The sequence below is a fragment of the Homalodisca vitripennis genome, chromosome 3 (genome assembly GCF_021130785.1).
Source record: "Homalodisca vitripennis isolate AUS2020 chromosome 3, UT_GWSS_2.1, whole genome shotgun sequence".
NCBI classification, from domain to species: domain Eukaryota; kingdom Metazoa; phylum Arthropoda; class Insecta; order Hemiptera; family Cicadellidae; genus Homalodisca; species Homalodisca vitripennis.
Genome location: NC_060209.1, coordinates 104,321,159 through 104,393,247, shown reverse-complemented (window position 1 = coordinate 104,393,247; position 72,089 = coordinate 104,321,159). Strand labels below are relative to the sequence as shown.

The 72,089-nt window shown below is 33.2% G+C and overlaps 3 protein-coding genes across 3 annotated transcripts; 1 reads left to right on the top strand and 2 right to left on the bottom strand.

Annotated features, from left to right (window-relative positions):
* Nucleotides 1-12,203: 12,203 nt before the first annotated feature.
* LOC124357267 (H/ACA ribonucleoprotein complex subunit 2-like protein) lies at nt 12,204-26,076 on the bottom strand. Its single transcript, XM_046808840.1, has 4 exons — nt 25,722-26,076; nt 18,946-19,019; nt 15,169-15,170; nt 12,204-12,488 (listed from the first exon to the last, which is right to left on the bottom strand). Exons 1-4 carry the CDS (start codon nt 25,888-25,890, stop codon nt 12,257-12,259), a joined length of 477 nt encoding a protein of 158 aa, XP_046664796.1. The 5' UTR covers nt 25,891-26,076; the 3' UTR covers nt 12,204-12,256.
* Nucleotides 26,077-32,777: 6,701 nt separating this feature from the next.
* LOC124357266 (probable ATP-dependent RNA helicase DDX52) lies at nt 32,778-54,214 on the top strand. Its single transcript, XM_046808839.1, has 8 exons — nt 32,778-33,033; nt 35,709-35,945; nt 36,386-36,571; nt 40,885-41,036; nt 46,495-46,601; nt 48,438-48,510; nt 53,348-53,551; nt 54,084-54,214. The coding sequence occupies exons 1-8, from the start codon at nt 32,953-32,955 to the stop codon at nt 54,190-54,192; spliced, it is 1,149 nt and encodes a 382-aa protein (XP_046664795.1). The 5' UTR covers nt 32,778-32,952; the 3' UTR covers nt 54,193-54,214.
* A 14,997-nt stretch (nt 54,215-69,211) lies between these two features.
* On the bottom strand, nt 69,212-71,468 carry LOC124358702. The gene is made up of 3 exons (XM_046811001.1): nt 71,341-71,468; nt 69,849-70,040; nt 69,212-69,347 (listed from the first exon to the last, which is right to left on the bottom strand). The coding sequence occupies exons 1-3, from the start codon at nt 71,375-71,377 to the stop codon at nt 69,250-69,252; spliced, it is 327 nt and encodes a 108-aa protein (XP_046666957.1). The 5' UTR covers nt 71,378-71,468; the 3' UTR covers nt 69,212-69,249.
* Nucleotides 71,469-72,089: the final 621 nt, after the last annotated feature.

Sequence of the window (72,089 nt, the reverse complement as noted above, 5' to 3'; positions counted from 1 at the left end):
TAATGCCATCTTTTGAAAATTATAGCTTAAGATTTTACACATGGGTTTCATTTAGAATCATATGACCATGGTATAAAAAATTTTTAAAATACCGTATACACTCAAATTAGGCCGAAACTTAACTTTTTATACAAAAGTAAAAAACTTTTTTTATTAATACTGAAATGTTTATATTTTTATAAATCAAATTTTATTTGTAACGATATGTATCATATTTTGCATTTAATAAGAAAAAAACCCAACAAAATTATGGAAATCTGTTTGGTAGTTATTTTACAACAGCTTTTTTCCCAAAAGCTTACAAATATGCGAAAAACAGCCTGGTACTTTATGCATATGCCTTCGGAAAATACCTGTGGCACTCAAAGGGTTAATGAGACATTTTTACAATAGTTTAATTGGCTGAGCGAGTGAACCACTCACGGGACTAAAATTTTCATTCTATCTGTCTGTCTGTCCGTCCGCACGATAACTTGAAAACGAAATTACCAAAAGACTTGAAATTCTGCGTGTAACTTTTGTATATAAGCAACATCAAGTTTGTTAAAGGTGCATGTCGCTCCTTGTAATTTGGCTGAGCGTTAGCAAACTTTTTTATACTCGTCTTATGGTTAACCATGGGTGGTAACGAGAAAATAGTAAGATTTGAAAACATACAAAAGTCTAAGCATGTGAGATATGATCACATGTAACCTAACTGTTTTCAACACATACGACATGATTTTTTAGTAGTTTGGTGTGTGATAGAGTAAAACAATGTATAGACACGGCTATGAAAGCCATCTTAATGCATATAAATGTGAATGTATCTTGTGGCAAGTTAAGATGGTGCATGTTTACCAAGGGATTTGGCTGAACGTCGTTGACAAAGTAGACTCACACAATTTTTCTTATTCTACCGGGGATGAGAGAATATACAAATGTATTTTCTTTATAAGGGTTTGCCTGTCTATATGTCCGCAGGACATACTGAAAATGACATAAGCCATACACTTGAAATTTTGCATGCAACCTCAGAGAAGCCTGTTGCACGACTCGTGGTGTGGCGTACTCCTTGTATTATCAGAAACTATTGTTTGCAGATTTTCACTATTTCAATCAGAACCTAACCTATTTTCATAGGCATCATGTCTAGACACAGAAACATTGTATAACGAATATTTTCTCTTCTAGGACCTTCTCTGAGAAAAATTCTGGGAACCCCTGCAGTCCAATTAAAAAAATGGCTTTTAATACAAAAAATTCAATGTAAATTAAAATTTGGAAAATTGTATTAGTAAGTAGTAAGTTGATCTAGAAAGTATAAACAACGTGCTATCTTTTAATCCCTTCCATATGTATTTGATGAATCACTATTTTCAGTGAATTAAATAAATTTAATGTTACATTTTTGAATGTTTTGTGCTGCACACCTTGAATACATAACCACTCAATGTTTATATATATATATCAGGAGATGAGTGTTCGACTTGTATAGGATCTTTGTAGTCTTGTAATGGCTAAAATCAAGCTGTATTTGAAGGCTAATTATGTTTTACTGACTATTTCATTATACGAGTAGTTAAATGTCTAGATTTTAGCAGAATCGAATTGTGCTGCTAAATTCAAATAAAACGTCCTTATGTCCTATTTTTTACCTAAAATTTATGTCTAGTTTGATAGGTTTTCTGAATTGCTATATTTTAAGTAGGCAATGAGTGACATAAATTCTGTTGGACATAAATAAACAATTAGGGCCACTCGGAAAGGTAGCTGATATACAAAGCCGACATTTAGATTTTCCGAAAAAATGCATACATTTTTTACCAATACATTTCCAATTTATCTAAATTTTTGGTACAAGGTAACAGTAAAGAATAACGATTAAAAACTGCCCTCGGTGTTCGGTGTTGTAATTGAAACAAGGAAGGTAGGCTACTGTTTTCAGCCCGGAGAGAAGTCAGGAGAATTTATGGTAAATGGATGCTGCTAATGACCGCAAAACATGAACTTCTTGTAGCCTCTAATGCTAATAAATGGACAGAGTTGGGGCTAACGAGCGGGACTACCCAATAACAAATAGCATCGGCAACCGCTCTCACTATCATTTTGTTTCTGTTTAGTCAAGACGTTTATTACAGTATGAGCAAATCTGTAGTAATAACACTATTGTGATAATTGTGACAACTAACGTGCAAAACTAACTGAATGATTGATTAACTGAAACACTTCTCAAAAAAAATGTAGTCATTGTCAAAAAAATATGAAGAAAATTGTATTTAAACAGTTATAACTGTTATTACTTCTCTTTTACAAATCTAATATTATTTTAAAGGTATTTAGTTTAACTTTACACACATTTAGACTTAGATTTACTTATAGACATTTTAATATCATGCAATCTCCATAAACGTACATATAAACGTGCAATCTCTGGCTCATACATTTTGAGAATGCCTCAGCACAGGACTGCAGTGTTTGATAAGTTATTCCATGTAATGGCTTCTAGGTTGTGGAATGCCCTTCCCCAAACAATATTACTTCCATCGATAGCCGTTCCCGGTTTGTGGCGAAACTAAAAGATATGTATCTTGAGCGGTCAGCCGGGGCAGTTCCGGTCTGAGATGCTGTGGGCGTGACACTGGCAGAGGGATGAATGTGAGATTGTGTGTGATAAAAGTTAGGATTCATTAGCAATAAATACTTTAATTTATTTGTATATTAAAATATTATTTTATTTTATATGTTTTAAAGAATAATACAGATAGTTAATTTATTAATGTGTTAAATTTTAATTACAACACGTTATAATATTGCATTAATTTCACCACATTGTCTAAATGTAATTATTTCTTTATTTTATTATCATTATTATTTTTTGTTTTATTCTTAAGATAATATTGATTTAATGTTTTTAAATTTTACGTTGTCGCAGGTTAAGTGTAAGAAAGGGCCATGCGGCCCTAACTTTGCTTGTAAAAATAAAGACTATTTTTCATTTCATTAAACGTGAGTTTTTAAATACACAATTTTGCCCAACACTTAAATTTAGGCAGAGAGCTTGATATTTTTAATTTTAATTTGTGTTTGATTTACACCAAATTAGTTTAATTTGAATTGTATAAACGTAATCCAGTCAGTTAATAAGGCAGGAGAGGGCCACACCACGTGTCGCCTGACTGGTTACGCTGAGATTGCATGTAAATGCCAAATAGTTTCATTCTAGAGATGTCCTGCGGACAAATAGAAAATCAGAGAATCATAAAGCATTTTTACATCCTCTCCAGTAATATAAAGAGAGAGAATCTCTATCAGTCTGCTAAGTCACAGCCTTCAATGACGCTCAGCTAAATTCCGTGATTGGAAATACACTATCATACAAAACATTCTTGCTTATGTAGGAATAGAGAATCGTACAAAATGTATCAACAACATAGCGCGTTCCTATTATGTTTCACTCATAAAATTGAGTTTTTTTTCATAGCAGTTTTCAAATAATAAAAAAGTTCCGGTGTGCTAGGGAGGGTACTACTACAACGCAAGAATGCGCTGTAATCAAATCTTGTCCCCGAGTTTCAACATTGAATTTTGACTCTTTTTTACTCTATATAAATAAAAGCCACATGTTGAAATCTCAAATTTATTGGATTCAGTTTTCCAATTAAATTTTATTTTTTTTCTCCTTGAGAGTGTGTCTATAAAGTCATGTCACTTTTATAAATAACTTTACTTACAAAAGTTCATACAGCACAAGAACGAGATTAATATAGAATTAAAGAGTAAACCGTTTTACCTCAGTTTATCTGAGCTCGACATGAGCACCATGAACCACCCTGTAGAAGTCCAAGCGAACTTTGATCTCCCATATTTTTTTGATCAGGACTTTTGGAATATCTGATTTAATATATATCTGATTCAATCACAGCTCTGGAACGTTGCTTTTACGTGTGTAATATATGTACGAACGTTATGACGATGCACATATCCGGACAAGTGAAAGGTTAGCCTTAACAATTCGGTTTATAAAATGTTGATCCAGCCCATTTTCATACGGAATAACAACAAAATCATACCTCTTTAATTTGTCATCTGGATTCAAAGCATGCAATAGTTGAGGGTTTTAATAATTAAATATGTATTTTCTTCAAAACCTTGTGAACTGTATGCTTAGGGACATTTAACTCACCTCAACGTTTATCTCTCACACCACCTTTTTTAGACTTACAAAACGGTTTTGAATGTATTCAACGATTTGACTGTTTATTGCTTACTGTCCGCGTTTTTTCCAATAAGTTTCCAGTTTCCTTAAAAGTCCAAACCCATCAATAAATGCTGCGTGTTAAGAGGGATTTTCATGAAACACTCGACGATACTCACGCTGCACTGAAATCACATTATAAATGCACCAATGCACCGCTAAGACACGATGTTAAAACTGATTGACTGAAAGACTAAGCTGTTTTGTTCCATCCCAGTAAAATATAATCATCGATTCTTTTCTTAAACCACGATTGTGAGCAATTGTTTTAACTTATATCTAGATATCACTTTCTGAAGAAAATACTAATTCTGTATTGTGTATTGTACAGGTTACCTGAAGCCATAACAAATACAAGTACGTTACCCTGGCGCAAAATATATTGCTTAGGTTCAATAAACAAGGCGGAGCTCAATACCATGAACGGTCTTATCAGCGGTTATCGCCGCTGCCGCCATTATTGTGACTTGCTGTTTTATCAAGCCTTGGTTGTTGTGATTTTCTCTGTCTTGTAATGAATATGAAGTAAATAATGTGAAGTCCAGTACTAGGGTACCTAGCCTTCTTCGTCTAGCTAATTACGATGATGGATTTAAAAATATATTACCTATGTACTGATTAGATCCGATTTATAATTTAGGAGAAAAATAACCTCGTGAAAGAAAATTGACAAAATAAAGAGCACATATGTAAATATCCAAAATCTTAAATGCTAATCATGTAACTATATACAATCTGACAGACTTTCATTTGTTAACAAAAAAAAGTACTTTTTAGGGAACGCTGTTTTAAATACAATGTAAACCTTTATCTGAAACTACACATTCAATACTAGAAGCTTAACCCTTTGATTGCCACAAGCGTCGCTAATTTTGACGGTACGAAACGCGCATAAAGTGCCAGCGTCGCCAATTTTGACGTTTCGTATTTCGATAATATTTTATATAGTACAAGATTATTTTGGCCAAATAACCAGACAGCTGTATTCAATAGGTTCCAAACTATAAATAAATACGAGTTTTATGTTGTTTCTCTACTATTTTATCTGTGAAACTTACTTTGTTTGGGTACTTATCAAGAAGCCACTATTTTTGGACAAGTTTTTCTTATCGAGGACAAAATAAATTACAGTATTAAAAACAACTACTAGTAGTTCGCATGATTTATATTGAACAAAGACAGCAAATTACAATCCGTCCACGATTTTTATGGCAGCAACTCGAGCCTACGCACAGGCTTTCTACAGGCCCATGTAGGCTTATTTCCTAGGTCACTAACTGACTTTATTTAACCTATTTTGGAATTTACTATAAGAAAAACTGTAAGAACAACGTTTCATTATTCGAAAATGTCAGGTCATTCGTGTGTCTATTTGGAGATGAGTCATAACTCATCGAGTATTTTTTCGATTCATTATGGAAGAAGGAAAGTATAATGAAGTTTATTTTGATCTCTGATAAGGAAAACTCGTCCAAAAATAGTGGGCTGTGATAATACCGAAGTACCTGTGCGATGATTCTGTCTTCCAGTCACGCGACGTAGTGGACGAGTACCGTGTTGGCGTAAACGACCTTTCTTGTTGTTTATGTACCGATAACCAAGCATTAGAGTAACTACAAAATATAATAGTAACTTATACAGTATTTTAATGTATTTCTTTACAAAAAAGTATTTATTGTAATGAAATTGGTGAAAGATTGTGTCTAAGCGAAAAAAACGTGAATTTTCAGGGTAAAATAATTTTTAGGACTATTATTTTTAACTAAATTGTAAACTTTTATGTAAATATGTTAGCGAAAGTATTTTGTTTCTTATATTTAACTAATCAATCACTTATTTGTGTATTATATCTGATGTTTTATTAGATTTGATTGGGGGAGAAAAACTACTTCATTAAAATAGAGTTAAATATTCTAAACTCTGACAAATGAAGTATCAGTTTGTAGAAATGTCAAGAGTAACCCCCCCCCAGGGCAGGGCCAAAAAAAAAAAATCATTTTGTTACATCACATATAATGCCCACTCTTTTGAAAAATTATCAGCATTAGAAGATTTTACACATGGGTTTACATTTAGAAGAATTCATTATGACCCAATGGTTATAAAAGAATTTTTAAAAAATACCGTAAGACACTGCAAATATTAGGCCGAAAACTAAACTTTTTTATACAAAAGTAAAAAAACTTTTTTTTATTAATACTGAAATGTTTATATTTTTATAAATCAACATTTTTATTTGTAACGATATTGTATCATTATTTTGCATTTAATAATAAGAAAAAAAAAACCCAACAAAATTATGGAAATCTGTTTTGTGGATAGTTATTTTACAACAGCTTTTTTCCCAAAAGCTTTACAAATATGCGAAAAAACAGCCCCTTGGGGGGGTTACTTTAATTGCATTATGCCCTTCGGGAAATATACCTTGTGGCACTCAAGAGGGGTTTAATGAAGACATTTTTACAATAAGTTTATTTAATTGGCTGAGCGAAGTGAACCACTCACGGGACAAAAATTTTCATTCTATCTGTCTGTCTGGTCCGTTCCCGCACGATAACTTTGAAAACGAAATTACCAAAAAGACTTTGGAAAATTCTGCGTGTAACTTTTGTATATAAAGCAACATCAAGTTTTGTTTAAAGGTGCATGGTCGCTCCTTGTAAATTTGGCGTGATGCGTTAGCAAAATTTTTTATACTCGTCTTAATGGTTAACCATTGGTGGCTAACGAGAAAATAGTACGATTTGAAAAAACATACAAAAGTATAAGCATTTGATATAGTGAATCACATGATAACCTAACTGTTTTCAACACATACGACATGATTTTTTAGTAGTTTGGTGTGTGATAGAGTTAATAAACAATGTATAAGATCACGGCTATGAAAGCCATCTTAATGCATATAAATGTGAAATGTATCTTGTGGCAAGTTAAAGATGGTGCATGTTTTACACAAGCGGATTTGGCTGATACGTCGTTGACCAAAGTTAGACTCACACAATTTTTTCTTATTCTACCGGGGATGAGAGACATTTACAAATGTATTTTCTTTATAAGGGGCTTTTGCCCTGTCTATATGTTCCGCAGGACATACTGAAACACTGACATAAGGCCCATACACTTGAAATTTTGCATTGGCAACCTCAGAGAAGCCTGTTGCACGACTCGTGTGGTGTGGCGTACTCCTTGTATTATCAGAAACTATTTGTTTGCAGATTTTTCACTATTTTCAATCAGAACCTAACCTATTTTCATAGGCATCATGTCTAGACACAGAAACATTGATTTATAACGGAATATTTTTTCTCTTCTAGGCACCTTCTCTTAGAAATAATTCTGGGAGGGAAACCCTGCAGTCCAATTAAAAAAATGGCTTTTAATAACAAAAAATTCCAATGTAAATTAAAATTTATGGAAATTTGTATTAGTAAGTCAGTAAGTTGATCTAGAAAGAATTAGAAAGAACTAAAACAAAGTGCTATCTTTTTATCCCTTCCATATGTATTTGATGAATCACTATTTTCAGTGAATTAAAAATAAATTTATTGTTACATTTTTGAATGTTTTGTGCTGCTCACCTTGCATACATAACCACTGCAATGTTTATATATATCCTTATATATATATATATATATATATGTATATATAGATATAGTTATCAGGAGATGAGTGTTCGACTTGTATAGGATCTTTGTAGTTCTTGTAATGGCTAAAATCAAGCTGTATTGGAAGGGCTAATTATGTTTTTTACTGACTATTTCATTATACGATTAGTTTTAAATGTCTAGATTTTAGCAGAATCGAATTGTGCTGCTAAATTCAAATAAACGTCCTTATGTCCTATTTTTTACCTAAAATTTATGTCTAGTTTGATAGGTTTCTGATATTGCTATATTTTAAGTAGGCAATGTGTGACATAAATTCTGTTGGACATAATAAAACAATTAGGGCCACTCGGAAAGGTAGCTGATATTACAAAGCCGACATTTAGATGTCCGAAAAAAAGGCATACTATTTTTTTACCAATACATTTCCAATTTATCTAAATTTTAGGTACAAGGTAAAAGTACAGAATAAAACGATTAAAAACTGCCTCGGTGTTCGGTGTTGTAATTGAAAACAAGGAAGGTAGGCTACTGTTTCAGCCCGGAGAGAAGTCAGGAGAATTTATGGTAATAATGGATGCTGCTTATGACCGCAAAACATGAACTTCTTGTGGCCTCTAATCGCTAATAAATGGACAGAGTTGGGGCTAACGAGCGGGACAAACCCAATACCAGAATTAGCATCGGCAAAACCGCTCTCAATATCTTTTTGTTCTGTTTAGTCAAGACGTTTATCTACTGTATGAGCAAATACTTGTAGTAATAACACTATTGTGATAATTGTGACAACTAAAGTGCAAAACTAACTGAAATGAGTGATTATACTGAAACACTTCTCAAAAAAAAATTTTAGTCATTGTCAAAAAATATGAAGAAAATTTGTATTCTCTCAACAGTTATATCTGTTATTTCTTCTCTTTTACAAATCTAATATTATTTTAAAGGTATTTAGTTTAACTTACACACATTTAGACTTAGATTTACTTATAGACATTTTAATATCATGCAATCCTCCATACACGTACATATAAAAGTGCAATCTCTGGCTCCATACATTTTGAGAATGCCTCAGCACAGGACTGCAAGTGTTTGATAAGTTAATTCAATGTAATGGGCTTCTAGGTTGTGGAATGCCCTTCCCCAACCAATATTACTTCCATCAGATAGCCGTTCCCGGTTTTTGTTGGCCGAAACTATAAAGATATGTATCTTGAGCGGTCAGCCGGGGCAGCGATCCGGTCTGAGATGCTGTGGGCGTGACACTGGCAGAGGGTGGGGGGTGGGGGGGGGGGGGGGTGGGGGGGGGGGGGGGTGGGGGGGGGGGGGGGTGGGGGGGGGGGGGGGTGGGGGGGGGGGGGGGTGGGGGGGGGGGGAATTGCCAAAAGAATTATGGTGTTCTGCCCTTGAAGCAGTTTGAAATAAACCACCTAAACAAAGATTTCTAGAAGGAAATTGTTTATTTATTTAATTGAACGGAATCATTTGGCCTATGATATTGGACATTAGTGTCTAGAGTATTTTTTAGGAGAATACGAAAGGTGTCCTGTAATCTTGTTGTTTATTTATTTATTTAATGAGTCCCTCGTTATTGTTTAAGTAAATAACTGTTGTTCGACATAATTTGTTTGCTTATATTGTTACCATTTAGGCTCTACTGTTGTTTAATAATTTTCTTTTTCGGTTGCATTCTACTCATCGTTCCAGTCGGGATTTGTATAATATACTTAATATTATAAGGCTCTTGACTTTGTTTAATTGCACATTGGTGTGTTTAAAAACAACTTAAATGATTCATGATTCCTGTAAATGATTCTGATTTCCTGAGAACTCTTAGCAAGGTGCTGCTCGCTTGGTAACGCAGAGCGATATCTCAGACACTGAACATCCCACAAGGAAAACTATACCAAAGATCTACCAGCTCGGGTTATAGGGACTCCGGGGGCCAAGAGTACACACACTCATCACTAATAATAATCCAACAGAAATAGTCAAACCGAGTGAAGAAGGGTCCCCTAGATCATGGCAGTTTTCACATGCATCTCACAAGACATATTTCGTTGACACAGCATCTTGAATCAACGAAGAATTTGACAAGAGCAATGTTAATATGTACATCAGACCGGGCCTCCTGAGTGGTAAACGATTGTTTATCTAACAGCACAACCATGTTTTTAATTAATTTTGACCACTATTTTCAATTTGTTTTTTCATTTAAAGTGTTTGGTAATTATAGAGTACAGCTAGTATATAGTAACAACACTTTGTTATTTTGTAACAAGAAGGCAAACAAATTAATTTTATTCTAGATTTTACTTCATGAAAAAATTGAAGTTAAATTTAAAATACCGTAGGGTCTAGGTATTAGAATCATTCAAAAAACTATTCGCATCCATGACTACAATATGGGGATGCAAGCAAGCATAGTGAGTCTGTGATTATAGTAAGTGGAATCACAAAAGTAATACACAGGATACTAGATGCAATTTTTATGACAGAAAAATCATCAAGGGAACACTGCATCTATTTCTCACTGATGAGGTATACAATAATGATTTAGGTATATAAAAAACTGATATAATTCCTAGACTGCGATTCCCTGAAATTGTGGGTGAAGCCGTGGGTATGTGCTAATTAAAACATAACTCGGTCATCAAATTTGTAAATTAATCACCTACTATAAATATATTGTTCTACAATGTCAGAGAAACCCAATTTTTAGTACTCTAAATGTACACATTCGCAAATTTGTTCATTAAGCCAAAGTCCAAAATAATCTAATAGTTTGAATCTGTCATTGCTGCCATCTGTTTTGTGTGATTGAACATCAAACATCTTCAAAAGCTTTCACATTAATAACATTAATAGGAATGTTGATTTTTTTTCTAGTTCAACTTTTGTTTTATTGCAGTGTCTGGTATCTTAACACTGTCTCAGACTTGACTTGTGGAATCTGGAGTAATGTTTGTCTGAAGAGATTGAAACTAAGTCTGTGACAAAAAAGCTCAAAACGAAACTATTACATTGTTTCAATATCAGACACCTATCAATTGTGCACCACTGTGCACCTGATGAAATTGCCACTTCACCTATTTATAGGTGTCTCTGATGTTTAAATGACGTAACGGTTGTTTAGAGCTTCTATGTCACTAAGTTTCTTTCCGATCTCTTCAGGCTACCATGACTCCAGATTCCAGAAGTAAAGTCTGAGACATTGTCAGACTTAACACACTGCAATAAAAAAAATGTGAACTGAAACCAAAATCAACATTCAAATTGAATCAAACCTTCCTACCATAGCTACGTTATAGTAATATTAATAGGACTGCCATATTTATTAAACAAATTACATATATTTATATTAATCACAATATTGATAGTACTATTATATCATTTCTATTAAATTCAAAAACTTAGTAATAATGTACTATTTACTGTTCGGAAAATGTCCCTAGAAAAATACTTAATATAATGATATATATAATATATTTATACTTATAGTAAAAAATTACTATGTCGAAAATATAAAAATCTCCAGCACTGGCATATAAATTTTACTGCCAGTTCTCAGGTTTAGTCTCTTAATATTACAGAAATCTCCCTCTTACAAACTTTCAAATATGGAAGATTTCACCACTGATCCCAATAGTGATGGGAACAACTGATTTAAAAACGACTGATTCATTCAATTGTTGGATAAATCTAATTCAATCGACTGGAGATTTTCCTATCGGTTGAATTTTTCATTCAGTTGTTTTACTCAATGACTGAAACCAGTTGATTAATTTTAGTAGGTTGATTTAATTCTATCCACTGTTTTCAATCAATAGCTAAGCTAGTAATGTAGTCATCTGTAGTCTATTGTTGTTTTACTGAAACAACTCTAGACTTTTCAATAGGATGAATTGTTCTACCAGTTGCTAATGTGTTATAATCTTCAGACTTTGGATTTGAAATGAGATGTGTTAATTATGTCGGAGAATGTAAAGATCCATTATTTACACTGTTATTGAGAGTAACCTTTTTAATCACCAACATACTCAATTCACAGTGAAGATCAGATAAAATGGTTAGTTTATTTAATATAGTTCTGTGTAAATTTTATGCCAATTCTAAAATATTTATTCTCAACTCTATTTCCTTTCGTAAGTTTAAATTAGTGTGGTAATTGTATCTGAAAGTAAACATGTTTTCAATCATTTTTTTCATTCAACTTAAAAAACCAATTGAATATAAAAACAAATGATTGAAAAGGCAGTTGTGAAATTCAAATGGTTATCCCAGTTTATTGTTAATTCACAAATGATTATTTCATTAAAAATATCAAAACCGTATTTAAGATCAAAAGGGTTATAAAAAGAAACTTTTTTAAGCGTAAAAATAAATTTACTTAAAAAAATATAATTATATGATAGAACTACATAATATGTCCCAGTTTCTTGACCTCTTGGAAACATTCGTCGTAGAGCTCCTTATAGCTGGGGTGCTCTTTGACCAGAGCCATAAGGCAGCTGTTGGAGAAACCCACCGCAAGTGCTAAGTCATGTTTGGAAGGTATATAGCAGTATGGGATCTCCTTCTCCTCACACACTCCTGGCATGTGACACATCACATCCACTGGCGTCACATCTCCCGCAAACACAACCAATCTGGAACAGTTTCGTCTTATATAAACCAACACAGCAGAATATAGAAAGATGTGATAAAATGTAGTGAAAGAATTATTGTATAGACAAAATGCCCGAAACCTGGCAGATGGACTACCCTTTTACCTTTATCCTTGCAAAACCTGAGACAAGGAATGCAAAAGATGAGTTTTTAAACTAAAAATTATTAATTTTGGTCTTTTGTATATATTTTTCCTAATTTTAACACAACCGTTTAGACCTAAACTAATTTGTTTATTGAACAAATGGAATACGTTTCTCAATGCAATAAAACTTACAACTCTACCACCCATTTATGTTTTCTGCAGTACAAACGTTTTGACTCATAACATGTAGGAGTAAACATCCTCTCACATAATGTGCTATCAACTTTATCTTTCATATTTCTACATTTATGAGTAAAAAAAGTTTTTAATGGACAAAACAAGAATTTTAATTTTGTTGGCAAACTGGGCAACACAAGAAAATCAAATTATGAAATTCTTTAAAATAGAGCAGAAAACACATTATCTGAGAGAGTTTATCGGCATGACACGTTTAGGACCGATTATACAAATTACCATTGAAGACTATGGTTATCGTAAGTGAAGATTATTCTAAAATTTTAAAATATTATGAAAGTGGACAAAAGGAATATAAATCAATCTACAAACATAAGACTAGGCCCCTTGTAACTTTTAAGGTTAGCATTTCGGCAGATAAGTGGGGAACAAATCAGAGTTTTGGCCTACAGGGGTTTATATTAAAGTCTTTAAACACACAAACTTGGAAAGCCAATTCAGTGACATAACTGTGAACAGTGATGTAGGTGCAGTCACTACAAATTCTGGTAATTTAAATGTAAAATCTCCGAGGCTAAATATTGTCAAAGTAAATAGGCCTAGTCTATCTCGGAGTGTTTGTGAACTGGGCTTCGAATCTGAACAGCCTCTAAATGTCTTGTATTGGAATGTACAGTGTATTACAAACAAAATTGATTTTATAAATCTAATGGCTAAAACACATCAGTCTGATGTAATGTGTGTTAATGAACACTGGCTGAAAGAATATGAAATCAGCAACCTTGCATTTCTAGGTATTGTTGTTGCATCATATTTTTGTAGAACTGTTAAAATTCATGGTGGATCCTTAATTTTAATTAGAGAGATTCTAGACTTTGAAGTGTATGATAAGTCCATAATTTTTGCGGAAGAAATTGACTGTGAAGTATCCGCCGTGATATTGCCTGGCTTGAACACGGTTATTGTGACATTATATCGATCACCTTCAGGTAATATAAATTCTTTCTTTGACAAACTCCATTCTGTTTTCACAAGTGTGCATGGTGTTAAACTTAACATTATTGTGGCTGCAGATTTCAATATTAATTTTCTTAACTCTGATGAATACACTATTGAGTTGCGTGACCTTATAAGTGATTTTGGCTTGCACATCACGGTACGTGATATCACTCGACCGAGTGGAACCAGTTCAGGGGGCTCTTGTATAGACAATCTTCTTACGTCAATTCATCCAGATCGTTTGACTGCTACAGTCATTATTAACATTGTGGTATCAGACCACAATGCAATTTTGTTTACTGCTCATTTGGAGTCTCATGAGGATATGTCTAAACGTAGTAATTAAAGACATTAAAAGACATTTATTTATCCTTCGGCAAGTCACATAACAAGCAATAGACATCGTCAATACTAGAAAACTATTAGTTGACTAATTTGTCACAAGAGTGTTTTAAAAACTTAATTCTATTAAGAATAGTACTCACTAGCCTATACACAATCTAGACTAAGTGTTAAAATTAAATTTAAAATATTCTTCTAGGTTGTACAGTGGATTATTTACAAGCCATTCATGTAATCTCTCTGAAAATTTACGATGGTTTAAATTTTTCCAAGACACTGGTAACTTATTGAAAAGCCTTATTCCCATGTTTTTATGGTACTTCATTGATTTTGTAAGTCTTAATCTAGGCAGCTCAATTCTTTCTTGGTTTCGTGTATTATGAGAGTGTATGGCATTTCTTTGTGTATAAAGATGCAGATTTTTCTTTATTACCATTAATACATCAAAAATATACAAATTTACAACAGTTAAAATGTTTAATTGCCTAAAAAGAGGTCAACAGTGATCACGCAGATTAGAGCCAGTTATGATTCGTATAGCTTTTTTTTGTACAATAAGAACCTTTTGAATGCCTATTCAATTACCCCACACAATTAAACAATATCTTATAATATACTTTCAAAAAATGAAAAATTGGCCATTCTTAAATATCTTGGAGACACTTTATTTTTAAGGTTTGCAAGTAAATAAATTACTCTAGACAATCTCTTACAAATATAGGCTATATGAGTTTTCCATGACAGATTAGAATCAATATTTACAACCTAAAAGCTTCACTGTACTTAATGAATCTAAGAGATCTTCTGTTTTTAAGGTTACCAACAGATGCTGTGTTTTTTCTTTATTTAGGAATAGTCCATTAGTTTCAAACCAATGAGTTGCCTCTAACAATGTGTTTTCTGAAATTATTTTTAGCTGATCCATATCATTATGATAAGATAACAATGTTGTATCATCTGCATATATTGTAGAGTAACAGGACAAATTATTGCTTAGGTCATTAATTAAAACTAGAAAGAGTATAGGCCCTAAAACAGACCCCTGAGGTACTCCTAACTTAAATTCTAAAACTTCAGACAAACTGCCATTGTGGTCGACCAATTGCTTACGCTCTGAAAGATATGACTTCAAAATTTCCAAATCTTTGCCATAGAAACCATAATACTCCAACTTACTCAATAAAATTACATGGTTGACTGTGTCAAATGCTTTACTCAGGTCACATAAGGTGATCTGGGCAGCATTTTTACTCTCTAAGGTCAGTAAAAGTTGATTAATTAAGCCATCAATGGCATGTGTAGTTGATATACCAGGACGATAACCATACTGACTATCATTAAACAAACCAGAAGACTCAAAATATTTACAAATTTGTATTTTAAGAATTTTTTCTAAGACTTTCCCTATGACTGGGATACAAGAGATCGGACGGTAACTGCTGGGTATATCTGGATTACCCTTTTTAAAGATAGGTACCACTCTAGAAAACTTTAAAACTATTTGGAAAAACACCATCATTTATACATCTATTAAAACAATAAGTTAATGGTTCAATAATTACCGAAGCAACCTTTTTTATTAAGTCACTGGACAGTCCGTAGACATCTCTGGATGAAGAATTTTTTAACGAAATTATTATGTTAAACACCTCATTCGAGCTAACTGGTGAAAAGACACAACACGAATTGGCTGACACCAAATTTACACTTTTAAGACACTGCACTGCACTCTCCGGGGAAGCTTTGACTTTTGAACTTATATCTTCTACAGCAGTGATGAAATAGTTATTGAAGTCATCAGGCTGGACGCTGCTACCAAGATTGTTGACCGGACTGCGTTTAGCTGTTTTATTTATGATATTCCAGGCCGCTTTACATTTGTTGTAAGAATGTTCAATTATTTCTTCATTTTTCTGTATTTTAGCCGCTCGTAGTGCAAGTCTGTAGTGTCTTTTCAGGTTCTTAAATAATAGCAAGAGCTGATCGTTGCTATATTTATTACACATGTCTTTACAAAGTAGTATTTGGTTTCTTCATTGCTGCTAGCTCCGGTGAATACCAACCAGTTGAAACAGAACTTTTTTTAAAACTCATATTAGCTGTACTAGCTTTTAATTTTTTAGCCTTCTTGAGTGGAAAACTAGTCTCAAATAAGGTCAAAAATCGTTCGAAAAAATTTTCAAAGCAGTTACTAGCTGTTAAATCAGGTGAAAAAGACTGGCACCACTGTTCCTCTTCGAGGAGTTGCATAAAGTAACTTATGTTCCTGGGAGTAATCAATCTAACGGTTTTTAATTGACTAGGCCTATCATGTGTGTAAGAAATAGGCTTACTCACCGAAAACTCAAAATGTAAGGCATCATGATCAGATAAAGATGGTCATGTGACTTCTGTAATATATTCATGTGGTTTCAAATTGGTAATATTGTATATATATATGTGGTAATTGGTAATATTATTAGACCTCTAATAATAGTTTTAAATTAGTCCATTTTGTAAATCTTATAAACCAAATAAATTGGATTAGTGTTTACTGCTCCAAAGGTGATGTAAATAGTAAATTTAAAATATTTTTTATCTATTTTTATCGGCATTAAATACTTCTCCACTTAAATATATTTCGAATAAAAAGAAAAGTGTATGCTGTAAATGGTACCATGTGGGACTTATTAAACTAAAACAAGAGTTGGATAGGCTGTATTTTTTAATGACTAGCTGTTCCACTGGCTGCGAGACTATAAGGGGAAAGTACAACCAGATGAAAAAAATGTATAAATCTAAAATAAGAAAAGCTAAATTTTAATTAGCCTACAACAGTAGTCTTATTGATAACTCTAAAAATAAGACAAAAGCTGCATGGAATGTAATGAATCAAACGCTTAATGTAAATAGAAAGCCTGTATGGGCTAACTTCTGTAAATTTTAATGAGTTTTTTATCGAATCTGTTGATAATATTAGTAATAATATACCACCTAGCAATAGTGATTATCATCTGTATTTTAGAGCTGTTAGTTCAAATCAAAAACAATGTTTTTACTTTCTCTTTGGAGGAATTCACTGAGGAAAGTGTGTACAGAGCGATTTGCAACCTAAGCAACAGTACATGTCTTGATATATGGAATAAATGCTCCTATTCTTAAGATAGCTGCTAAATACATTAGTAAAGTCTTAGCTTATTTGTTTGATGAGTCTATAAGTCAGGGTGTCTTTCCTGATATTTTAAAACAAAACAAGGTTATTCCTGTTCATAAAAAAGGTGCCAAAGATGAACCAAAAAAAAATTTACAGGCCTATCTCTACTGTGCCAGCAGTGTCTAAAATACTGGAATCCTTAGTGCATACTTAACTTGTAAAATATGTAGAAGGAAACTGTCTGTTATCTGCTAAACAGTTTGACTTCAGAGCGAAACGTAGTACCATTGATGCAGTCCAAACATAAATAAATGATTGTCTAAATGGAGTTGAAAATAAAGACTGCTCAATCTTTAGATCTTTTGACATAGAAAGCTTTTGATACTGTTGTACATAGCATTCTAGTTGATAAGTCAGTTGTTTATGGTTTTACTGATGTTTACTGCGAAGTTTTCTAGATCCTACTTAACAAATAGATATCAATCAGTGTTTCTAAATGGTTCATTTTCTCCGTCTTTAAATGTTAAACATGGCGTACTACAGGGCTCAATTCTGGGTCCGATACTGTTTATTTTGTACATATGACCTGCCTTTTAATTTAAGTTCTGTTGGTGCTAGTAGTTTGCTGATGATTTCGGTGTGTATGTTAAAAAAAAGAGCCTTGAAGTCATGAGATTAGTCTTAAGCCAGCATACCAGAGTAATAAATGATTGGTGCGCTGCTAACAAGCTTTGTATTAACATGGAGAAGGTTGTTGACTTACCTGTTAGTTTAAGTCACTTCGATGTTACCAGTAGTTTAAAATTTCATGGAATTAATATTCAATCTAATTTAAAATGGGAAAATCACATAAACATCTTATCTACTCGTGTTAGCAAGGGTATATTTGTACTTAGTTTACTGAAAGATGTTGTAGGCACAGATACCTTATTATGTGTTTATTATGCATACATTCACAGCCTATTGTCCTATGGCACTTCCCTCTGGGGAAATTATCATGGAGCTCAGAGACTTTTGTGTTGCAAAAAAGGTCCATCAGATTAATATGTGGGGTATCAGCTACAACACATTGTAAACCTCTCTTCATAAAATCAAGAATTCTTTCCCTGCCATCTATTAATGTATTGTCTGTTTTAATGTATATAAGAAACAATTTGTCTACTCTTGAGGATTACACCTCAGTACATGAACACAACACACGATACAGGCAACATTTGGTGACAAAGAGGTGTTGTTATACTCTCACTCAAAATAGTTTTGTCTACCAAGGGATTAAAATGTACAATAGTTTACCACAACATCTTAAGGTTCGGCCTGTAAATAAATTTAAGAATTGTATTAAGCTTATTTTATTGGATGAATGTCTGTACAGTGTTCAAGAGTATTATGACATAGACTTTCTTAATTATTGACTGTTATTAATTGTTGTAACTTATAATTGTTGTAACCATAATTTATTGTTGTTGTTGTTGACACTTGTCCTGCATTCTGTAATGTGTAATGACAAATAAAGGAATCTGAATCTGAATCTGACCATGCGAATAAGAGGAACTCAGAACGGAGTCCTGGTGTACCCCACTTACAACCTGTTTTAAGATCTGACCAGTAAAGCAAACCGAGGTGGTCAGAAATATGAGGCTGTATCGTTTCACAACTATACTATGTTTTAGTGAGGTAGACTTACCCTGTTTTCTCCCTTCCGTATTCGACTCTGAACATCTTTCAAGCCAAAGCGAACATATGCTTTCTCTTCCTTTGCTGAAACAAATCAATTAATTATGGGAACAACATTTTATTTCCATAAGCTATGTTACTCTTCAAATAATTTTATTTGCTTATCTCATGAAATTGATTTGTATAATTCAATACAATATTAACTATTTATTTCCGTTCATGTGAAAGTTTCTTTAATTTGTTTGTTTATTAATTTCTTTGCTGCTGTAAAATATACAATAATTTCTAGCTTACAACAATTTAGCTTCACTGAAACTTATGTATAACTTATGTTTTAATAACATATTGACAGTTGTCATTGTTTACTTCTTTTTTAAATAACTCAATTTTTACTTCAACTTTACTATAAAACAAAATTTTCATCGGTATAATGTAAATTTTATATTTGCAACAAGCAAAATGATATGCAATATATAAACTAAAAACAATATTTATTTTTGAATTAACATACCTATCAAAAGAAAATGGCTCAAAAATTTGATTTCTGGCTTTCCCACTAAAAGTTTACTGAAAAACATTGTAAAACTATTTACGAAACCTTAACATTATAAGGCTTATTACTGTAAAATTGTCTAACTGGCTTGTGACAATTCATGTTCAGTTTCACTGAATTTGGAAAGTACTGGGCCCTAGGACAATAATTTTAAGAGATACATAGACCTTTTAGGAAGGCAAGGAAATTATACTATAAACAACTGCACTGCTTTGAAGAAGTCTTAAGTTCTCAGTCCACCATATATTATTCAGCACCTGTTCACTCTATGGAATCCCAAAGTCAAAAGAACAAGAAAACTTGATCCCAGAATAATCTAGAATATGGAACAAGTACAGACAGGTAGAATATACAGACAAATCCAGGTACAAAGTTTGACACCTAGTACAGGCAGATGACAAGACCAGTTGTAGTTATGATTAGTAAAAAGGCTCGGTCGCTTACCAGCCCGACCACCAGTAAACAAAACAAAAGAGGCAGACACCACATGCTATTCTGAACTTTGTGTACACCTCATTATATCCACATGGTAAAAAATTAATACATTGGTTAATGGTAAAAATGATAATAACTACTATTTTAAATATTGAAACAATGGACTAGAATAAAAGCAGTTCCAAAACCAAAGGTCCACAGTTCACAAGTGCTCTGAAATCTCAGGATAGTCAGCTAAGGGTCCAATAATACACAAGATTTAAAAAAATATGTTTTTAAAAAATGCATGAATTTATCCATTATTTGACCCATCCAGAATTTTACATTTAACAAGTTGATGTGAGCAGTACCAGAGAAAGTGAGAGATTGAGAGTGAGGGATTGAAAGTGAGAGATTGAATCTTTCTACTGTATGTACCAGTCAGTGCCCTGTCATCCCCTACACCACTGAACCAATTCCAACATATTTCACTGGAAGCCTATCATCTCTATTTGTGTACTACATATGTACAAGTAGTAATGGTGGTAGTGCACTATGTTGTAAAGAGCATCCATAAATTTCAATTAGTATAAGCAAAATTAGTGCAGTATGATTAATTTCAGTACTGTTACATTTAGATGGTGTATATATCTAGCTTTTATTCGTATTCTGTGATTTTACAGGGTTTCCTTTTGTTTTACCCGTAAAAATGGCTTTAAAGTGTAAATACAACAGTGATTATATCCAGCTCGGATTTTCAGCTATTAAGATGAATAAGCAACTTGACCCAGTGTGTGATTTGTTCTGCTGTTCTCAGTTAATGAACCCTAGAACTGGCAATGGTATTACTCTATACTGGCGGCTCTATTTCAACAACCACACAAATGTCTTTTATAATGTACCACATTTCTTACTGTAAGTCCAAATGTAAACAATTATGTGTAAATATATTTATATACTTGGAGAATATTGTAATAACAATAACCTAATGTTTCCGTGTAAATAATTTTAACAAAATCTTTTTAACTATTATTTGTAAATAACAGTTTTACATCAAAAATGTAAATGTATATTATACATTATATTGAAATATTACTCCATGTGAGAAAATTAGTTCCACTTGTAATGTTCTATAACTTTGTTATTTGTCACTTCCAACCATTTAAACCTTCTATTGTTTTGTTTACGAGGACGATAGCAATAGGTAATAATGCAAAATTCGTATTTAACCAGCCTTATACTGCAGCCATGGAGGCTATACAGTCATTGAAGGCAGTAAACAAAAAACTGGTTGGTATGAACCTAAAGAAAATACCAACCAGTAAAATATAAAATTCTAAAAGCCTGATCACAAATATTCACTAAATATTACAAACTCACCTATCCATACTAAACCATCCAAAACAATGAAAGAACACTATCTTCAGGTAGAGGACAGTGACTGTCACATTTGAAAAGGATGTAAAAGTCTATGTCGAACTAAAGACAACAAAATAAAAGAACTAGTCTTCCTAACACAATCAAAACACTTGATAGAGCATCTACGACACGTCATATTATCTGTAGGTAAAACATATTTTCACTTATAGAAGTTAAATCCATTGTTCTTAAAACTTACTAGCAAATAAACACAACACAATGATTTAATTTGACAACTCAAATACAAAATGGCTAATAGCGATGACAAAACACAAGCGGGGCGGGTACGATAAGCGGATACGGTTTTTTTATATCGAAATTGGCAAACGATATTACTTACCCATAACCATCGATACTGATTGATTATTTTGAACAGTAAACTTAAATAATCTACATTAACAGCTGTAAACACTTTCAAATAATACGCGTAAGGTAATATTTAAATTTAACATAAGTAACATATTTTGCTTATTAAAAAATGGCGGTACTTTGGGATTATACCGACCACACCCAGACATGAATCGTTATTGACATTTTGCTTCTACTGATTACTAGATTAGCTTAGAACAATATTTCGTCAATATAAAACAGGAATCGTCTTATCGCAAACCCCTCCCCATCCTCAGATAGAGGTCAAAGTCGAGCGGTCTAGTAGATAACGTGATTGCAGAGTCTCGCCGTGCCCGTTCAGCTGGTGCGTCGCTTTGTTGTACTTCCGTGTTTTACCTCTACATTTCTCCAAACACAAAAATTCAATAAAAACAAACATGATCAAACTAAAACTAAACTCTTTATTGAAAAAAACACTCAAAACTTGTTTTTTATTCTTGATCACACTCCGCCACCCAAAAATGCGAGTGCCATGCCTTCGCGCTGATGTCAAAGAAAGAAAAAACATCCCTCAAGATAGTACCTATCAGTAAAATATCAAATTCTAGAGGATCTTATCAGAAATATAAATTGAATTGTAATGAAAATGCAATTATGTACCGTGCAAATCTTGTGATGCCGCGTGGCCTGTCGTAATCGGGATTCTTGAGAAAGATAAGATGACATATTGTTGTATTGTTGTACCGTGTGTGACAGCGACAACAATACCGATCACAATGCCTGGAAATGCTTGTAAGTTTGTAATTTTGTAATTAAAGAGTTGTTTTTTCGTTCTATCATGTTTGTTTCTATAAATTTATATTTTTGTGTTCTTCATACTGGTGTGGTCGGTATAATCCCAAAGTACCAAAATGGCAGTCAATTTTAGAAAAATGCAAAACATTGCTTTGAAATATAATAAGACATGTTTTACGTGGTTTCAACATGTTGGCCTCATACAGAAAAACCCATTATATGAAATTTGTAGGAAATAAAGAACTCTAACTGTGAGAGGAGCAAATATGGTTGTCTTCAGTTTTCCTAATTTTTGTAATAATAATTTGTTTCATCACTGTAAATATTAAATTCATATTTTAATATAAAACATATGATTGTTATTGAAGACTATAGATAATTTTATATCGATTGATGGTCTAGGATTTGAGATACGAATATTAGGTATTGATGATTACATTCTTTGATATAAAATACCGGGTCTGCTTATCGTACAATACCCACACAGGCCTTTATTTCTAAATGTACTACGCAGCAAAATCTGATCAAACATAATTCGGTACTTTAGGATTATACCGACCACACCAGTATGAAGAACACAAAAATATAAATTTATAGAAACAAACATGATAGAACGAAAAAAACAACTCTTTAATTACAAAATTACATCAATCAACAAGCATTTCTAGGTATTGTGATCGGTATTGTTGTCGCTGTTATCTTATCTTTCTCGAGAATCCCGATTACGGCAGGCCGCGCGGCATCACATGATTATTTAAGTTTTTTGCACGGTACATAATTGCCTTTCCATTACAATTCAATTTATATTTCTGATCAGCCCCCCTAGAATTTGATATTTTACTGATAGGTACTATCTCGAGGGATGTTTTTCTGTCGTTGACATCAGCGCTGGGCTTCGGCAGCACCTTCGGCACTCGCATTTTGGGTGGCGGAGTGTGATCAAGAATAAAAACAAGGTTTGTGTCTTTTTTCAATAAAGAGTTTAGTTTTTGTTTGGTAATGTTTGTTTTTGTTGAATTTTTGTGTTTAGAGAAATGTAGGAGACTGCAATCACGTTTTCTACTAGACCGCTCGACTTTGACCTCTGTCTGAGGATCGGGAGGGGTTTGTGATAAGACAATTCCTGTTTTATATTGACGAAATATTGTTCTACGCTAATCTAGTAATCAGTAGAAGCAAAATGTCAAATAAAGATTCATGTCTGGGTATGGTAGGTATAATCCCAAAGTACCTATAATTCAATAACGAGATAAGCTAATAAGATGTGCAAGTTATTGGTAAACAAGACTGAGAGCACAGAAGAAAAAAAACAACAATCAAACCTCATCATCGAAGTAGAACTTGCAAAAGTTAAGAAAAAAAAATGTAAACTCTTAAATTATCCTCATGTGCATTTGGTAGCCTTATTCTGATCACTAAAATTCCTTGTAGGCTAGGCTACTTTTTTATTGGATATTGGTAGGCAATCCCCCATCCATAATCTCTGATTTCCTTCCATACCTTAGATTGATGGGCTATTTGGGATACAAGCTACATTTCAAACATATTATTAGCCTATGGATAATTGAACAATGTATAGATCATGCCACCTAAAAATTCTTTCAGGTAGGGTACGATAAGCGGACCCGGTTTTTTTTATATCGAAATTGGCAAACGATATTACTGAATCACAACCATCGATATAACCGATCGTTACTAGGCCTATATTAATTATTTTTAACAATTAACTTAATCTATATCATCAGATAATACACATAATTTGTCAAGAGAAATTCAAGATATTTCCATAATACTAAGACAATTATGACTTTGTATAAAACTATGATAAGAAGTAAATTAGAGTATTGTTCTGTTATCTGGAATTCAATAAATGTGTTAGAGTGTAGCAATTTAGAGATAATACAAAACAAATTTCTTAAATTTTTATTTTACAAACAACATAATTATGTATGTCCTTACGACATGCCCACTTCTAATTTAAGGGAAATGTTTGAGATTAAAAAATTGTCCATAAGAAGGGAACTAGCCTCAATAAGTTTTTTATGTAAGTTACTTAATAATTCAGTTGATAGTTCGTATTTGTTAAGTCACATAGGTTTGCATGTACCACATCATATATTTAGAGAATTTAATTTATTTGCTTTACCTACATGTAGAACAGTTTCTCATTATAACTTTCCTTTGTACAAGACTCTACGGTTTCTTAATTTAAACCAATTAAACATAGATATTTTTAATGATAATTTGGAAAATATTTTAAAGATATGCAGCAACCTTTTATTTTGATTTAATTTATTGTTCATTGTAGAAGTGTATGTGTACAATGAAGCAAGTTGTTATTTTTTTAAATTTTATAGAGTTCATTTATTTGTGTTGTGTAAAGAAATTTTAATATCAATTTGTGTAACTGCCAGCAGTTTAGTTTAGTTTAGTTTGTTATGTTAAAGTTCATATTAAGAGTACATTAATTTTAGTTAAGATAGCTGTTTTGGGAATAATTGAAGGTTTTGTACTTTTTTTGTGCTATATCATGTCCTGTAGCTGTCATGTAAAATTGAAAATAAATAAATAAATAAATAAATAAATAAATAATCGTACTGAAAAACGTATGTGAAATTTGTAGGAAAGAAACAGCGGTAAATATTAAGATCAGCGACTACCGCTCCAATCGCCGTAATTTTTTGCATACTAACCGTAATTTCACCGAAAAAAATAGTCCCGATTATCATTACATCACTACATATAAAAACCAGTTTTTTCGGCAGCACAATGTTAGCAATACAAAACACATAAATAACAACCTGTGAAGTTAGTATGCAAAAAATAACGGCGATCAAAGCGGTAGTCGCTGATCTTAAGATTTACCGAAACAACTGTAACTGTGAGAGGAGCAAATATAGTTGTCTTCAGTTTTTCTAATTTTGGTTGTAGGCCTAACAATTTGTTTGATCACTGTAAATATTAAATTCATATTTTAATTTAAAACATGTGATTGTTATTGAGGACTATAGATACTTTTTATATCGATTGATAGTCTAGGATTTAAGATGCGAATATTAGGTATTGATGATTACATTCTTCGATATAAAAAAACCGGGCCCGCATATCGTACCCTAGAGCTAATGTAATTATCCCCACTAGAAACTGACATTTGTCACTGAGCCTAGCATACTATATCTAAACATAGCAAAATGCAAATATTCTTAGAAAAACTGTCCAATACACTAGGCTATGTTAGTTGAAATAATAGAAGTAAAATTAAATTAATGTTTTACCTTTCCTTATTAATTTCATGAGTTTTTTGTTGAGTTTCTTTGGGGCCATTGGTTGAGCTATAGCACTGACAAATTTTAATTTATCTTCGTATTTTAACTCTCGTCCTTGTTCTGCATTTTCATCGCCTGTTGGTTCGACTTCCATACTGTCTTCTATTTTACGCCCCATATTGTATTTTTAAACTGATTTCTTTCAAAATACAAATAATAAAGTTATTTAACACTCCAAACAACCCACAAACAAAAAGCACGAGGGCAAACGATTACCACACTAGCACGCTACTCTTGAAAACATGTGACAACAACAACAGATTTACATTTGTCTAGTCCGCCGGTCCCGTCGGCCGTCAGTACAGTACGGGTGGTAAACCAAATTTCATTCCTCTGTCCATTACTCAATTCCGTTCCTTTCTTAGATGGAAGTAACTTATTACAAAGAGATATCTATACTGACGGGACTTATATTATAACAAACTATTCGAGTCAAACCGAAAACATGATTTGGTTATAATTTTAATACCTCACGGTTCTTTTCCGTTAATTCACTACCATTAGTTTTATGGTCTGGAATTCCGTTAATTCACTACCAATGATGTTTCACTCTCTTCACCTCACGTTAACTCTCTCTCTCTCTCTCTCTCTCTCTCTCTCTCTTCTCTCTCTCTCTCCTCTCTCTCTCTCTCTCTCTCTCTCTCTCTCTCTCTCTCTCTCTCTCTCTCTCTCTCTCTCTCTCTCTCTCCTCTCTCTCTCTCTCTCTCTCTCTCTCTCTCTCTCTCTCTCTCTCTCTCTCTCTCTTCTCTCTCTCTCTCTCTCTCTCTCTCTCTCTCTCTCTCTCTCTCTCTCTCTCTCTCTCTCTCTCTCTCTCTCTCTCTCTCTCTCTCTCTCTCTCTCTCCTCTCTCTCTCTCTCTCTCTCTCTCTTCTCTCTCTCTCTCTCTCTCTCTCTCTCTCTCTCTCTCTCTCTCTCTCTCTCTCTCTCTCTCTCTCTCTCCTCTCTCTCTCTCTCTCTCTCTCTCTCTCTCTCTCTCTCTCTCTCTCTCTCTCTCCTCTCTCTCTCTCTCTCTCTCTCTCTCTCTCTCTCTCTCTCTCTCTCTCTCTCTCTCTCTCCTCTCTCTCTCTCTCTCTCTCCTCTCTCTCTCTCTCTCTCTCTCTCTCTCTCTCTCTCTCTTTGAGTTTTAAACGATACTACCACCTTTAAATAAACACAAAAATGCATTCTGAATGTTTTTTAGAAAAGCTGATTGAAATTTTGCAACTTGTACTTACTTATATTTTTACCCCTGACCCAAATTGGATTTTGCTGGTAAAAACTACCCTATTAGGAGAGACAGAGGTCTGAGTTTAGGGAGAGAGCATATACTTCAATCTTTTCAAAAACATATAAAATTGTTCCAGGCTATAAAATCACAAACAAGTCAAGTAAACAATTCCTTGGTTCACTCTTAAACATTTCGTTGCAATTTATCATTTTCAGTGGGTCTGACTAATTTGTTCATTTGGGTCAACAACCTACAATAACCTGTTGACCAGGTATTAAAAATTGAGATATCTTAATAAAACTTGGAACGAAGAAGTAGGTTGTCAAAATGTATTTAAATTTGAAATCGATCAGATTATTTTTAGGGCTAACTTTTTCGCCTGTGTGTGTACCCGGGTTGATAAGTTTGATAATATATTTAAGTTCCCATATATTTGGTATGATTGTTTTTTAAGTTTGGGTGCAATATCAGTGGCGTAGCGACAGAGGAGCGAGTGGAGCGACCGCTCCAGGGCGGGGGCGACAGGGGGGCGGCGGGCGGGCGGACGATAAAATTGCGGGAAGCAGCCCCTTCCACGCGCATCACGGCCGCGCAGTGTCTTTGTGTCAGTCAGTCTGTCATTGACCTTGGCTGAGACAAAAGGCGTCCGTACAGACCCACCGAGTGATTGACTTACTTCAATTTACCTTTGCGTAGTGATTGCAGATTTAGCGTTAGTGCAAAGTATTGATTATATTATTTATTTTGTTGTGATGTGATTTGTGTGGTGTTGATTTATTACCTTTGGTATATAATGTCAAAAAAACTAAGTGGTGCTGAGTATCGGAAATGAAGGTTAGAGAAAGGTCACGCAGAATATCTTGAACTTAAGAAAGTAAAGAAGTTATCTACCTACTTTTCGAGGGACACTTCAGTAGTTGCAGTTTCTCAAGAACCCACTTGTAGCTCACAAGTACCTACAAGCGATGAGGACTTGGAGCAAACACCTGTAGGCTTACCTGAAGATGCAGAAGACCACGTCCTTCTTCAGGAACCTTTTTCTAAGGTAGGCCTAGTTAAAGCTGAAGGTACCGATTGCGAGTTGAACCTTAAAGAAAATGTAACAGTTGTTATAAGTTCTTCTGATAAGGGTAATTTAGAAAACACTCTTACAGCCGAACAAAAACGGCAAATAATAAAATTAGGCCCTCATCAGCCTAAAGGGCCATTTTCAAAAGAATCAGAAGGGAGAAATAAAAATAGGGGATTTGACGAGAAATGGTATTTTCAAAAGAATAAAGAAAACCAAATGAGAATAAAACGTAATTGGTTATGCTATTCAAACATCCTCAATGTGTGCTATTGTCAGCCATGCTGGATTTTCAATATCGCCTATACTGATGTGGGATTTTCGAAAGGTACGTCTGATTGGGCACATTTAGGTCGAAACATAAAATACCACGAAGAAGATTCGCAAAGTCATGCAATTGCGTGTGAAATATACTATCGCTGGCAGTTAGGCCTACCAGTTGATAGTGAGAATCTGGAGGAGATTAAAAAAGCCACTGATTACTGGAGACAAGTTTTAAGGCGAGTGGTGGACATCATTATTACGTTAGCTACAAACGACTTACCACTGAGAGAGCACAGATTGTGTAATGACGATGAAGATGCAACTAAATCGAAAGGAAATTTCCTTGAGATAATACATATCCTTGCAAGATATGACCAGGTCCTTGCAGATTTAATTAAGTTACCAAAACGTAGTGTTAACTACCTTAGTCCTCAAATTCAAAATGATCTGATCAACCTGATTTCCAAAGAGATAAAAAAAAAATCAAGGAAGAAATGAAAAAAGTCCCTATGTGTCTATTATCTTTGATACAACTCAAGATATAGCTAAAACCAACCAGCTGAGTACAGTGTTTCGTTATATAAAGATAAAAACTGATGAAGGCGACAGGCCAGTACAACTAGTCATAGAAGAAGCGTTCGGGGGCTTTTTGGAAGTGGAAAGCCAGAAATCAGAATACTTATCAAATGTTGTTTTCAATATCATAGAAAAGTATTCAGATATATCTAAAGTTCAAGGGCAAGGCTACGATGGAGCCGCTAATATGAGTGGTATATATTCAGGCCTTCAAACAAGAATAAAACAAAAAAAATCCTGCAGCTAAGTATATTCACTGTTGTGCTCATACCCTTAACTTGGTAATCAACGATTCAGTATCAAACATTCCTGAAAGTCTTTATGTATTTTTTAAAACTATATCAAGATGGGCACTGTTGACTAAGTCGGCTATGTTACAAAAAAACCTTAAAGAAAGTGTGTCCAACAAGGTGGACTTCAAGAAATCAAGCCGTCGACGCTCATCGATGTGGTTATTTTGACATAATGAAAGTACTGACTTTCCTAACGTTAGAAGGTAAAGACCAAGAAGAAGTAAACCAAGCTAAATCACTTTTGAAATATTTTGAGCAGTTTCCTACAGTAATATTGATAGTTATTGAAAGTGTGTTGCTTGAAACTATGGACATAATTTCTAAAAAACTTCAAAGTACCGAAGAAGACTTGGAACACGCAACAAAAATGCTCGTAAATCTCAAAACAAAAATTAACAAACTTAGGAATGAGTGGCAAACAGTTAAAGCAGATGCAACTAAGCTTTGTTTGCAATGGAAAGTTGTACCACATTTCATTGACTCAAGAACAAAAAAGAAGAGAAGAATGTTTGATGAAGTGCAAGTTGATGACCCTATTAAAGACAATGAGAAACGTTTCCGGGTTGAGGTGTTCAACCGTAGCCTTGACATAATCACAACACAGCTGACAGAGCGTTTTGTGGCTGTTACTCACATTACTAGTAGTTTCCAATGTCTGAAACCTTTTTTAGTTGTAGCAAGTGATGAAGAAATCTTAGAATCAAGCAAAATTTTGATATTAAACTACCAAGATGACGTCTCCCTTAACTTAGGTCCACAGCTTGTAAGGCTAACAACTTGTTTTTTAAGTCGCATGGAAAAAACTCAAAAGTAGGCTAAAAGGGATCTTGCAGATACTTTAATAGTGCGTGCTCAAGTTGGTTCCAGCTTTCCAGATGTTGTGAATGCTTGTTTGATTTTTTTTGACACTACCTGTTGCAACTGCAAGTGCAGAGAGATCATTTTCAAAACTTAAACTGATAAAGAACTATCTTCGCAGCACCATGTCCCAAGAACGTCTGAGTGCCTTGGCAACCATATCTATAGAGCGCAGCAGAGCCAGGCACATCAACTTGGACGACACAATAACACAGTTTGCTAGCATGAAGTCACGAAAGAAGATTAGTTAAGTTAGTAATATGCGAGTTGGTTTTGTAACTACTTAACTACTATGTTCACGTTTTAGATAATGTGCTCAAATTTAAACTAGGGTTTTCAATACATATTTATTAAATATATTGAAATTTGTACCTCATTCCAAACCCTATGGAATTGAATTGAGATTTAAATACATATTGCTATACACATAAACTAGGTCTCTTACAAGGAACAACACTTTATAAAGAATAGTAGACTGTAAGTTATTATAAAAAAATGATGTTTGGTCAAAGACGCCTTACATTGCTGATGAAATGATGGCCAAGAAACGTTTGTTACGGTAGTGAGGTGAACTGTCGGCACTGATTGATCATGTAGGTAAAAGTTGGGGAAGGGGCGCCAGCGACTGAGTCGCTCCATGGCGCCAAAATCCTCACTACGCGACTGTGCAATATGTTTATTTCGGGTTAGATTTTAAGATTTTTGAGAAATAGTGCTTAATCATTATTGTTAAAAAAATCTAATCCAAGGGCTCCCAAGTCAAGGTACCTGGTACCAAGAGTAGTGTAGTTTGCAAAACATAACAAAGTTTCCCATTGGGATCTTCTTGGTTATGACATTTAAATACAAAAAGAAAAGAAGAGGATCCAGAATAGAATGAAAGAACGGTTTTAATTTTTAATTGGGCTGTGCTTAAAACCACGACTAACCTAATACTTTTGTTCTCCTCCGTAGACTAATAGATATAGTATCGGCTCTGTTACTGAGTGATTACAGGTTCAAATTCCGGGAAGGCCCCATCATGTAAACACACGACATAGTGTAGTGTACTTTGCTATTTAAAATACATCAGTTACATATTATTTTGGTGTTAGAGGTTAAGAGGATGATGGTTTAATTTGACTCATGTCATATTTTGCATGTGTAGGAGCATTTCTAGTTCGAATTAATTTTACAGTATTTCGTACGCCATAGCATGGTTTGTTGTCCCGACCAAGAAAATATAAATTCATAGGTTTCATAGGAAAATACTTCGGTTTGATTCTAGGCCTTGGCATATAATATTCTGGTCTAAGAAGTTTCTGCGGCCTATTTTATTTTTAGTATTGTAGTGTCGATGGAAATAATATAATACGTAGAACTGAAAAGAAAGTCTCGGTCAAAAATTATCTATTTCCATCAGTTTGAATTTAATTACGGTGCCACTGTTGAATTTGTTCTACTGCCCCGATTAAATAATTATATACGTATGTAATTCCCTGAAATCTAATTAAGTCAAAAAGCATTTACTTAATTCTCATGTTATTTACTTTCAGTCTACGATATTTCCAGTCACATATTTACGTTTACTTTGTTCTCCCGATTAAGAAAATATACATATATAGGGAGGACTGAAAACCCTATTACAGCCCAGCGCAAAATCCTACCTACTTCTCATATGAGGGGAAAATCCTTATTAAGTTCACGCATCATTTCAAAGTAATAATTGTTTATAACGCAAAGCGTTATAGAAGTTCTATTCTTCCTCGGACTGTATTTAAAGCATGTTACTGTTCATTTCTCTGTTTTTCCAAGCCACTGTTAAAATAGGATTATTACAATGCCAAGGAAGCCCACAGTTCCGAATATTTTAAGTGAAAACATTCACAGCTTTTTTCATTAAAGTACGTTAAAGCAGTGTTTAAATAGTATATGCGATGCATTAGATGTTTAAATTTGTCACTGGCGCAATTTGGAGTAAACGTTAGGTATTAACCTTGTCTTTGATATCTGCATCACTACTGATCAAGCACTGCTCTAAAATTTAAATTGCTAATAAATATTTGTTTCCTTCATAAACTTCAACTAAAAGTGTCAAAAGCTGTTTAATGTCGGTTAAATTTTGATAATGAAACGTAAATATTAAAATTATTTCATCCGAATTACAAAATATTTCAGGTAATTTTTTAGATCCTTTTCTTCATATAAACCTACCTCAATTCTATGTGAATTAACAATGGTTACCTATCGGTAGGAGATGTGATTCGTACTGACACTAAATTTGTTTGTGGGAGTCTGATCAAAAGTAGAACACTCGGAGTGTTAGATTAGACGAATCTAAGGCAGTAATGGAGGGGGTCGATTATAATAGAATTATTACATTATTGCAGATTTCGACTGTCCATCTATGACATTCAAAGGCGGAGAAGATGAGGTCCAGGAGAAATTTGCAGTAATCGTGATCTACTTAACAAAGTTAAAATTTATTATATATATATATATATATATATTTTTTTTTTTTCTTACACTGTTAAACCACTCTCAGAAGAATTCTCTCACATAAACATAGCAACAGCTACATGATAAATATTACAAAAATTTATTGAGGTTTGAGAAAAACCGTTGATGTTAGAAAAATACTGTATCTCAAAAATTGATGTCTAAACCTTGACATTTTTGTAGCGAGAAAAAGCGATTGTTCGAAAACTCGATTATTTAGTGCTGTTGCCTGTTACTAAAATACAGTGATAACAAAAAAACAGTACACACCGCGTGTGCTGTGTGGTTATGTCGTCGTAAGTGCGTGTAAACACTCTTCAAAGTTTGTTATACATGACTCGGTAGTTGTAGGATTATACTTTTCTCAATTGAATAATATAGTGTTTAGAGATCTGTTTGTTCTTTCGTTTTTATTTTATTAGTAAAACTTTACGTTATGGATTTTTACGACATTTATCGTAAGTTGACAGGACACAGTCCTAGAGTAGGCTTTAGGACTAAGGAGCAAATAGAAAAGGTGAGAAAATCTTTGCATAGTTTACTAGATACAAGGCAATTCGCATCACATCGGCGAATAGCATAAGTTAGTCTAATGTTTAAATTTATTTACTTAGTTCAAAAAGCGTTGTATAAAATTGTGAGTGATGTTTGATATATAGGTTATAAAGTGCTCATTCTAGCTTGATTTTGCATTCCATTTCAACACCAAGTTGTGAAAATTCTTTTAAGTATGGTTGTCATTAAGTCGTTAGGATGGTAAATTTTTGGTGGAAGTGTTAAATTACGATTTTCATGTTATTAACCTATTGCACAAAACAGTATAAGGGTATGTCCATGTAAAACAGGACAAAAATATTAAAAAAATATTTTTATGAAATAACCTAGGTTTGAATGTTTTCAGATAAAGATTATTCTGAGCAATGTTGACAGCATTAGCTTTTTAGAGGAAAAATTTTAGTTTTGTTGGTATTTTGTGTTTAGTTAACACCTGTTAGCAGAGTTCATTGATGGCTGTTTGTTAAGTCTCACATCTCAATTTTATAACTGATTATACATTAATCTAGAAGGTGGCCAGTACCAAGAAGCCATCTTTGGAACAAAAGCTAACTAAAATTATGCTTTTTTTAAATTTAGGTTAAGAATTGTTCTTTCTATTAGGTTATCTTTTAAATCTTACTTCATGTAACGTGAGTTACCAAAATTACAGATTTTTCAAGTTTACTCATGTAATACACAACCAATAACAATAATAAAAACAGATTCTATTTAAGAAAACTATTACAAGTATGGTACTATTTTTTTAAATTTTTTAATTTGTTTCATTTGCAGGAATTTCATATAAGTTTTTCTGTAACGTGAGTTACTGTAAAGATGTTTATTCATAGCACTTTAAACATTGTTTATATATTGGAGTTAATACTAATACAAAACAAGCTCTTAACATAGTTAACCTCAAAACAATTAAATAGTTATGGTAATATTTATATTTGTATTGGTCAGAATATAATGCCTGTTTTAATTGTTCAAACATACTTCTAAATATAAGTGTAACATGAGTTACCGAAATTTGTTCCAATATTTTGGGTTTGATCTTATGATTTTAATAAATATAAAACTTGCATTTATCTGAGATAACCTTACATTATAAGCTTATATAAATCTTTTTATTCAGGAAATTATTATTTGATTTATTAGGCCCACTTCAAGTACACACCAATATGTTGTAACGTGAGTTACCACTTCAACCTAGTGAAAAAGGTTCTTTGGTTACATTTAATTATGTTGCTATTTGCCAAAGTGGTATTTACAAGTTTGGAGACCCAAGTAATGTGTTTGAAAAGTGATAAAAACTGTTATACATTCAAACCGATCGAAAATGATGTTACTTTCGTCAAACTTGGACAAATTTTGAGTGTCATGCCTCTTCCAGAAATTAAAATGAAAGGTGGTAAATATTATTATTATTTTAAAAACAAAATAAATATCAGAGAAATGTAAAATGTTAGCTACACAGACTGTCTAATTGTTTTAAGCGTTAGTGAATATTCTTTATATATACAAACCATGTAAAAATGTAGTCTGTAATTACCATAAAGTTATTTGATCTTATCTTTTTATTCTTTCATAGTTGTGTTATGAGAAAAATACAAACTAGAAGTTATAGAACAGGGCTAAAAAAATATGTTGTTTTTAGAAATAATAAGTTAAAACTTGTTTTTACACTTGTAAAAAGTTGTATTATTTTTACAATTAAAACAACTATTTAATCATACCAAACTAAAATAATTAAGTGTACTGATACTAAAGTAGTTATTAAACACAATTCAATATATAAAATTACATAACAAAATTTATTTCTACAAATAACAAATGTCCTTAGGAAAGAGACACAATGTAACATGAGTTACTGTAACGTGAGTTACTGTCAATTAGGTCAATAGTATATTATTAAAATTATGTTTTTCAGTTTTTATTGTTGTAGTTGTCACAGTTAAACTACAAACTCTTGAGCCAATCTTAAGTATTTAGATTAAGAAAATTAAACATTTAGGACAAAAGTTTGTTTCATGTTAAAGTTTGCTTTCAAATTATGACGTCCTTTTTGTGTAACATGAGTTACCAAAACTAGAGAATTATTATTACCTTAATTATTAGTCTCAGGAAGTTTAAATCTGGCCAGTGTGTATTATAATTCTTGCTTAATACTGCAAGATATTTTTGCTTAATATTATGCTTTAAAAATTAAAATATTTCAACAAATAACTTAGGACCCACGTTGAAATGTAACGTGAGTTACCATGGACATGCCCATAAGGGCGAGACTTTAATAAGCGGCCTACACTCGTTATTCAATTGCTATTATCGAAAAATTTGATGTATTATCCAACTTTGATGTAAGTAAAAATTGTACACAATAAATTATCGTAAAGTATGTAATTTTGGATATGTTATGAATATAGTAAATTAAGTTATGCAAGTGTTTCTATTTTCAAACTATTATATATAGCAAACGTAATTTGCAAATTATTTGAGTACTGTATATCTACAATGTCCTGTTACCCCTCTATGCACATGACAATGTTGTTTTGGCATCTTGATAGTTGTCTAAGACTATCAAGCTAAATAATTAAAAAAAAATTGATATTTTACTGTAACATTTTTAATAATTCAATCTTTTATACTATTTCTCAGATGAACAACATAACTACTAACAAAGCACCTAATGTTTCAACTGATTTGAATAAGCCCATTAAGAGAAGTCACTCTCTTGACAACATCGAAGAGAATTCTAGCGATGAAGATGAGCTAACTCTGTTGGATGGAATCAAATCAAGTACCAAAACTGAAAATTCAAAGCACAAAAAGAAGAAAAAAGGTGAGACTGGGAAAAGTAAGAAGCAAAAACTAGCAGAATTGGAGCAAGAAAGGGTAAGTTTTAAATGAAGTGTCTATTATATAGTTTTATAATGTTCAACTTAAAAGCTGGAAAGTTACATAGAATGTGTTTTCATACCCTGAATTATTCAAATTGACTCAAAGCAGTTTTAATTTGAATTTATCACTGGAGTGTAATAAACTTAAAAAGTACAAGTAAGAAAGTATTTTTTGTTTTAAAGGTAATTGTAACACTTCTCACAAGACTGTAATAAAGTTCTTTTCAACCTATACAAAATTTCATTGTTGTCGACTCTGTAAAAGTAATGGGACTGTTGATTGTGTTCTGTATTTACCAGATTTAAGTATTTTATCAAGCAGTTTTCAGTTAAGCCTTTGTTAATTACAAATTTTTAAATCTATTGATAAAATATGTAAACTAAATGAAGCACTTCTAAATTACTGTAAATGAGCCAGTGTTGTTTTGTGTTCAGATAAATCGCTTGAGAAATGTTCACCGTATCACTGCTGTGGGGGAGAACCCTCCCCCTCCAGTAGAGAGCTTTGAACAGTTACATCTGGAGTACAAAGTGAGCAATATTATCATCAAGAACTTAGTTGCTTCTGGGTATGAAACACCCACCCCCATCCAGATGCAGGCCATCCCAGCAATGATACAGGTCAGTGGGAGACTTTAAATTATAAAAACTTTCCTTCTAGAGTAATTTAAATGGTCAATAAGAAAGAAATATTCTTATTGTGATTGCAATGTTGTAAGCATTTAGCTTAGTCTATTTGCATTTCAGTATTAATAGCAAAATAGTTTACTTCAAAATGTCTTTTAAACTTTATATAGAAAAATCCAATACATCGGATTCATGTCATAAGAGTTATACAATATAAAAATAAGAAAAGAAACAATTGAGTGTATAAAAATGAGATTTAACCCTTTGAGTGCCGCAGCATCGCTATTTGCGATCCTGCATTATATGCAAGAAATGCCAGAATCACTATTTGCGATTTCTGCTGTAACGCTTATATTTAATATAGTATTTATCTAAATTGGCTCAATGACTATACATACACATTCCAAAGGCTTCAATGTAACTTTTGATGAAGGTTTTCTTGCATCTGGTTAGATTCTGACTTTTACGGCGGTTGTAAAGAGAGCGCGTCAGACGAGTTTAGAATCCACAGCTACAAGGACGAGCCGTCACATGTTTTGTTTGCGCTGGTGTTTATTTCACAAATTATTGTAAATATTGAAAGTTATTAAGTGTAAATAAGTTTGTAGTGTTAGTATTTTCATATTATTTCGTTTGCGTATGTTGTTCTAGTCTGTGTATAAGTAGAAAAATGACTTGACTGTGATGAGTTACGGTGATCGTTAAGCAGCTAGTACTTTACTAAATACATTTGTATAGTGTTTATGTATTTTGTGTTTGTTTAGTGATATTTATAAGCAATGAGTAGTAAAAACATTGCTGACAATGAAGACCTAGTATTGCAGGCATTAGATTCAAGCATTAGCAGTGTAGACAAGACACAGAGTGTCAGGTTAGGTTAGAAACTTTCTAGTTTTGTAGCGGTTCATATTTTCATATTTATTTTCTAAATTTTAATTATAAGTCTAAAAAAAGTTGTTTTATGTCTTTTTGTAAAGAATTAAATGATAGCATAACTGAAAATGAAAAAATAAAATATTTCAATAACACTACGTTGTGTCAAAATAAAAAACAAAATGTTTTTGCTCATGAAGTTGTTTATCTACAAAACAAACAAAAACCCAGGACATTATACCAATAAATAATTTTTTTTATGAATTTTTAACCAGACCCTTGCAAAATCAGGCATTTTGGCTCGGCATTTCATGCATACCATGTAGCAAAACGCCACAGCACTCAAAGGGTTAAATACAGATTGAAAAAGTAAACTCCTCTTTAATGTTTGTGTGGTTTTGAGTTAATTTTACTAACAATGTTTTTTACATTCAACGTTTTGTAAATAATACCCCAATAATTATTGTCATAGAGGGATAAGCTTTGTGGTGTTGTTAATAATTGTATAGTGCCTTCTAAATGTTAAAAATTCTTGGAGCTGTACAGAACTAATTATGTTTCTTCTGCCACATAATCAATATGATGCTGCTATTTTAAATCACTTCTCAAATAAATGCCAATAAACAAAAGCAGGGTCATAGCATTTTCCATTTGAGAGACTTCAAGTAAAATCTTGTGTTTTCTAAGAATTTAATTTTAGTTTATTGGCATTGCACCAATCAAGAATGGATTGTTAGCTGCCTGTAAAAATGGTATTTATATTAGCTGTGGTCTTTTGTACTAGGAGGTACCTTGATTCTAATATCATTTGTACTTAAGAATGTTAGTTTTATTAATCAATCCCCAATTACTATCTTGTAGCTGCCTTTGTATTTGGTATCGTCACTAACTCTGTTTCCAAAAAAGAATTCTTTGTAGCATCAGAGTTGCCTTTGTTAGAGTATCTAAAACGACATGGTGGATACCTTCAAGCCAAAAGTCTGCATCAAACACTTTAATCCACAGTGATAGGGGAATTACTAACCTTTAAGTCTGTTTTTTTTAACTTGGTTATTTCATAATTAGCTTTGGCAATGCCATTTAGATACTCTTTGATATCTTTACATCCTACATTTTCAGAAAATCTTGAAACAAAAACATTTATTTTATCTTTCTACTACGTTTAGTTTAGGATTACTCACAGTTGCACAACCAGTTGAGAACTTGTGTTCGTTAGCACCAGTCTGGCATTGAGGCACAATTATGGTTTTTATTTTTAACCTTAAAATAACCACTTTCCTTCAATTCTGCTGATGTTGATTTAGGTTTAGGTGGTAATACTGTTGATCTTCTTCTACTCGTTGATGAAAACTCTCCAAATCTGAAGCACTGTCAGATTTACATACCTCAGTAGTCTGGCCAGTTTCACTCTGTTGTACACTATCAGATTTTCCCAATGCAGACATAACACGTATCTTTCCACAATTTTTTTAAATATTAGAGTTACCAATTTTACTTTCAGCACTATCTTTAATAGGATTGGAAGAGTTAGTATTTCTAGATGTAGATTTTTGTATACTAGAGTAAGATACTGTCACAAGGCCTATTTAAGATGTCATCAATCACCACTGTGTGGCCTTGAAGAATGGATGATAACCCCAGATTCTCAGATTGAACTAACCTAACTGTTTTTGAAGTCATCGCGTATTTTGTGTTAGATCAAAAATGTTATTGGTCAGAATTTTAATATGTACAAAACAATTACCTGAGAAATTACAGTCAACTTTGTCAAATAAGTTAATTGGACTCACTCACAGTCCTATCACGTTGGTAAAACTGCTGTTTAAAGTTGTTATACACAAAATTGGATTTTTTACCTTTTGAAAACGAGAAATCTTGCTTACTTTTCCTGGCATACAGAAAAGAAAGCACTTCATTCAGTTTTTCTTCACACATTAGTCCTCCTAAACTCTTTTTTTAAAGCGATAGGTAACTCTTTTTGGAGAAGTACTATATAACAGATGTTTACTACTAGATGCCATATTGATATCCATGAATGATAATAATTTTATTCATAAATGTTCAAGGATAATTTTCCTTATATAAGTATATATGTATTTTAAATGTAGTCACTGCATACTTGCAAACATTAAAAACAACTTAATTGAAAGGTTTTGGTTTATACAAAAGTTATGATTGACGATATCATAAAAACAAAATATACATAAAACATAGGGTATTTAAATTTGAGTTAATCCAAAAAGAAAAAAGGTATTAAATTTTGTTATGTATTATAGTAAAATAATAGAAAATCTTAAGTGCAGTTGGTCAAAATCGCAACTTGCCAAAAAAGTAAAACTTTATTGCTCACTTTGGATTATTCAGTATTGTAACTATTTTTTTCCAGATAATTACACTTTTAGCTTACAATAGTGTAAAATAAAAGTTAAAAAAAAGTTCTTCAATATCACTTGAGTGATCGAGAAAGTTACGATCCATTGACGTAATAAACTGTAATAGCTCACCAAAGCGCACATTCACAAGAACACCAAAACATATAACTACTACTCTCATAATACTCATAAGTAAGAAACAGCGACATCTGATTCGTAGAATAAAGATACCTGTGTACACAGCTGGTGCAACACGTGAAGACGCAAGATATAGTTCCAATGATCAAAAAGTTTATTATTTCAGTAAATTGGAGATTACTCTTTCTATTATCATCAATTGAGTATATTTTAAAAGCGTAGGCCGTGTTAATAGACCCAATATTAGGAGCTGCTACCTAGAATGCAACTAAAATGCCTGATATCGAGTTTTCGCCATTGCAGGGTTAAATCTATTGGAGTTACCTTCGCAGGTTACAAATGTCCACATGAGTTAGTAGATAGAAGTTTTGCAGTAATAAGACCTTAGTATTTTCTTTAGACCACAGCACTTCAGTTCAACTGCTTTGTTGTATAAAGTTATAAATCCTAATTTGAAGCCCAAATTATTTTAAATATTGATATATCTAAAATTATTTAAATTTAGTAGTGTTAACAAGTGTACAAATAAATGACTACTCAATCTTAAGAGAATTATTTTCTATTGTAATATTTTTACAACTATTATAATTTTGTATATATTCTTCCCCATAGTTTATATTGTTCTTATTAGCTATCAATGATCTGTAATCTTTTGCTTTTTGATAATGATGACATTGTCATAGGTCCTAAGTTGAAAGTAAATACAGTGTAACACAGGTCTCAGTAGTGGTAGACCATATCGCTCTTGAAAATATTCAATTAGTGTTGATTTAGTGGCAACAACTTAAACAAATTTTTGTAGAATCCTTCACTACACTCTGGAAGGAAACTGTTACTGTGTTACATTTTTATCAAATGTCAGAATAAATCAATTTGTACAATAAAAAGTGAGTAATACTTATTTTGTATTTTTTTTTATTACAGGGGCGACAGATCCTAGCCTGTGCTCCCACAGGATCGGGGAAGACGTTAGCTTTTCTGGTTCCCATCCTGCAGAGTCTGGCCTCACCCAAGAACTCAGGATTCAGAGCCCTGATTGTCTGTCCTACCAGAGAACTGGCTCAGCAAACGTTTCGGTGAGTCAAACACATTTGATATTATATCAGCAATAAGTTCATGACAGTGAATCCACTATATATACAATTTTGATACAATAGTACAATCATTACTACTATTCACCTTTGTTACACACAAGGTGTTTTCTAATGCTTTTAGTGCTGAGCATTAGTGTTATGGGATCCTGCAACATTAATACTTTCGAATCCGGTAAATTTGTGGAAAACTAGACGATTTTTATTTTTAGATAGATATAGGAATAATAGTTACTTAAATTACAGCATCTTAAAGAGAAACTCTACATCAATAATTCTAGATCCGTTAAAGTAGCATATGTTGATAATAAATGCAAATTTTGCAATGTTTTCCATCTAAATGTTTAGTCAATTAGGAAGAAAATTGAAATGTTAGAACTTTTATTAGAATCACTAAATTGTAGTATTTTAACACTAAATGAACACTGGCTAGTCGTAGAAGAAAGTCAGCTTTTTGTTACTGAAGGGTATAGTCTTGCAAATATTTATTGTAGAAAACCGCCATTAACCAGAGGAGGGTGTAGTATTTTTGTAAAAAATAGATTGGATTACCAACCTATTGATTTAGAAAAATTTTGTATGATACTGTGTTTGAAGTAACTGAAGTTTTATTGATTAAGACCAACATTATTGTAGCAACAATATATAGCACACCAGGTTTAGACCTCGATTGCTTTCTGTCCTCTTTAGATAGTTGTGTTGGTTTCCTGTACAAAAAGTACCCTTCCAGACATATTATTATTTCAGGATATTTTAAAAGATGATTTAAATACTACAAACTTTCCCAATACATTACACTCTTTAAATTTATACTGTTTAAATCATGAACCTACAAGAAATGTAGCTTGTCTTGATAACATTGTTACCAATATGTTTAAAAATGATATAGAATGTCAGATCATCGAGCCTCATATCTCTGATCACTCTGGTATTTTAGCAGTCTTCCACAACTTTATGGGTAATGATCCAAACAAACAAACATATTTCAAGCGAATGAGGGATTTAACTCCCAAAGCAATAAGAAACTTTAGAATGGTGCTAAGTGAGGTTGACTGGACTTTCTTAAAAACATACTATAGAGTTGATTCAGATTTTAATGATTTTATTAACTTTTTGACAACTTCTTTTGAAGAATGCTGTATGATAAAGAAAATAAAAGTAGATTTAAATAAAAATATATATGTAAGAATAAGTGGTTTACACCTGAGCTGAGGTCATATAGAGATTATGTTATGTATTTGTATGATTGCTATAAGAATAATAAAGGTCTTGCTGAAGAAAATTTATATAAAGATGCATATTTAAATGCTAAAAGATGTTATAAAGTAAAAATAAAACAAGCCAAGTTAGAATCTCATGAAAATTATATTCTTAGTAAGTTCTAAAAATAAGTGTAAAGCTGCTTGGAATGTTATTAGATTAGAAGCTAATTTAAGACCAGCAAATCAGGAAACAAAAATTGATTCAGAAATTTTTAATGACTATTTTATTAACTCTGTAACAATATCAAATGTAAATAATGTAGCGAGTAACTGTAATATAGCTGCCATCCAGTTTTTAAATAGGTATATATCTAACATGAATATTGAGAATAACGTTTTCCACTGGAAGCAGATTCCTTCAAAAGATTTGCTCAAGTATGTTTCTAAATTGAGTTCATCACAAAGTGAAGATGTTTATGGTTTTTCCAACAAAGTAGTCAAGGAAATAATAGATATTATTCTAGAGCCCTTAACACTTCTTTTTAACATGATGCTTGAGCATAGTGTTTTTCCGGATATTCTAAAAGTTGTCAAAGTTGTACCTATTTTTAAGAAAGGAGATAAATTGTGCCCCTCTAACTATTGCCCGATATCATTAGTTCCTATATTTAGTAAGGTCTTTGAGTGCTGTATAAAAGACCAACTGTACAATTACTTTGCTGAAGGAGAACTACTATGTAAGGAGCAGTTTGGTTTTATACCTGGTAAAAACACTATCAAAGCAGTTGAATCAATTGTTGAAAAAATCTTAAGAAGTTTTGAATGTAAAGATATATTATCAGCCACTTTAATTGACTTGTCGAAAGCTTTTGATAGTATATCTCATGATCTGCTTTAAAAAAAAACTTCATTGTTACGGTATACAGGGTAAAGAATTGAATTGAATGACCTCCTATCTAAGTAATAGGAAGCAAATGGTAGCTTAAGGTTCTGACATATCAAAGCTCAAATCAGTTCAAATGGGTGTCCCTCAGGGCTCGGTCCTGGGGCCTTTTTTGTTTATTGTAGCTATGAATGATTTTGCTTTTAGTGTACCCTGTATGTCCGTTTTATATGCGGATGATACAACTTTACTCAATTCTGGTAAAGACCTGTTTAGCTTAGACTTGGTGCAAGGTAATGCCATGAGGGTAGCTTGTGATTGGTTTAGAGCAAATTTCTTAAATGTAAACAATAGTAAAACAGAGAATATTTATTTCAGTTTAAGAACTGCTGTAACAAGTGGAAGTAAATCAGTTAAACTGTTAGGGGTACATTTGGATGACAGGCTTAGTTGGGATACTCATACAAGTAGTCTATGTACAAAGCTATCTAGGGTAACATACTTATTACGTAAATTAAGTTTATGTGTAAGTAGAGAAATGTTAATAACATCATATTTTGCCTTTTTTCACTCACTCTTGTTATATGGAATACTTCTTTGGGGTAATAGTAGTGGAGCCCAAATAGTTTTTTTGTAGCAAAAGCAAGCTCTAAGATTGATTAAGAATGTGAAGGGTAGGGAATCTTGTCGCCCGATTTTCAAAGAGTTCTCCATAATGACAGTACCATCTAAGTATATATATTGTTGCTTAATGAGAGTTAAAGAAAATCTAGACAAATATGAGGTGCGTCAAGACATCCATAACTATAATACAAGAGCTAAATATATGTTAAATTTAATACCAGTAAGACTTGAAAAATTTTAAAAAAGTTACTGCTTTATGGAGGTGCAGTTCTTTAATAAATTACCTGATAGTTCATGGACAACGAGTCTAAATAAATTTAAAACAGTTCTTAAGAATTGGTTTAAGGTTGCACCTTTTTACTCTGTGGATGAATTCTTAGTCTGTGATACAAGTACCATAATTTTCTGATAGTCTGTTTTAAATGGTCTGATACAGCTTTTTAACATAAATGTTGTTTTAATTTGTACTTTTATATGTTAGTTTTAATCGTACCAGTTTGAAATCTTTTAATTTAAGCTCAGCATTCTAGTCAAACTATTTTAATTTGTTAGATTCATTTGTCAATGTAAATTTTGTGATAAATTATTCATTTGTGTTTCCTATTTGTAAGTATTTAAATTTTAGCACTTGTGAATATTTATTATGCAATTTTTTTATAGTTTGAGCAAGTAAACCACTTATGTATAAACTTACTACAGAAAAAAATTATTATAACTATGTATTATAACCACCATAGAACTTTAATAGATTATATATATTTATATTGTCTGACAATGTCTATTGTACCTTTGTGTATTCAATTGACAATAAAGCTTCTTGATTCTTGAAAAAAATTATAAAAAAGGTAACAAATTGAAAAAATGTATCCACTAAGAACGTACAGCAAATGCAGGAGTTCAGAACACTGTAATTCAACAAAACGTTGTGAAAATTAAGTGTTTCTAGTACCATTTCTCAATCATTTCTAAACTTATGAAACATTTTAGTTTTTAAGAGAGCTATTGATAGGTGTAATGAGTCATATCTTACAATTTTAAAACCAATCAGGAAAGATTACCCCTGAATTTTTAAATAAATGATAACTCCCCAGAGAACCTTCCCTTTTCTAAAGATGAGCTTAATTCTTCACTTAAATCTACATCAAATTCCGTATCAGGTCCCCATATTATACACTATGCTTTGTTGTGAAAGCTGATGGAAGATACAAAGTATGTTCTTTTAATCAACATCTTTTAATACAACAGAATATTTTTAGAAAACAAATCTCCCTTGTCTTGGTGTCGTTCTCATATTATCACCTTACACAAATGAGGTCAGGAAAGAATTTCTCCAGGAAGCTATTGGCTCATTTCTCCCACGACTTGCCTCTGCAAATTCCTCGAGAGGATGGCTAATCAGAGACTTGTCTGGTTTCTGGAGTAGAACAATCTTCTTTCATTCTCACAGTGCGGTTTTTGTCAGGGCAGATCAACTACCAACCAATTAACTGCCTTGGAGTTGACAATTCTTAATTCCTTTATTTATTTCATGTTATTTATAACCATGGTACTCTTAGACATAGCAAAAAAAGAAGCATTGTAAATACTTGAATATCCTGGGGAGTGGGTGGTTACATGATAGACTTTATTGTTTGTGTTCACAATGCTTTTCTTGTCAGAAAGAAGCATTGAGGTTGGGGCTATGAAAAATCCTTTCTGATCCTATTACTCAAGGAAATGAAATCCCGCAAGGTAGCGTTTTAAGCTATACTCTTTTCACCATCTCTATTAATAAAATTACTTTCTTGGTGCACCCCGTCAGCTCTTCTGTTTTTGTAGACAACTTCCCTGAGGAAGGGGTTTTTTGTTTTGGAAACAAGCTCGTAGATATAGGAGGAAAAGAATCATTAGAGCTCCCAGCCCTTCACCACTCGTATGTTGGCATCAGACATTGTCTCGGTGGTGAAAACCAAAACAATGGTGAGGCGGAACTTTGAGTGGTGGGTAGTTAACAATAAGAAGTCACGCTCAATAAAAGACAGTGTGAAGCCATGGGAGACGGCTTGTTGTGAGGATGTGGTGCTGTTTCACACACTGCTGACTCATGGATATCTTATGACTCGAGACGACCCATAGGTTTGTGACATTGTAACCACAGTGAAGCATGTTCTTGTTGATTGTCCTTGCTATTCATGGCACAGACACATAAATATTCCAATTTTGTTGAAAGATCCGATAATGAATCTGTAAGTCTTCTTTTCTTTCTTTAAGAAACTTCTCTTTTAAATGTTCTATATCTTATTAAATTGTTGTTGTTAAGTTTTAATTAATTAATAATTGTTGAATGTTGTTAATTGTTGTCTGTTATTGATTGTTATTTTTTATCGAGCTGGCCCCTTTACAGCCATTTCGAGAAAAATTACATCAAATGATTTATTGGTGAAATTGTTGTATTAGAGCCTATTTATGTATCGTTATCTAGTTTGTTGTTGAATTATTATTAAAATAGATTATTTTTATCGAATTGGTCCCTTTACAGCAAAAAAATATTGTCTGTAAAATTTATAATAATTTAGTTTTTAGTTTTTATTTTCATGTGGTATGTACGAATATACTACTTTTTATAGCAATTTCGCACTACCAATTTGACACTAACGATAAATTTGCATGTGAAACTGTGGGTTATTGTTATTAACTATAATAATAATACCATTCATTTTTTATAAACTTTTAATAAGTTTCATGTATGTTACAGAGAATGTGCTTGGCTCAGTGAGGGCACAGGTTTGAGGGCGCAAGTCATGAAGAAGAGTGCTTCTTTGGCTATGTCTAACAGAACCTCTGATTTCACTAATAAAAACGGTGAGTTAAACATACATTTGATTGTACGTACGTTTAATGTGTTATGTTTTCAATTTCCTTTGTACAATTAAGATTTCCCTTTTTAATGAGATTTAAATAAAATTTAGCTTTTCATTTGAATTGGTGTACTTTAACCATCTTACGTGCTATAAAACAGTTTGGAGAGAAATTCATTCTATGTCATTATTATCCCCTTGACATCAAACGGGTAATTGGCAATATTCATCTAGCTGTAGTTTATAATTTTTTTATGTTTGTTTGCCTTACATCAATGTGTTACATCAATACTACCTCAGGCCTTGGTTTCCAGCACTCAATGGATTGCATGAAGCAGTTAAATTTGTGATTGATCAATCATTTGAGTGCTTCATTTAATTTTTTCAAAGTAGTACCTTTAGTCTTACCTCTTGAAATTGTTATCTTAAATTGTATTTGGTTTATTCAATTTAATGAGAATGTTGCATTCAACTAAATTGTTTTACTGTACTTCAGTTCTATCAGCTCCATATTCTGTATTTGGCTTTAATATAGAATTTTTTGACTCCAGAAATAAATTATTACAACCTTATCAGTTTTTTTTTTAACCCATTCACCTACTTCGACGGAGCCGTTCCGCCGCGGGTCCTGCCATACTTCGACGGAGCGCTTCCGCGGCAGTAATAGTTCACTTTAAACTCGACAGATAGCTGCACTAATCAAACTATGTTTCGTTTCCATGGTTACTTGTTTGTTTAGAACAATATTTTTGTCATTAGTTGGCTAAACTGACGTAAGCAAAGAATAACAGATGGATTTACTCCATATGACACCTGTTGTTGTTAGTGTCCGTAAACATGGCTTGTAATAAGTTACGTGACAGTGAAATAGATCGTTTTATGAACGATTCTAATAATTGTAGTGAAGAATTCAGTTCCGGTAGTGATCAATCAGATGTGGAATGGGATCGTGTGACACGGGAACAGTTTCAAAACTCCGATATTTTCGATTCAGAAGAGGAATGACCAACTCCTGACATCGGACCGGCAACTGACTTCGTAGGCCTTGTCAATGCAGATCAATTCTTCTGAATATAAATATAAATATGGTAGGGTATATAATATAAAAACGATATAATTGTGTGTAAATATACTATGAAATATACAACACTCTTTTGGTGTGTGACTTCTAAGGACAAATAAGGTAGGCTACACAATAATAATTCCATTTAAGGTTTTCATTTTGGGAACAAAATATTGGTGGTGGGCAACATAAAATTAAAAAAAATGTATTTATAAATAAATTTATGTTATTACTGGTATTATGTTATAGTTTATATCTCGTAATACCTCCATTTTTTTTTTTTTTTTTTTATTTTTTATTTTTTTTTTATACAGGGAGTTTTAAATGGTAGGTAAGCTCAAGAAAAACACTGCTACAAAATATTTTTTGCAAAACAATGATTTACTAGGATTTACTAGAAAGTTACAGCTAAATATCTGCACACCTAAATAATAGGCAAAAATAATGGAATTCCTTGGCCCAACTGTGTGCTAAAATATTAGTAGGTGAATGGGTTAAACAAAACTGATTCTTCCTATATGGAATTTAGATATGTGTAAAGAACTTAGTTAAGTCTGAATCTTAGCTTGATCATGGATCAAGTAACATGCAAAGTGCCACCAGAGAGACATGAATGTATTTATCAAGATTCTTTGTTATCAGATTTTTGCAGTGCTCCCTATGAGGTTGAAATCAATAAAGGAAGCCATTATGTACTGTATATTTAGCACATAAATGTGGGTAATTCATAATATTAATTAGTTTTTGTCTAGATTTGATCTCTTTTGTATGTTGCAGATATATTAATAACAACACCAAACAGAATTGTGTACATGCTGAAACAAGAACCCCCACTTATATCTTTAAAAAGGTAAATATTTGAAAAATGATGTAATTGTTATGTTTTAACCCTTATGACTCATGTTGGATACCATCCAACATCACGATTTTGGTACTCCAGTTGTATGTGAGACAGCATCCAACATTGTAATGACGTCACTTTTGCTTCATTTTCAGCTTGTCTACAATGTCTCCAATTGATGATGTGATAGTACAGCATTCTCAGGAACTAGCATACGCTCACATATATTCGGTTTCCCATCTAACAATGTGTAAGGAAAATGAGATAAATCAAGTCCTTCATAAACAGACCATCTGCTATCTGATCCAGCATCACCACCTTCACTATTTGTTGTTGAACCTAGGCCTAAGCTATCATCACTGTCACTCTCTGTTACATTTTCCAATCTTGGAAGAGTGTCATCACCATTACTTTGTATATTTTTGTCAGTACTAGAATCTTCATCATTCTCTAACTCAGCAATAACTTTGAAACCAGAAAGAAAAGACGTACTCGGTAACAACATATTGAATTACTGATGTGAACATGTCTGAAAATAGGCTCGAAAACTGACTAAAAGAACAAAAGCAAGTTAAACCAGCAGACGCCAACTGTTCTTCAGCTGTCACATATTGATTTCTGAGAATACTAAGCGATCACAGCACCAATTGTAAACATCAAAATTCTAACTGAAACAAATGTGAAGTTATTACAATGTTGGATACTGTAATACAAACAAATGGAACAGTTAAATCATTGAGATGCAAATACCTGAAAAATTCAAATAATGAAGAAAATGAAATATCAGGAAATATGAGAATGGGCAGGAATATTCCTTCAATGAGCTTATTTATTATTTGGTTGTAACTTCTGTGAGCAAACTGGCAGAGCGGCAATGGGGTCACCATTGTCACCTGTAGTAGCAAACCTACGAGGGCCATCCGGAAAGTAGTACCCGTTTGTGAAATAAAGGACACAGAAGTAAATATTAACAAATATAAACATTTTTATTGAAAAGAGCATACCTTAAACTGCTTCTCCACATAATCTCCAAGCAAATTTAAGCATTTGTCATAACGTGTGACGAGTTTTTGTATTCCAGCGTCATATTCCTCCGCCGCCAGCCGATTGAAATACGTAATCACGCCTTCTTTAAGTTCTGTCATCGCTGTCAAATCTTTTTCCCGCCAAAAACTCTTTAAGTTTTGTAAAGAGATGAAAATCTGAAGGGGCCAAGTCCGGGCTATACGGTGGATGGTCGAAAATTTCCCAATTGAATTGCTGCAGAAGTTGTTGTGTTATCCCCGCTGCATGAGGCCTGGCATTGTCATGGAGGAGAATGACGCCATCAGACAATAGACCTCTCCGTCGATTTTGTATTGCCCGCCGTAATTTCTTTAATGTTTCACAATACGCATTAGCGTTAATAGTGTCTCCACGGGCCATAAAATCAATAAGCAGTACACCACGTCGATCCCAGAAAATGGTTGCCATAAGTTTCCTGGTGGACAGAACAGTCTTGAATTTTTTTGGTTTCTTTGGTGAATGAGTATGATGCCACTCCATTGACTGTCGTTTACTCTCAGGTGAAGCATAACAAACCCACGTTTCATCACCAGTAACTATGCGATTCAAGAACGTGTCTGCTTCATCAGAATAACGTTCCAAAAATGTGAATGCAGCAGCAATACGCTTGGTTTTGTGCTCATCTGTAAGCATGCGAGGGACCCACCTTGCACAAATTTTTGAATAATGCAGATGGTCTTTGACAATTTCATGAACAATTGTTCGAGAAACATTAGGGAAATGTCATCAATTGTGACGCGCCGATCGTTCCTCACGAATTCGTCTACTGACCTCAGCAGTTGATCTGTAATGACAGATGGTCTTCCTGAACGCTCATCGTCGTGTGTGTTCCCCCTCCCCAAGTTGAAATTACGACACCAGCGCCGAACAGATGACTCTTCCATCACATTGTCTCCATACACTTCCTTTAATTGGCGATGAATATCACAAGGTCGAACGTTTCGTGCGTTGAGAAATTTTATTACAGCCCTCACTTCACAACTGGCGGCGTTTTCAATTTTTTTAAACATTATGAACTGCCACAGAAACAACACAGGCAATGCTAGCGTCACGGAACTTGTAACAGAGAAGGCAGACAAGCCACTGAAGCGATCTGACCTTGACCGGCGGCTACTCGCGTCGTCAGCGCCTCACGCGGCGGAAACGGGTACTACTTTCCGGATGGCCCTCGTATATATGGACAAATTTGATATAATTACCCTGAAAGAAGTGCATAAGAAGCCAAAGTTATGGGTTCATTATGTAGCCCAGGTTGGTTTCATGGTAACTACATGAGTACTGAATTCATTGGGAATACAAAACATATGGTTAAAGAAAGTTTGGTTATGGCAGAACACAATTTTAAAATCAAACCTGGTAGAATTCAACAAAACAAAAGTACTTAAAAAAAAAAAAAAAAAAAAAAAAAAAAACATAGATGTTAATTATTGCACCAGCCGCGTAAACCTAAGAGCTAACATTAAATAATGTTAAAACAATAGATTAACCCTTTGAGTGCCACAGCATTTTGCTATATGTTATGCATAAAATGCAGAGTGAAAATGCCTGATTTTGCAAGGGTCTGTTTAAAAATTCATAAAAAAATTATTTATTGGTGTAATATCCTGGGTTTTTGTTTTTTTTTTTAGATAAATATATTTTCTGTATAAATTTAATACATTGATTACTTATTTTACGTTTTTATACCAATAAAAATCATGAAAAAACCTTTTGTTTTTTTATTTTTACACAACTTAGTGTTATTAAAATATTTTATGTTTTCACTTTTAGTTATATTATCTTATACTCCATTTAATTCTTTACAAAAAGACATATACAAACATCTTTTATACTTATAAATAAAGTTTGGAAAATAAATATGAAAATATGAACTGCTACAAAACTAGAAATTTTCTAATCTAGCCTGACACTCAGTGCCTACACTGCTAATGCTTAATTCTAATGCCTGCAATACTACGTATTCCTTGTCAGCAATGTTTTTACGACTCCGTAGCTCCGGTAACTAACGGTCAAGTCGTTGTTGTACTTACACACAGGCTAGAACAACATACACAAACAAAATAATATGAAAAAACTAACACTACAAACCCATTTACACTTAATAACTTTTAATATTTACAACCATTTGTGACCAGCGCAAACAAAACATGTGACGGCTCGTCCATGTAGCTGTGGATTCTAAACTCGTCTGACGCGCTCTCTTTGCAACCCCTGTAAAAATCAGAATCTAACCAGAATGCAAGAAAACCTTCATCAAAAGTTACATTGAAGCCTTTGGGATGCGTATGTATAGTCATTGAGCGAATTTAGATAGATACTATATAAAATATAAGCGTTACAGCAGAAGTCACAAATAGCGATTCTGGCATTTCTTGCATATAATGCAGGATCGCAAATAGCGATGCTCTGGCACTCAAAGGGTTAAACAATGTAAAATTTTGACATTTCCATTCTCACGTTGCAAAATGTATGATTATTAATGTATTTATAGACAATAATTGGGTGTTTGGTTTTTACAAATAACATTTTAAAGTTAATTGAAATTTAATTACTTGATCCATTTTTAAAATATTTGTGGTTAGAAACACATATTTCCAGTTTAAAAAAATCAAATAAAGATATTCAATATTAAATGAACATAAAAAATAAGGATTTTTAAATCAAGCAACTATATATTCATATTATTATTTTCATGATGCAAATTCAAGGTGATAATTTAAAACGTTAGTTCTGCAAATAGGACTAGTTTATTGTAAGAAAGCCTATTATAAATCTTAGTGGTCAAAGGGCAAAAATTATGATAGTTAAAAAGTAATCTTTAATCTTGCAATTAATAATTTTATATAATCTAATTTATACTATATTTTAAATTTATAGTAAACTTCTAACAATGTTATAAAGTTGTATTAAAAACTAGATTTTATAATTTGGTAAATTTTGAGCATATTATTGTTTTTAGGAATATACTTTAAATTCACATTGTTTGTTGATACTGGAATGTTAAGAAAAGTTTCAGGAGTAATGACGCCATAATTTGTTAAATACTTTATTAAACATCAATAAAGGATTTTTTCTGTATTTCAGTCACTCCTCAGTTCCTCAAGATGATGTTCTCAAGCAGTTTGTAAAAATATTAAATATAAACTTAATTTAAGTTAAGACGCATTGGCATTACTAGTTAAAAAATGTTAATGCATCTAACATAAATACAATAATATACAAAAATTAAAATTAGAACCCCTTACAAACTTGTGTTCAGCTCCTGTGCACCTGATGAGGCAATGAGAATACTTATTTACCCGGATTACACAATATTTTGTAGTGTAGGCAGCTCTGATGTCAAAACAATGTAGTTTGTTTTGAGCTTATTTGTCACAGACTTTCTTTGGATTTATTCAAACAAACATGATTCCAGATTCCAGGAGTTAAGCCTGTGAAAACATCACACTCCAGATATGCTGCACTAAGAGAAAGGTGAACTGGAGCTAAACTCAACATTTAAATTTTATTTGTAGTTAATTCTCTATTGTCTATGTAATGTGTCAATTGCATTCAAGTTGTGTTTTGTACCACAAGTTGTCTTAAAATTATCAGACAACTCCTTTAACCTACATTATCCTACTGGCACCTATACAGAGCACCTCAGAGTGTTGTGTTAACTGTCTTTAGTCATCATGGTTGCAACACTTGACAGGTAGATGTGAGTTGTAATAGTTTATGACAACAGTTTAATTAAGAATGACTTATTCTGAACTTGACTAAGTTTTACTATGTGTCGTAGTGTCCAGTGGCTTGTTGTGGATGAATCAGACAAGCTGTTTGAAGCTGGAATCCGAGGGTTTAGGGATCAACTGGCTGAGATCTACAAGGCATGTGACTCAGAACACGTGCGACGTGCCTTTTTCAGTGCTACTCACACAGTTGAGGTTGCCAAGTGGTGTCGGAAACATCTCAAGAACCTCCTCTTGGTCACAGTTGGTCAAAGGTAATATCAGTATTATATAAAAATATTGTTTTCTGGCTAAGCGAAAGAAAAATATTTCTCTAAATCACTGTATTTTTATAATAAATTAGCAAACACTCAATATACTTTTATGAGTGTCATAATATTTTCAGTTTTGGAGGATAGGCCGAAGCCAGTCAAACTTTTGTTTGGTCAAAGCGCTGGGTTTTACAAATGACTGAATGTCACTATTCCTGACATCAAATCTGTTATTGCCTTAAAACGGCTTTGCCTAAAAATTTATTCTTATACGTTGTAAAATATATATCTGAAAGGTGTACGTAATGGGAAAATGATTTGTTACAACATTTAATTTCATACTGTACCATTTCTTTAAAAAATATGGAAGCACAAAAAACCAAATTTTGTATCATTGCCATGCAATTAAATTTAATCTATTGATGTTGGACATTTACTTTATGCATTAAATATAAAAAAGTAAAAATAAGCGCTTTTTATAAAAATTTACAAAGGCCTTTAATAGTTAAGAATTTATTCACTCTTTTATGTGTAGAAATACAGCAGCTGATTTGGTCCAGCAGGAACTAAGATTTGTTGGATACGAAGATGGAAAGATGATTGAATTTCGCAAAATAGTTCGAGAGGTAAGATATACTGTATAATCATGAAGTTTCTTAAGATAATGTTAAGTTGTAATGATAATGTCTTAAGGTAATGATAAGTTTCATAAGATAATGTTATGGATAGTTGTTATGTTATGAAATCCCATTACCCAGTTTCAAATCCCAGTCTAGTCATAGTACTTTTAAATGATCTGAAGATGAAAAAAATCTTCAATAGAGAATTCCTTTTATAATCTGTTATTGTGGGATGTTAATTCTGTGACTGCCATGTGCTTAGGTATATTGTAGTGACATAAGTGCCATATTTAGTTGCTTGCTTTTAGATACCAATCAGCACCAAATATGTTTCTATCTTTATCGATTTTTGACATATCCGTTGAAATAAAAGTTAACTAATATTTAATGTTTGTAATTTAAAGCAAACCATTATTAACATTATTTGTGAATATTTTAAATATCAACTCGGAGTTGTTAGTATAATTTTTATAATTTTATAAAACCATTATTTCCCTGTTGAAGGGGTTAGTATTAGTATACAAAACAGCAAATAAAATTTAACTTGCTAATTTAAGTTTTTTGTCACTAAAATCAAAGTTATGATTGTTGATTAAATATACTATGTACAAAAGCTGCTTTTTATTGTTGCTTTACTATGACTTATTTACTTACAAAATTAACTATGTTCTACTGGATGCTCCTTTTAACCTATTGAAGGAACACATATAGGGAAGTGTCTATCAGTGCCAGAAAAATTAGTCTTACATGAGTATAAAAACAGGTCAGGACTACTGTACCAGTTGTCAACAAACAAACAATAAGTCATGTTCAAGTAAGGGTTGTCCAGTATCCACAATGTAATCAAGCATATAACATGTTTTATAATCACATAATACATAAGTTTGTATCTCAAATTTGTTTCTATTGATGGAATACATTTTTTGAAATTAACTTCCCCATTAATAGCAAAAAACTCTCATTAACACATCAGTTTAAAAATATGATAAATATCTGTGTTAGTGTAGTCGTAAACATGTTACCTGGCTTCTTGACTTTTAAACCTTACAGAAAAATCAGGCTGAAAGTTGTCAGAAAAATGCAGTAAGAATAAAATTGTAAAATACATGTTTCTAGATTTACCTATTACATTTTCAATGCAGTTCTGGAGTAATTTATGTGTGGTTTAATAATTTTCAAAATTTTTGGATGTGTGCCATTACCAGTGAGACATCATTGAACTCTGTTATCAAAGATTACTATTTTGAAAACTTGGTTTAGGTGATAGGTCATATAATTAAATAAAAAGTTATAATGCATATTTTATTAAGCTACAAACTTGATGATATTGTGAATAATTATACAGGGTGAGTGGCTCTTGGTGTGTGACAAAATTTTTTGGGTTATAATGCAATGTAAATGTGATAAAATGGTGGTTATAAAAAAGTCTAAATCCAAAAATTAGGTCTGAAATGAATTATTTTCAGTTTTTCTAAAAAACCCGTGTTTTTGTACGTAAATCTGATATTTCTCAGCAACGTATAGACATATGTGAGAAAACTACTCCATTTTTAGATTCTCAGTTAAATTGTAAATTTGAAAAAGTTATCGGTGTAAACGGTAAGAAAAGAAAATCAAGCTTCAGGTCGATTCAAATGGCAAAGTTGCTAAGTTTCAGAAAAACCGAAATATCATTTAACCCCATATTTTTGCCACACCTTGTACACAAGAATGTTTCAAGTTATATTAACAACTTTGCCATTTAATAGGCTTTAAAATGGTATGCCATATGACCATTTTAAGTATTCGGTTACTTACTTTTATCAGTTTGAATATTAAAAAACATGCAAGCTACAAAAAGATTTAAACAATTTAATAACAACTGTACTTAATTTTTATGTTTTATAAAACTGCCTCATAAAACAAGGAATTGAAGATTACAAAAAATTAAAGCAGTTTAAAATAATTTGTGGATGCTAGTTACGGATTAATGGTTACATCCTTTATCAATGTTTTAATTCCCTATCTTATCACTTTCACCAGTATTGTACATTCATTCCTTATGTTGTTTTGTAAGACCAGTGTCTACATGAATTACTTCTACCTCCAATAAACTATTTTTCTGCTAAATTTAGTCAAGTGTTGGCTGCAATACGCTGATATGCACTTTATTTACGGGTTTTGTGATGGAATGCGCATGCTGCCCAAAAGGAGTATCAAGCTCGCTACCCTGATCGCCGACTTCCCAGTCATTCTGTGTTCTCAAGACTCCATCAACGTCTTGTGGGGGAGGTACAGTTCACAAAAGACCTAACGAAGTAGGACACATTGTTGGATGATCTTCAAATGGCTACCAAAATAGGATCAGCATTAGTAGCTGAAAACGAACTTTTAAAAGTAGAGAAACTAGAGCTTCAAAATAAACTAATTAGTATGGAGGGAAAAATGGAAGAGGTGGAAAACAATATGAGTAAATATTTAACCAAAATTGAAAATCTTCTACAATTAAATGCAGATGTTCAAGCCCAACTTGATAAAGAAAAGAAATTCCGCATAGAGGTCCAGAATTCCTCTGAGGACCACGATCTTAAATTGGGTCAAATGATTGATAATTATGCAAAACGAATAGCAGAACTAGAAAAAACCAACACTAGACTGCAGGAAAAAATCCAAAACATAGAAATAACGGCTACAATCTGTAAGGACTCGGCTACTCAGACGTCATCTCCCACAAAAGATGCCCAAGTGTTTGAGGCAAATCAAACCACTGTACTTCTGGGAATATCAGAGATGAATTCAAAGCTTGCTCAAATGGAGCTAACTATTAAAACTTTAGCTTCAAGTGCCTGCTGCCAAAAAATAAATAACACTTTGAATATGCCCACCACGCATCAAACTACACTAGGAGTCAATCAAACTTGTAGTAAAAATCTAGAAAACATATTGACCACACCCCTCGACAGAACAAAGTTCACCCCCGACCTCAGGAGCCAGTCAAACCTGCAACCAAAAACTGATTTTATATACAAGGACAACAGAGGCAGAGTCCTCTATTCCCCTACCCACGACAGATGCAAGCCTACCCATAACGCCAGGAGTCAGTCAAACCTGCAGAAAAAACTGAAACATATGCGGACTACACCACTGAAAAAACAAAACCCTTCATCAACAACAGGAATGAGCCAAAAATGGATTAAGAAGACAAACAAGTTTAGCGTCTCCCTCCAAATGGCAAAAGCCACTGAAAAAGCTAACATCCAGGAATTTCAATTACCTAAAAACATCCAACGTTCTAAACAGAATAGCCACCTCCCAGAACCATCCCCAACTCCTGTGAACGACAATCTCGCTCACTCACTTGTAACGAAAACTCAGGGCATGGGAAAAATGTCTCCTCCATGTACTGCACAAGTACTTAGTGAGGGGGAAAACATACGAGGAGTTCCTCACCAAACATCTTGACAAGTATAGTAAAAGAGGTAATATTTTAACCACTGGACATAGCTTGAGCATGACTAACTTTAACTGTACTGAGGGAGCCAGCCAAACCCTGTCTAAAAAACTGAGCCAAAACACTACTGAGGGAGCCAGCCAAACCCTGTCTAAAAAACTGAACCAAAACACTACTGAGGGAGCCAGCCAAACCCTGCCTAAAAAACTGAACCAAAACACTGCTGGGGAAGTCCCCCCAACCTTGACTGGACAACTCAATGACAATCTGGAACTGATCTCACAATCTGAACAACCCATGAAATCACCACTCCCTAGACAAATTTCTCCAGAGACTCAACATTTACATTTTTTAGAGATGACTCAGCGGAAGAGGAAAAGGTTCAGAATTTTTCTGAACTCAAACCTAATAAAAAAAGCAAGCCATCTCAGCAAATTGCCCACCAAAACATAAATTGGCTCGCTGGTACAACAAACAGACTGTCACATTTCCTCGCCAATCACAGACCTGACCTTTTAATACTAACAGAACACGGGCTCACACAAGACAACTTAGAAAATACACGGATTGATGGCTATACTCTGATAGGAGGCTTCTGCAGGAAGTTACATAAGAAAGGAGGGGTCGCAGGATATGTAAAGAACGAATTAGAAAAGACCATCAAACTAATAAGAACTAGTAATGAAGAGTCAGAGCTAGTGTGTGAAACAGCTTTTTTCGAGATAAAAAATCAACAAAGAAGTAATCCAAGTACTTGGCACTTATAGGCCCCCGACATCAAACATTGAGCAATCAATTGACATTCTAACGGACCAGCTGGAAAGCGCCATGCAAACAACCAAACCAATGGTCATTGTCGGGGATATAAATGTTGACAATCTGGGGAACCGAGCAAACGACAGTAACAACATGAAGCTTAACGAATTTTTAACATCATTTGACCTCAAAAGACTTAGCCTGCCCCCCACCAGACTCACTAAAGACACAGAGACCTCTATTGACTGGATATGCACGAATATCGACCCCCAAGCCATTCAAGCTTCAGTCGTTCTCTCTGGCCTTTCGGACCATACATTCCAACTGGCCACACTACATCTGACAGCAGGAAAATATAGCAGAACTGTAACTGAGAGAAAACGCATTTTTAACAAGAAAACCATGACTCTCATAAAGGATACGCTCAAAACACACGAGTGGAATAGTATATACAATGCGGAAGATGCAAATCAAGCATATACAAATTTCCACCTCATCATACAAACCGTCCTAAACAGCAGCTGCCCATTCAAAAGTGTAGCAATCACTCGCCGAAAGAAAACAACTTGCTGGGACGATGAATGCACCACCTTAAAAAATTCGTATATAGAGGCCTTAAACAAGGAACTTTGTACTGGAAAACCTGAAGACAAAGCTGAATCAGCACGGAGAAAAAAGAAATATGACATGAAGCTCAAGACGCTAAAAAAACAACAAACATCAGACCACATCTCTCAGGCCGACAATAAATCAAAAGCACTTTGGCAAATAATAAACAACGAAAGAAAGAACAACAGGCCAAATCTCAGTAAATGGCAAATTGTCATTCAAGTACTGCAAGATCCCAAAAAAAGTAGCAAACACCTTCAACTCCTTCTTTGCCACAGTCGCAGAAAGGACACTAAAACCAAACAACCTAAACAATGGGCTACTTAATATCTACAATCCACCCAACATGACAAATAGCAACCTAAATCTACGACCAGCAACAGAGACTGACGTTATAAAAGCCATAAACTCCCTAAAACCCAAAACATCCTCGGGTATAGACGAGATCTCGGCTAAACTCATCAAAACCTGCAAACATGAACTCACTAAACCCTTGACTGCTCTAATAAATAAATCGCTTCAACAAGGAATATTCCCCACTATGCTAAAAATAGCCAAGGTCTACCCGAAACATAAAAGTGGATCAACGAATGACTTAATGAACTACAGACCGATCTCCCTGATATCAACCTTTTCAAAAATCTACGAGAAAATTGTCTTAGATAGGCTATTATCCTACCTAGAACAAAACAATCTAATGACCAACCAGCAACATGGATTCCTAAAGGGACGGTCAACAACTACTGCTCTAATACAGTTAACGGAGTACATCATTGACCAACTCGACAACGGACATGCAGTCACTAGCCTGTTTCTTGACTTCAGTAAGGCATTCGACTGCCTTAACCATGACCATCTCCTTAACAAAATGAAGTCCCTAGGGATAAATGGGAAGACGGGAGAATGGTTCCATAGTTACCTAAGTGACAGAAAGCAAATAGTTGAAATTGAGCATGAAGAACAAAACAAGCAAAAAAAATCTATTCTGACATGACAAGCATTGCCAGAGGAGTACCGCAAGGGTCAGTACTGGGGCCGGTACTGTTTCTCCTCCTAACAAACGATCTTCCAGACTACCTAAAGGAATACTGTGAAACAACAATGTATGCAGATGACACAGTCCTCACCATAGCAAATAAATCCATTCAAACCCTGAAAAGAACTACTGACACTGCTTTTAGTTACACAAAACAATATTGCCTAAGAAATGACCTTGCCCTTAATGAGAAAAAACAATACAGCTAATTTTCACCACAAAAAACAAAGAATTACCTCTACCAATCCCTGGAACTGCAGCTCAGGATACAGTCAAATACCTGGGCATTACAATGGATTCAAAGCTCACATGGAAAGCACACTTAGAATTACTTTGTAAAAAACTCTCTTCAAGCACTTATGTAATAAGAAGGGTAAAACACACAAGCAATCTGGAAACTGCAAAGATAGCCTATTATGCACTATTTGAATCTCATCTCAGGTATGGAATTGTGACCTGGGGCGGAACATCTGCTACCAACCTGCAAAGAATCCTAAAACTTCAAAAAAGGGCAATAAGATGTCTAGCAGGCCTAAACTACCTCGAAAGCTGTCGTGATGCCTTCAAGGAACTCAAGATCCTGACGGCCCCAGCGCTCTACATGCAAGAGGCAATCATGCATGCTGTTCTCACCAATCAAACCCGACAAAGAGACATACACAACCAAAATACACGCCATGCTTCAGATTTTGCTCTGCCGCCTCACCATCTAACACTCTTTACAAGCAAGCCTTCCTATAAGGGAGCCTTGCTCTACAATCAACTACCAGTCCACCTCAGAGAAAAACCAGAACGCCACCTCAAGAAACATCTCACAGTCTGGCTCCAGGAGCGACCTTTCTACTCTATTCAAGAATTTTTAATTCCTGTAACTCTCAACTATTACCATTCTTTAACTATCTCATGTATTGACGCATTGTACTGTTCTCTATGAATATGTGAAATAAAGAAAATTGTCTATTGTCTATTGTCTATTGTTCATGATGTAGGATTAGATGAAGTAGTTCTAAATTCAGTTTAGAATGATCCAGAAGTTAGTAGTGTGAATAGTGCTTAATTTCTTAGTTTTTACAAGTTCCAAAACCTAATTTGAAAGTAGAAACAGTGTTAAAGCATTTCAGCTGAGTATCAATTTTCAAAATATATATAAGTTCTTAATTAATATTTTTTTTAACCAATGTATTATTTATAAAAAAGTCTACTTACTTATTTGCAGACCAAAGTCACATGGTATTGCGTGGTTGTCACATTTAGTAAATACTCAATAAACATAAACTTTTAACAGTAAAGGAACAATTATAAAGTATTATAAAGTATTATTTTGACTATATATATATACGGCTGAAATTTGAATCTCAAAGTAAGAATGAAAAATGTTTTATTTCATATTTTTTGATCAAAGTGGTGTATGACAGGAAGTGAAAGTTCTGACATTGACTATTTAGTGTCTTCCTGATACAATATCAGATGTAGTATAAGTGAGCCTGATTGATCATGAAAAGTACTGTATGAGGAATTGGAACAGCTCTTATCACCAATTGAATCGTCTGAATACAATCTGGCCATTAATATAGTGGACTACAGATGATTGCTGCCATCACGCCAGTTTGACTGGCCATAGTCTGCTAGTGTTTGTAAACATTGCTGAATCTGGCCATTTATATGGTGGACTACAGATGATTTTTACTTTGACTTTTACTGATCAATCTTTCAATCACCACTGACACTTTTACATTTTACTTTTTTAAACCTACTATTGCATAAAATACTTTCTTGTAAAATACTTCTTTATAAAAAAAAATATATTTTTTCTGTTGGATTATTTAATGTTCTTGTTCAATTGATATTTGGTCTGAATAAATAATAATAATAATAATAATGACCTCAAAGTATCAAGTAGGTGACCTTGTTATTGCTAAGCTAAGGGGTCATCCGTCTTGGCCTGCAATCATTGATGGGATAGAAAATAAAGGAAAATCTCAAATATATAATGTAGTATTCTATGGATCAAAGGAACGAGGAAAGTGTAGATATAGTGAACTGAGTAGCTATATTGAGCACAAAAATAAACTTCTAAGTGTTAAGAAAATGATGAGTGAGGACCTCAAAATAGCAATAAATGAAATTGAAGAAGAATTTAAAAGTAAAAACAAAATAAAACCCTCAAGGAAATCCCAAAATAACAGTTTTAATATGTCTAAAATAAGTAATGTGGAGGAAATCCCATCAACCCCTTTGATGGAAAAATGTACTCCTACCTCATTTCAAGATGTAACCAAGAGTGATGCAGGTGTCAATACTACACAAGACATAGATTTAAATTATCAATTGCAAGCACTAACAGATAGATGTATCAGCTTGGAAAAAAGTTTAATTGAAGAGCGCAGTCAGTTGGGAAAAACAAATTTATTGGAAGAAAGAGTTAATCCTGGAACGAACAACTGTGATTTGCCAAATAATGTTTACATCAGACTTTCAAAAACAAATACTTTTACAGGAGTTGAACAGTGCTAAAAGTGAAATTTTAAATCTTAACAGTGTAATTATTTGTTTTACAAAATGATTACAAAGGGCTAGAGGGTGAAATCCAAGACCTCAGAAACAAAACTAAAGGTTGTATGCACTGTCTTCCTTCATTAAAGGTATGTACCAACACTAATACATGGATGACACCATCAAAAATTGGACCTCATAAAACCAAATCCACATCCTTGTCAGCTGACTCATTTAAAAACCGACTTCTCATACTGGCTGATAGTCACGGAAAAAAATCTAGGTCACTTGGTTGAGCAAAGATCTTCAGTGAATGCATTCTCTTGTGTTCGGCCAGGAGCAAGATTTGGTGGCGTGGTGGAGGATTTCATGGATCTGAGTAAAGACTTAACAAAAGAAGACAGTGTCCTTATCATAGCTGGAACAAACAATATGGAGGCTATGGGCACAGAACGTTTCCTGAATGAGGTTCAGGAGTTTCTAACAAAATCAAATAACTTAAACCTGATTCTTGCGACGCTGCCAATGAGGCACGACCAGCCTAATTTAAATTTAGATTTAAAAATTTCCAAAATTAATAGGGAAATTGAAGTTATTGCTGCCAAGAACAACTGTCTTGTTCTTCCGCTTCATCATCTACCTCGCCACCTCTTTACTAATCACGGCTTACACCTGAACAAGAGAGGAAAATTAAGAGTAGCCGAAATGATAGTTAAAATCATTACCACAACTAGCAGAAAAAGTCAATCTACCTTAAACTCTACTTGCTCACCTTTATTACCAAAAACAAGTGGAATAACTGTTGTGGAATCTGACATGAGGGTTGTTTTTGGGGAAGTCACGGACACTAAATCCACTGCATTTGCTCACACCATATCATCAGACTTTCAAGACCCAAAACATATATCTGCCGGAGTGGCTGTGGCTTTTAGGAAGAAATTTCTGACCTCATATACAACAATTTGGCCAGGCAAAATCCTATAAATGGACCTACTATTTACAGCTTAGTAACGAAAAGCAGATACTTTGGCAAGCCCACGTTGGCTGACTATGATGCGGCTTTTGATCAACTTCAAAACGATTTCAAATCCAGTGGGTTATCTACTCTGATCTGCTCTGCGATGGGGTGTGTCCGTGACCTTATTGAACCACAACATTTCATTACAAATATCATAAAATTTCACAAAGTAACTGGGGCCAATGTGAAAATTATCACGTACGATCAACAGGCAAGAAGAAGTCTATGGAGGGGACTTGCGCATGATAAATTCGTGGAGACCCTGAAGAGCCTAATTGCATCTCAGTTACCAGCTGGTGATTCACGGGAGCGGGTGCTGATGACGGGCACTAACACATCTACTCCCTGTCCTGTCAGCCCCATCGTCTGTGAACCAACATCTCTACAGTCTTCATACCAGTGTCCAAGTGTCCTGTGCAGTGTTGAAAGTCAGTCCAGTGTAAATGAGTGTGTAATAGAAGTAGAAGAATGTAGTGTAGATAATATTGTCCAACTTAATCATTCAAGTATGTCTCTGCCATTAACCATAGGTAAGCAGGGTATTTAATCCAATCAAAAGTAGTAAGCCTGCAATACAGGGACTGCCATCGGCAAATACGACTGAGGACATGACACTATATTTTTTATTTTTAAACATCCAAGGGGCTTAACAACAAAAATTTAATCTTAGAATCTTTTTTAACAACTAACAATATAAACGTAATTGGTTTATCTGAGCACTGGCTTAAAGAAGAAGAAATTTTCTCAGTTCTGCCTGATGGTTATCTTTGTAAAAGCGCATACTGTAGAACTGACCATATTAGAGGCGGTTCTCTAATTTTTACACATGCAAATTTTAATGTAAGAAAATGTGACGTAAAGCAATTTTGTTCTGAGTTGGATTTGGAGGTGGCTGCTATCTTTATCGATAATCTGAAATTGATTGTTGTAAATGTTTATCACTCTCCATCAGGTAACCCACATATCTTTCTTGATTCTTTTTGAGGAATTACTGAAATTCTTTATAAAATGGTCTAATTACACAACTGTGATTGGGGGTGATTTTAATTGTAATTTTGATGTAACTAAGGGTAGTAATTTTTCTAAGCAATTTCTTAATCTTTTGCGACAGTATAACTTTTATCACCTAAATAGTCAGCCTACCCGAGGAAATAACTGTTTAGACAATATTCTTGTAAATTCCCATAAAAATAATAATCTTAGTTGTAGTATTTTTAATTTTCCGTTTTCAGACCACTGTGGTCTTACACTTAAAATGAATATCAATCCTAATCAATCTAACGTATCGTGTAGTATGCCTCTTTTTAAAATTATCTTGCCAAAACAAAAAATATGCGAGTTAGCAGACAGATTGGGGTGCTATGATTGGAATAATATTATGAGCCCTAATGTTTTTGACGCTCAGAATGTCTGTTCCATAATTTTAAATATATTTACAAATAACATTAACTATCTCTCTAAACCAGTAAAAGTAAATACCAAATAATTATAAAAAAAGTAATAACCTTTGGTTCAATAATGAATTAGCTGTCATGAAAAATAGATTAATTTTCTTAGACAGTTTAGTAAAAAATAACATCAGGAATTCCCATGCAATCAAACAGACATACAATAACTTAAAGCACCATTACAGAAAAAGCATTAAAGAAGCCAAAATTAAATATAACACAGGTGTCATAGAAGGGAGTAGTAACAAGTGTAGAACAGCATGGAATATTATTAAAAGCAATAATAGTGATAGCAATGTAAGTCTTAAAAATTCATTAATATGCCCCGATACTTTTAATAATTTGTTTCCTTAATTCGGTTGAGACCATTAAAAACAGCATAGGCTTTCCTCCTACTAGCTCTGAGCAGTTGCTTGCATCCACTGGTATACCTGTCCCGAATGTACAATTCACATGGAAATACTATAACACCACTCGATGTAATTGAAGCAACTAAGCGTTTAAAAAACTCTGATTGTAATGATGTATACCTAATGTCTAATAATTTGTTAAAGAAAATCATTTATAACCTATCTATACCGTTATCCTGCTGCTTTAACCTTTGTCTCTCAGAAGGAATATTTCCTAATGAATTAAAAATTTCAAGGATTAGTCCAGTGTTTAAAAAAGGATCAAAGGAAAAACCTAAGAGCTACAGGCCAATTTCAGTTATTCCTGTAATATCCAAAGTATTTGAACTTTTAGTTTTTGATCAGTTAAGTAGTTATTTTGAAAAAAACAATCTTTTAAGTCTTTCTCAGTTTGGTTTTAGAAAAGGTAAGTCCACAGTAGATGCCATAGATAAGCTGGTGCATGAAGTGCTACTAGCGTTTGAAAGTAAGGGTTTTGCTAGAGCTACTCTTTGTGACTTGAGCAAAGCCTTTGACTGTGTGAATCACTCAGAATTATTGTTCAAATTGAAATACTATGGAGTTCTTAATTTGCAGATGGAATTTTTTAGATCATACCTTTTTTGAGCGTAAGCAGAAGGTTTTAGTAAATGGCGATTGGTCAAAGGAGGTTTCAGTTAAATATGGTGTCCCTCAGGGATCGGTTTTAGGTCCTTTGCTCTTTTTAATTTCTATTAATGACCTACCAGCTTTTATAAATTGTAAAACACAATCCTGTATGCAGACGATACAACATTTGTTAACATCAATTCAAATATCGATACTCTTAATGTCTTGGCACAAAGTGCTTTAGATAGGGCATCGGGTTGGTTTAAGGCAAACGGTTTTCTTTTGAATGAAGAAAAAACCCAAAACATAATTTTTACTTTAAGACCTTTTGATATTAATATTTAATACCAATTTTGATCAATTTTCTAATCAAGTAAAGTTTTTGGGAGTACAAATTGATAAAAATCTATCTTGGGGACCTCACATTGATTATATTAGCTCAAAATTGTCTAGGGTTATCTTCTTAATGAAAAGGCTCACTAGCCGTATTGAACAAAATTATATTAGATCCGCGTATTTTTCTTACTTTCAGTCAATTCTTAGGTACGGTTTAATATTTTACGGAAACTGCAGCAGGATAAATGAAATATTAATTTTGCAAAAAAAAGTTATCAGAATCATTTGTGGTGCCAATTTTTTAGAACATTGTAGACCATTATTTATTAAGTCAAAAATTCAAACTATTATTAATTTGTTTGTGTATGACTTGGTTTTGTATACCTTTCGCAACCCTAGTACTATAAAGTATGCCAGTCACAATTATAATACGAGGAGTAAGGCAAGTAGGCTTACTACAATTAATTTCTGTAGGCTAGATAAATCAGTTAATAGTCACCAGGTTTTATCATTGAAAATGTATAATAAGTTGTCTCAGTTAGTAAATAAAATATTCAAGAAAATGTTTTTTGTATTAGGCTCTATAGTTGGCTTCTAGCCAATCCTTTTTATTCAATTGAAGAATTTTTTGCTGTACCTTGTATTGGTTTTTAACCAAAAATACTTTATGTAATTTTTTATTTTGTAATATAGTTTATGGTAAATTAGTTTATATACACTAACATTTTGATTAGTAAACTAAGTTTGACTTAGCTACTGGCTGTACTTTGACTTTGTCGATGAATGAATGTAAAAATTTTGTATGGCAATAAAATATTATTATTATTATTATTAGTAGAAACAACTTGCTAGAGACGTATGCGTATCCCAATGGAAGGTTTTGGACATTTTTGCATAAGAATAAGTTCCATCCATACCATTGTACACCTGTTCAAGGTCTGAAAGGAACTGATTATGCTCCTAGAGTACAAATTTGTCGTTGGTTGCTAAACAGAGACATAGAGCAGCGTGGGGGTGGGGGGGGGGGGGGGTGGGGGGGGGGGGGGGTGGGGGGGGGGGGGGGTGGGGGGGGGGGGGGGTGGGGGGGGGGGGGGGTGGGGGGGGGGGGGAAAACGAACATTGTATTTGAACAGTTTTTATAAGAGTATATACATCACATATTTGCAAAAATGTTAAGACAAACACAAAACTATACAATTTTGGGCCGGAATGCTCATTTTATTATTTGTATTTTGAATTTTTTATTGCAGTTGTAACGAGGTCGCAAAGCTATATGTGTATTGTTTACACAAATATTATCATTCTCTAGCCATTAATGATAAATTTAATATTAATCAGCTGTCTGCTAAAAATAACCTTACCTTGACTAAGTTGACTAGAGATAATAAAGAGAAAAATTTGTATTTATTTATTAGGAGTTGTTGAATAAAATTTTAAAATGTTCTCTTACTAATTAAAATTTATTAAAATCTACACAAATGTTCATAAGATCACGTTTTTATATTATTACTAAAAGTAAATTTCTTCAAAACTGTTCAGAAGTTGTAAATAGAAAAATTAAAAAAATTGTATTTTATTCTTAGATTTCATGTATTGAGTTATGTCGGATGTAATATTAGAGTTTTTGAAATTATTTAAACATCATTCATTTCAAACTAATGGAAAATAATGTGGCTTTACACAAAAAAATTGCTCTTTATAATACAAAAAGCACAGGAAATTTCACTATTGTTATTGTGGTTTTCTAAGAACAAACCAAACAAACAGGGTAATTTCTTGGTCTATACTTATATGAAATGTTCTATTTTTATATACCCAAAAATATCCCTCCAGGGGACATTTCCATTATAACGGAAATGTCTTTCAACTCTCGTTTTTAATGCTTTTTTGCTCTTCATCGGTAAAAGGCAATCTCAACTATGGCACTGGAATTGTATTAAACCGGAAGTCGACTCTTTTTGACCGGGTTAGGTTTCTGAGAACTAAATATGTATATTTTTCTTGTTCGAGGCAATATGACAAATTCAACTTTAAACGGCAAAGCAAGTGGATTTAAACTGTTGGAAAAAGACACTTTTGACCGAAGAAAGCTTATCTGTCCTACGTGTATCAATACATTGTTTTTGTAGTGACTACAGGACAAATTCAACTATGGCACTTGAAATATATTAGAACAGAAGTGTATGACAAGGGCTGGAAGAAAATGCTTTTTAATGGAAGTAGATTTCCAAATTAGTCGGAAATACAATTAATTTGTGCTCATATGGGGCATAACCTGATATAATAATTAGTTCTTAAACTCTGAACCCCCTTACTCACGAACACTAAAATAATATGCCTAAAGTATGCCCACTTGAGTTTGAAAGATTTCATAAGGTTACATCATATTTTGCTTTTACTAAGAAGACTAAGAACTTTGTCTTTGATATTTACGTGAGATGAAGTGGGTAACAGCTAGCAAGGATATACATTTCGTTGTTAAGACGTTGACTTGATTTAGTTACAAAATTATTCCAAAATTATGTATGTAAACATATTCAATTATAACGGTTTAATTTTATAATCCTATATCCTGGAACGTAAGGAATCGATAGTAAAACTTCCCGTATGCTTTCTTTATGAATGCCAATGTAACATGAACCGGTGGCATAAATTGAAACGTACTCGTATTTCTAATTGGTTACTAAATGTGTCTAAAACTGTGCGGTTACTATCACTATGTGGCAAGAGATTTGGTTAGGTTTAATTTTTTTATCAAACTTTCCATTGAATGGATTTTTACCACAACATTGGCTATGTTCTATGCGTAAGCAAATTAAATAGTGCTAATAAAAAAAATGTTGGTGTTTGTAGATCAACCACATAAATTTAGTTCAAACCTATTAGTTCATGGATTAGGAAATTGAATAAAGAAACAAAGCATTTTTCATTGAAAACATAATATTATTACTATAGAACTACAGAATACTTTTGGTAACTATCAGTAAAGGTGGTACAAAGTGTTGAGTAACGTTGAGCAAATCTTCACAAATTGAATCATCCACTCTCACGTAATCTGAAAAAATCATAAATATATCTTCATTGCTATTTTACAATAATTGAATCATAATTAAAATTAATCTAAAGTATAAGATTTATAGTTAGACAAAATTACATACTTTGTCGTGGCAGAATGTTTGAAAATATTTTGACATAGTTTTATTTATATTTTTGCCGCGTTATTGTATATGAGTTATAAGAAATTAATTTAAGACATTAAAAAAAATAAGTGTGCCTTTTATCCGTATTGTTCTATGATCAATATGTGTAGTAGTAATAGTACATGTCTAATATTTCTAAGAGATAAATGTTAAATAGAAGATTTAGAACATATTAAATTGTAAATAATTTATATACATCTTTGTGATATATAAAATATACATTTTGTTAGCTGTACTTAATAATAAACATTGTTGGATCTTTGAACAGTGGTCAGAAATAGTTGTTATCAAGAATTATGATGGTTACCTGTGCGGAATTAAAAAAATAGACAGCTAATGACTCCCCTAAAACTTACTTGTCTTGTGACATTGATTGTGTCTCAGCATGAGGCACATGTTGTCAGCCAGCACGTACCCATTGTCATGGTCAAACCCACAAACTGTGTCAAAATAAACGGGGCAGTCACAGCTACAGGCTCTTCTTGTCTCTAGCCACTCTCTGACACGTGAAAATAGTCCCGGACTTCCTTTCAGGGAAGGAAAGCCACCTAAAGGTCAAAAGTTATGAGTGTGTACAAGCCATATAAGGCCAATCCGGATACAAATGTTAGTGTCAATTGATTACAGAGATAATATTGATGTAGACGGAACAGTCAATCACTCTAAAAATGACTATGAGTGAGCTCAGTGATGTTAGGAGACATTTTAAAAATAAAAACCAGATATTAAGTGCAGAAAACACATCGTAATGAAGCCATTTTGTAACTTTTGGTTGAATCATGTCTATTTGTCAGAAATAACCTATATTTACCTTAATTTAAATTCTAGATGAATAGCAAGCATTTTGAAGATTAAATCTTAATAATATATCCTTTAGATTAAAAACTATACATATACTACGAGATAAGGTAGAAGTGCTCCAAACCACGTGTTGCCGCGTAATAGACTTCGAAGAGGTTGCAAGCAGAATGTTAAGCACGTATAACTAATTTCATTCTTGATATGTGTTGCAAATAGACACGAGAAGCAATCATACAGAAAATACATTCTACACCCCCCCTCCCAGCAGAAAATAGAGAAATTATGCCAGCCTACTGGCTTCAATGACGCTCAGCCAACTCCATACATGATGTTCAACTCATTCATGTCTATGTAGAAATGTAGAAGTTTATAAATACAATTTTTTCCGAGAAATCTTGCGAATAGTTTGCCTACGTGTGATATGATAAAATCATATTACAGTATTCAATTATACAATTAATAATTTTTAAGTTTCTCGTTGCTATCATGGTTACGCATAAGAACGATGTATCAATGTTCGCTAACGCTCAGCCAAATCCCATGGAGTGCCACGTACCATCATCTAACGTAATTTATATTTTCAAGCAACATTTCGAGCCTATATGTCAGTTTGTTCTTAACATCGGGCAGAAAGACAGACATAAATGAAATTTTGCCAGCCTCACAAGTGATAGGCTTCGCTAACGTTTAGCCAATTACTTAAACGAAAGAATGAGATTTACAGTAATATGGGCCAATCGTACATATATTGGTTAACAGTAATTTAGCAGTAAAGTTCATTGCATAAAATACTGATGGACAACAAGTACAGCTCATTTTATAATTTTGTATTATCTATTAATAGTGTATTGTTTGCAATGTGGTAACTCTTTCTGTTGCAGGAAAAATGAGCGTCTTGTGTATTTGTGTGCTGATAACATCTATAAAAATCTTTTGTATTCAAATAAAGAATACTGGTTTAAACCAAGTTTTTTTCTGCGTAGGAAGTAGACATCAAAGGTTTGTGTAGTAAAATATGCAACTTAACTAATAAAATATTTTACTTACCAAGTATTAGGATAACAAGAAACAAGTACCTCATCATGAGTGATACAGTCGATAGATGAAGCAAGCATTGTTCATTTATGAGTCTAATTCACCATCACATTCATGTGATAGACGACTCCAATATAATATTCAGCTGACACTGCAGCCAATTTATCTTGTACATTAACTGCCAAGAAGTTTAATTGAAATATGAGCATATGGGTCTATAACCTTCATCGCGTACTTCTTTATTTGATAATGTTTGCAGAGCGCTTGAAACTATATCTCTAAATGTCTTGTATGGTTTTTTTTTGTAATGTTTAAATGAATAAAAAAAGTTTTTTTGGAAAACATTACAATTAATTCTTAAAATACAATGCGCTGTTTTGTTTTTGAAAACTTTAACTAAAATGTCTGAACTGAAAATAATGTATGTTTTATAATAACTTCCAAATACTTAGTTAAATTTTATGCATTTTGCGTACGTTTACTTACTGTATATACTTGTATTTCTAAGGTATTAAAAACATTAAAATCCATAAGGGGCTGAAATCGTGTTCCTAGTCTGCTATTACGTATCCTGTAACACTCCAGTATAACTAAAGTGTGCGGAAATATAGTGTTTCAGAACAACTCAAGCCTCTCAAGATATCGGTCACTGTTTAGGATGTCGATTGTACTATATAAAGTAAAAGACTGGTTTATTCTTTGTTCCATCAAATAAAAGACTGATTACTTTCTTCTACTAAATACAAGACTAGTTTATTTTT

Coding starts and splice junctions, on each gene's coding strand:
- LOC124357267 (XM_046808840.1), bottom strand. CDS start 25,890: ATGGGGCGTAAAATAGAAGACAGTATGGAAGTCGAACCAACAGGCGAT. Junction 19,020..25,721: donor CATGAAATTAATAAGGAAAG/GTAAAACATTAA, acceptor GATTTGTTTCAG/CAAAGGAAGAGAAAGCATAT.
- LOC124357266 (XM_046808839.1), top strand. CDS start 32,953: ATGGATTTTTACGACATTTATCGTAAGTTGACAGGACACAGTCCTAGA. Junction 46,602..48,437: donor TGATTTCACTAATAAAAACG/GTGAGTTAAACA, acceptor TGTATGTTGCAG/ATATATTAATAACAACACCA. Junction 48,511..53,347: donor CCACTTATATCTTTAAAAAG/GTAAATATTTGA, acceptor TATGTGTCGTAG/TGTCCAGTGGCTTGTTGTGG.
- LOC124358702 (XM_046811001.1), bottom strand. CDS start 71,377: ATGATGAGGTACTTGTTTCTTGTTATCCTAATACTTG. Junction 70,041..71,340: donor TCTTGTTATCCTAATACTTG/GTAAGTAAAATA, acceptor TTTGACCTTTAG/GTGGCTTTCCTTCCCTGAAA. Junction 69,348..69,848: donor CAATCAATGTCACAAGACAA/GTAAGTTTTAGG, acceptor TGATTTTTTCAG/ATTACGTGAGAGTGGATGAT.